Here is a 72,089-nt window from a genome sequence, read left to right on the forward strand (position 1 = left end):
ATAGAAAAAGAAAAAGAAAATGATGGTATAAAAGAAGTGAGAAATGCCACCTTGGGTTTGAAAAGGAATGAGAGATAGCACCTTTGGACTTCCCTAAACAACACAAGTCCTTCAATTCTGAAAAAAAATCAAGAAAGTCGTAGACTTACCTAGCACAGTCGAGTTAATTTCACATATACCCAATCAAGAAACACTTGTAGGTTATAGTTCAGTGGTTACTTGGCATCCAACAAAGTTTACAACTGCAAAGATAGTTAATAGCACAACAAAAAAGGGTAGAACAACCAATTAGGGGAAACATGGAGTTAGATTATGTATTGAGATGCCATAGACATGAATTGCAAGAAAATCAATGCACATCTCAGCTATCTGCCATGACCAATGATTCCCACTATCCATTTTAGCTTTTATTTAATTTGTTTGATGTTTTAAAGATCCTTTTTGCCTACATCATCTCCAATATAGCTCCCTAAGCTTGCTCTTAGCCCTTTTAGCACACTTTGGTCTCCTTGACTCTTTAGGTGCATCCAAATGATCTTGGTTATCTCCATAGTCCAACAAATCTCACTCACATTCTCGTCTCACTCCCACCATCATCAAAAACATTCAAAAATTGTTAAAAATCATCAAAAACATTCAAAAATTGTTAATCATCAAAAACATTCAAAATTTGTTGAAAATTGTCAAAAACATTCAAAAATTATCGAAAATTCTCAAAAAAATTCAAAAAATTGTAAAAAATTACCAAAACCATTCAAAAGGGGATCATAATTGCCAAAAATAGCCATGAAAGCTCAAAAATAAAATTAAGAACACCTCAAAATTTCTATCAAATGTGGCTCACTTTAGTTCAAATAGGCTATATGACAAGACATGAAATATTTAAATCTAACATGCCTCACTGATATTAAGAAGCAACATAGTTATGTCCTAAAACATCTCACAGGGCTTTGAAAAATTTGGCACAACATGATTAGCACAAGAGGTGTTCCATTTTCCTTCCTCTTGTCAAGTATAACAATTCCCAATGGATCATTAGTCTTATTTATGGTGTAGTGGCCACAATTGGTCTCACCCCTTTTGACAAATATTGATGCTATCTTGAAAGCCTAGATATCCATTGGACTCTTTCATCCTCACTCAACCAAGGGCATAGAATAAGTAAGCGTAAGTATGAGAGCTTGGCTCCCCCCAAATGCCTTTTTAGGCTCACACACCTTTTTTAGGCCCAATCACCTTTTTTAGGCCCCTCAAGCACCTTTTTTAGGCCCCTGAAGTGCCTTTTTAGGCCCAAATGCCTTTCCATAGGCCTTGAGAGTATCCATCTTGAAACACACCTAGACAAACATCCCAATGTTGGCCTTGTAATTGTCTATAAAGGCTATTAATATATGCAGAATTATGCCTTACATATCAAGACCCTCCAAATGTTATGCAAATGTATACTCATCTTTCATTACGAGCCCACGTGAACATTTAGCTCCCTGCAAATAAGTAAAGGTTTTTCTTCCTCTACAGATCATATTGTTTTCACTTTTATAGAGATTAAAACCTTTCCAACATTTTTTTTTCAAAAATGTCAAAAACATTCAAATATGTATTAAAAATTTTCCAAAAACATTCCCATATTTTTCAAGAATTCCAAAAATATTCATGTATTTTTCAAAAATTCCAAAAACATTCATATATTTTTCAAAAATTCCGAAAACATACCCATATTTTTCAAAAATTCCAAAAACATCCTAATATATATCAAAAATTACAAAACATTTAAATATTTTTCAAAAATTTCCAAAACATTTAAAACATTTTCCAAAAATCACAAAAACATCAACATATGCCATCAATACCACAATCAACTTGCACAAATACTTCCTACCACTATTTTTATCACAACTTTTATTCTTCCAAGTGGGGACCACATTCCCATTTATTGTACAAATTATTGTATATTACGCTTGCTTCACACACAACCACAACTACAAAGGATTGAAAAATGCTTATTTTCTCTTATGCCATGATTTCTAGTAACTTAATGATGTCCGAGACTAGAGATGCCAGGATGAAATCATGGATCTTTTCTTTGCTTTCTATTTGTAGTGTTTGTTAAATACTGTAGCAATTTGTAACTTATTGTCAATATTGTACATAATGTAAATAGTTTTCTTTCTTGTACATAGTTTACTTTTTGTTTACTCAGAATGATAAAGTATTCATATTGCCATGGTTGAACTAGTGGTAATTGTACTATATCATGTTTTAGTGCTCAATGATGATAATTAAAAAGGCATCTCTTTAGAAAAAGGGACAATTAGTTGCATTTCATAACTTAGGTTTTCATTGTATTAAATGTTGCCCAAGTTTGCATTTCATTCCTTCAATTCTTGTTTTGCCTCCAAAGTTTTGGTATAAAGTTTGAGGTTTACCCTCTATTCATGACCCTAAGGACACTTGATATCAAAGAAACTATCTTGCTCAACAGCAAGATCATCAATCTACCAATGTGTCCAATTAAAGTCCTGTAAGGAAACTTGGCAATAAAGAATATAACCGTTTCCACATAACCCATAATAGATCTGAAATAAACACAAAATTAAAATCCACATGCAAGAGAATAGACAACATACCCACAAAATTGTGACACAAGATATACCCTGGGAAACCCTCATTGAGGGAAAAACCCAACCTCCAAAAGCATCCATCATCATGTATTATTCAGCAAAAATACCATTGTCATACAACCATGGAAGCCTTCATGGCCATAGCCACAACCGAGCAAACTATGTGAACAAGCATGAATCCACACATCCCATGCCATGCTTTCAACCTTCACAAATGCTCCCTTGGCTAACCTGTCAAGCCTTGTCTCGCTCGACTCTTGCCTTTTGTCTTCTCCTTGTCACTCTCTCTCTCTCTATACAACAACTACCCTTGTGGTTGCTTATATAGTAGCAAGTCCCACAAAACCACCAAGTGGTACTACATAAACGATGTGCTAAAACCATGTGCTACCTAACCCACTGACCCCACATTTAATATTGGGCATTTAATTCTTTTCCCCCAATATTAAATAATTACATAAAATATTATCACAATGTTACAATACAACTCATCAAGAATATTTCATGGGAATCTTTACATGTTGCACGTCCATCTAGGTACAACATTACATAATAAAAATAAAATAATAAAATAACAATATTATGCAATGTGTGCAACACCCATTATCTCAACAATCTCCCACTTGTTGTATACATTACATAGGGTCAATCCGTAGCCACATAAATGAACAAGGGAACAATCCCTCCAAGCACATCCACCATCATGGATCAAAATACACCATGTGCTCCATCCTGGTACTCGCAACAAAATCAAAGTATCCAGCATCTCAAACATGAATGATCTCACCTCCTATTATGCCACTCCCATTGGACATACATAGAAGCCATCCAAAGAGAAAAACCACCCAACCTGTCGCATTAGAAGATCATAAAATCCTGTACCAACTAAAATTCCAAGCACAAATAACCTAATCCAAAGGTAATCACATGTATCCATAGCTGTCAAAATATCCATAGCTGAAATAGCACCCACAGTAAAGTGCCAAACCCATCCAACTATCCATACCTCAAAGGTATAACAAGTGAATCTCATATCACCAACATATCCAATCTGCAACCTGCAATCACAAGCCTCAAGAGAAATACCTGCCACATATATACCAAGAAGCTCCCACTGCAAAAGATAATGTCAAATCTATAACCAATCCACTCAACAACATCTCAAAGAAGTGAATGTTGGGTGATGCGACGTGCTCCCCTGCCCACAGGTGGTTAATTATGTGGTGTTCCATGTTCACTAATAGTCATGGCTTTTGGTGCAATGACAAATGGGCCCTACAATTGGTATCAAAGCCTAGTTTTGGCCTGGTCGTGGGTTCAAATCTCCCCGGTGCCTTCTCGACCCACGTAAGCACCTGGTATGCGCGTTGAGGGGGAGATTGTTGGGTGATACGATGCGCTCCCCTGCCCACAGGTGGTTAATTATGTGGTGTTCCATGTTCACTAATAGTCATGGCTTTTGGTGCAACGGCAAATGGGCCCAACAGTGAATCCATGTAGTATCAAGGACATCCACAATACATAAACCAATATCCTACAAGAATAACTCTCATAACAAGTCTCCAACAGTCTCCCAAATTCTCCACAACCAACAAAGGAAAGAGATAAAGAAATAACCATGTCATCTCTCACATGACAAACATGAGCACAAACCAGTGATCACAATCTCTAACCAATCTCAAATCCAATGTAAGAAAAACTGAACATCCAAGAAGATAACCAAGACCAGAGAAACCATGCAAATCATAACCTGTATCATGTCCTTCTACACACACCTCTAGATGTAAACTGTGCAAGTATGATCTCCTCCATAAAACCCCAAAAAGAAGCCTCAACAACACCCAAACCATACCATATAACTCATCATGGATGTAAGCCTCTCACAAGAAAATCAAACTCAATAAACCCATTCCTAAACCAAGGAATAACCATTCCTAATCCAAGGAATATGCCCAATATAAAACCATCTCCCAAACTCAACCAGCATAACAACATATGCACATGGAGATAACCAATGCTAAACCATCTCTCAAATGAACCCTCCAGAACTAACTCATGTACCATAGCTCAAGATCCATGTCCATGAAAGATAAGCATAAATATAATGCACCTGAGAAAAAACAATGGGCTATACCTCTCAAGTAGAAAACCGCCGAGTAGACCAAGAGTGGGGAATGAGAATGCTCATCAAGATACCCAAGTCTCCAACCAAGACTCATCTAAGAACAATCTCCTCTCAAGTCCATATCAGGTGACTGCCCCTCGGACTTCCTGCTGAAACCAACAACCGTCCCAACAAATACTTCTCTAATCCAAGAGAAATCAGCGTCACCACCGTCTCTAAGTATCCATGAGCACCTGTAACCAATCAATCCATGCCAACTCCAAATGCAACATAGCAATATCATGAAGTATCCAGCTTATGATCAGTGTACTCAATACCAAGAAACTAAACCAAGATCAATGTCAAAGTTCCAACCATGGCCTCAGGAACATAAACATGACAACATGATCTAACCATCTCAACTAAAGAGATAACATGCTCCACATGAACATATCATAACATGTCACAACTCTAAACGCGTATCAAGAGTATACCATGACATAATAATGAAACCATCCTTACACCAAGGATAACATGCCAAATAAAAGTATAAACCACACCTTAACCAAGAACGCTGTGAGTCCTCAAGATGCAACCATCTCCACACACCATGAAGAAAAACCATCTCCACATACTAGGAAGAACCATCTCCACATACCATGAAGATAACCAAGAACTTCATGAGTCCTCAAGATCTAACCATCTTCAAACACCATGAAGATAACAAGTGCACCATGCAAATGTCAAAGATGCTTCTATAGCAACAGGATCTAAGACAAACCTCCAACATCTACAAACACTCAATAAATATATCAATGCCAAAAAAACTCCCACTCAACCGTGGTACCAAGTCACCTATGGCATCATAAAATCCATCTCCTACATGAAGATCCAAACCAAACCAAGAACTAATCCTGCACTGTCACCTCATCACTGTCACAAGCTCTTACTAAACTATGTATCCAAGCTATCCATGACATCATGATGAAAAACCCATCCTCTAACCATGAGAATCAACCAAGGTATCAAACCATCAAAGAACTCAAAGTGCACATCATGAGCTCCTCAAAAAGAAACCAAATAACCATGATCCTCTACCAAGAAGATATACCACCATAACCAAATCAAAAAATTCAAGCTAATAAACATCAAGGATGTACCTGTATAACCAATCATGTCATGCCAAAATCCATGACACCATGATCACATCCATGAACTGAGCATCTGGCTCTCAATATGTCCAACCTGTCAGCATAGTCAACCACAATCCTCCACCATGATTGTACCTGGCAACAACATCTCATCCCTTCTACATGAAGAAAATAGTAAATCATGTGACTTAGGGCATAGACAACCCAAATCCAAGCCACCAATCTGAATATGCATCAATAATGAAAGATCAATGGGCAAAGACAACCCATAACCAAGCTATAAATGCAACTTGTAAGTATAGACCGCTTACAACACTGCACAACTTGTAGATCCAACAAGTCATCATGCATATCCAAACCAAACACTGATAATCATATCATCATGAGACCAATCTGAAATACGAACTGAGTATACAATGACATCAAATCTTAAATTTCCAATGCCATAAACTCACAATGTTACCATAGTCAAAATATACCTATAAACTGTTTAGATCAATATATCAACAAATAAATCATGCCAAACCTGCACCAAATTTGAACCAATGTGTAGAGCTCTCCAAGAGCTTTCTGTTGACTACTCGAAGTCCAAAATCTGACTCCGTATGCCCAAGTTATGCCCTAATCTGTGCTCAAAATAAATAACATTTGACTTTAGGGCTCTCAAAACCTGACAAAATATCAAAATCATAGAACCAAACCTATGCCATGTTGTAGTGCTCTGAATTAGCTTTCCAATGCCTATAAGAACTCTGAAATCTGATATTCTGAGAAAAAGTTATGGCTGTTTTACTAAGACAGTCTTTTTACCATTTTCAGTACGATTTTTCATTTTTTATTTTTTCAGTTACGAAAATTTCGACAGGATTAAATTTGACGGCCATCATGGGCTGAAACCAAAAAACTCTTTCATTTCCTCTTAACATGGCCAAACTAGGGCATATTATATATCAAATTTTATGGAAATGTCGACTCGGATCCAATGGTGAGGTCTATTTTTACCCAGGAGGTCATTTCTGCAAGCTACCCCTAAAACCCTCATTTTAAATGAAACATCCGAAAAAAAAATAAAAAAATTGTCCAACAATTTCACATGCCCAAATCTTTTAACATCCCATCACAACAGCAAACTCAAAACCCTCAGATCTGCAATAAATCATTCATATATCTTGCCCTTTCTTTTATCCTCTCATGCATTCCCATGGATTCAATCTAGGGTTACAATAATAAAACCATAGCTTTGATACCACTTGTAAGGAAACTTGGCAATAAAGAATATAACCGTTTCCACATAACCCATAATAGATCTAAAATAAACACGAAATTAAAATCCACATGCAAGAGAATAGACAACATACCCACAAAATTGTGACACAAGATATACCCTGGGAAACCCTCATTGAGGGAAAAATCCAGCCTCCAAAAGCATCCATCATCATGTATTATTCAGCAAAAATACCATTGTCATACAACCATGGAAGCCTTCATGGCCATAGCCACAACCGAGCAAACTATGTGAACAAGCATGAATCCACACATCCCGTGCCATGCTGTCAACCTTCACAAATGCTCCCTTGGCTAACCTGTCAAGCCTTGTCCCGCTCGACTCTTGCCTTTTGTCTTCTCCTTGTCACTCTCTCTCTCTCTACAACAACTACCCTTGTGGTTGCTTATATAGTAGCAAGTCCCACAAAACCACCAAGTGGTATTACATAAATGATGTGCTAAAACCATGTGCTACCTAACCCACTGACCCCACATTTAATATTGGGCATTTAATTCTTTCCCCCAATATTAAATAATTACATAAAATATTATCACAATGTTACAATACAACTCATCAAGAATATTTCATGAGAATCTTTACATGTTGCACGTCCATCTAGGTACAACATTACATAATAAAAATAAAATAATAAAATAACAATATTATGCAATGTGTGCAACACCCATTATCTCAACAAGTCCCTTATCTCCAATTCATCATCAAACACAATGGTGCATCCATGCTCATTTAGAACAATTTATCCATTGTCATCATTTAATCCTATCACTAGGGGCACCAAAATAATCTATGTTTAATATATAAATTCTTCTTCATTAAAGGCACCCATGCCTTCATCTTTTGATCACATATCTCATATGATTGGTGCCACCTAATTCATTGGAATTCTCTCCTATTTCTACCACACCAATCTCTAAACCATTGCATCCATCCCATCTCTTCACATTTGATAAAGCATTGCCTTCTCTCTAGTTTCATTGATGAAACCCTTGTCTAAACAAGATTCATCCAAATCTACCAACTTAGATTTAATCTCAGTTATGTGCATTATGTGCACTAAAGGACCTAAGTTGTCTTCCATGGGCTTATTTACACAATATTCCAAAAAATTACATCAATTTTTCATTGCAAGTGATTATCCTCCATCAATCTAAGTCAACCACATCTAGCTATCTAGCTATTAGTTCTATCATGAACCCGTTATTTGTCCAACTCTATATCTTGAGCCAGGACACATTAGTTTTCCCAACTCTAAATCCTGAGATGGGACTATTTCATCTATTTGACCTCTTTGATTGATCTTCCATATCACTTGGTGATTACACTACCACGTTATCTCAATTTTTTGTGTGATCTAGTTCTTTAGTGTACCCACTCTTATCATGTTCTACAGTCTTTTCATCATTATTTTTCAGAAATACAATTGGATTTTTTCAATTTCATTTTTGAGGGGGCAACATATCAATATCAATCATCATCATCTAAGTTTCTCTTCCAAGTTCTTCAACCATTTAATCCATTCTACTCCAGCCAATCAAACTAGGGCATCCAAGTTTTTTTTTAGATCATCAAACATCAGGTTTTTCAACTTGGATCAAAACCAATATGATATGCATATCAGTTCAAAGAGGAGCATTTGTAAACATCTAAAATTAGGCACATCTTTTAATCAAGCCTTTCACTAAATTAGCAAGGGTTTCAAGGTTAAAATCATATGTATTTTGAAGAATTGAGGATAAATCAGTAAAATTTAATTTAAATAAAAAATTTCAATTAATCAACTATTTGAACCCATTTGAAATTTATATATTTGTATGATATTAAATGATGTACCTGTTGGCTCCTAATTTAACAATTTTGTAAATAACCAAGAAACTAGATAAATGCATCTAAGGCTAGCAACTTCCTATGATATATACACTAGACTATAGTCTTGAGCCAACTATAAGGCATAACTCCTTCTTCTTCTTTAGGCTCTGCTAAACCTAGGTGGGTAGACCTCAAATTCAATTGATACCGTACCAGTGCAAAACATATCCCTAAATCTATTAAACAAATGAGAACCCCTATATCTCCTAATAACTCATGTAATAACATAGATCTATAGTAGCAAGTTGCAAATCTAGGAAATTCACAAGCTAAGTGAGGGCATCACATTTAAGTTCTTCAACATGAAAGGGAAAGAACATTTGATTAATAATGTTGAATTCAACAAACCATCAGATATTCAGCAGTAAGACTTTAATGATCATGTAATTGACTAGTGCCTAATCCATTGGTAAAATCCATGAATCAAATGCATACATATGGATATTTGATACTTAGGTATATATTCAGATATACGATCTATCTATTTACCTTGTAAATAAACATCGATGCTCAATCCAAACCTCATTCTTACATGATATCCTTCTCAATAAACTTGCAACCCTGTTGATTTACTGAAGCATTTACATAACTCCTTGAGTCGTAAGAAACAATAAAACAACCTTAAGGGACAACAACTATGACCTAAGCTCTTTGTTCAAAGATCATAAAACATTGACAATTCATTGAGACTAGAGATGAGAATCAGAATGAAACTAATGAAATTCTTTTGCTCTTTGTATTAATTTCCTTGAAACAATACAACCAAATGCATGAAGTGAAAACATGAAAACACCTAACAGATCTGAACTATTTGTATTATCCTTCCTACTACTATTCATACAAGAGAGAATATGCTGAAGAAAATGGTTTCATAGTAAAACACTGGAACCCTACTAGTATTACCCAGAGAAAATTGCCAACAACCTTACAAACGAGAAGAAGAAAGAAAGATATAGGAAGGAAGCCATTCTCAGATTGAATCTATAACTGACAAGTGTCCCTTCAAAATTCCTTCCCAAGAAGATGAAAAAACCTCTCTCTACCTTCTCTCTATAACTGTCTATCAAATCCCCATGATTCTGGCTTTCAAGTGCATCAAATATCTAAGAAATTTGGTAAAAAAGATAACTGATTTCTAATATCAAATTGAACTCAAAGTAAAAAGTAAAAATTAGTTAACTAGCCTTTAGAATGCAAGATAATCTTTTCTAGCTTACTTTTACCACAATTAAGCTTCAAAAAGTTTTCAAATCTGCTCTGTAACCAACTCTGATGCTCAATGATCAAATTTTCTTGTTCTACTACCAATGCCTCAGATTTCACAAAATGACCTATAGCATGAACTGGTGAATACCTATGCACAATCTAACCTCATATTCATAAATTTTGGATTCTCTCGGTTCTAGTGGTATATTGGAAAACCTATTTTGGATAAAAAAATGCCTAGGTTATGGCCCTCTGAAGTTTTAGGCTCCCATTCATAGGTTTGCACACATTTTGCAAAAATTTAAACTTCTCATAAAGTTCAAAATATATTAAAGTTCAAACATTATTTAAAATTCCTGATGATTGCACGTGATTTTGAGGGAAAATTAATAAAAAATTAAAATTTATGTTTTCTCAAATTTTCCCACCATTCTTCATCTAGGTCAAACCTAGTTTGACCATTCTTGACATGTGGCACATTCTAATTGGTTCGCACCTGTATAGCTAGCACCATGTGGCATCACCTCATTCATCTTTGTCATCACCACATCATCCCACCACCTGGATGCCAAGTCATACTCGCTATGTCACTATACTAATGAGTGAGCAACTTCTCTATATCAACATAGCGACGACCCTCTGATCTGCCATGTGGCACAATCTGGTGCATCATTAAAACTTGCTCACCACATCACTTCCTAGCTGCCACTTGTCATTCTCTGGTTCACTATTGAACTATCACATCAAACAGATGGGACCCATGACCATCTTTGCTAGATTTTGAGGTTTTTTAGTAGGTCGCTATGTCACTACAAGAAAACCTTGCCATTTTTTGATGGCGACATGGCACCTTCCCAAATTTTCAACATTTTTAGCGCATTTGAAATTGCTAACATCATCTTACTTATGCAAATATTTGTTCAAAATTTCATTCCTTTCATTCAACTAGCCAGATGAGTGGGCCCCCACCTATGCTTGCCTTTGCCTTTACAAAAGGCTTCTTTGTTGTGGACACATTAGATATTGTGTATAATGGTTTTTAAACAGCAAAAATATTCATCATATGGGTGATGTGGGATAAAAGCTCCTAGTTTACTACTTGCTCTTCTTCCATGCGTGAACTATCTTTCATTTTGGGTAGCTTCTTTATGCTCATGGTTGCTCTTTGTTAAATGCCAAACAGCTCCCTGCTACTTTCTTACCTTTCTTTTGCATTTTTGCAAGGTCACCTTCCATTTTCTTTGCTACTTATGGCTTCATATTTTCTACTCAGTGTGAGCTTCTTGATTGGATGCTGGGGTCTTTGTTCTTAGTTAACCATTGGACATAGGGTCAACTTCTTTGTTATGTCTTCCCCTATAAAAGGCATCTCCATTATAGGTTGTGGCCTCCTCTATTATAAACTATAGCTTCATTGTGATGTTGCCCCACTTTTCACCATATACAATTTTTGCAAAGTGGAGAGTGAACTAATGTTACGTTCTGTCAAGTCGGGTCACTAGGTCTTTCTTCTTTAGGTGCTGAGTTTCTCCATCGAGTTTTCATCTTTTCCCTTCTCCCGTATCACATTTAGCCCGGGTGGGTATTTCTTGGTTGTCATGAGTCTTAGGGGTAGTTTAGAGCCATCCTCGATGGAGATTCTTGATTTGTGCTACATCTTTTGATTTCCATGCAGCTCATTTGATCTGGAGTTAAAGAAAATTGAATCGGTGAAAAATCAAGTTCTAGCTTCTCTTCGGCGGATTTTTGCACCCCAGAGGTAGATTTCTGCAAAGACTAGCAAATGCTATTTGTGAGCTTCATCAAGGTAAAGTGAATCATGTTATGGAAAGATCGTTCAAGTAATGTCATGATCTCATAGCGAGAACCATTTTAAAACTTGGAAAATGATCGAGATAAGCATTGGCAGAAAACCAAAAAAGAGCTTCTCCATTGCGGACTTCGAAGTCAGTTATCAGTTTTCTGAAGAGGTGTATGTAACGGAGTTGAGAAAGCCAATGGGCCCCACCCCTCACTTTCAAAGCTAGTTTTGCATTTTTTGGAGGCTTAGAATAAAGTGAATAAGTTGGAGGAAGTAAAACAATGAGTATTGGCAGAAATACAAGTTTCTTCTTCTCCATTGTGGGTTTTTGCACCCAGAAGGTAAAACTCCGCAGAGATCCATAGTTGCTACTGGTAGGCTGAAACAAGGGTATGTAAGCCGCATAATGGTTAGATCATTCAAATATCATCAAGTTTGCATAGCGAAAATTACTCAAAAATCATTAAGATGAGCAGGGTAAGCATCGGTGGAAAATTCAGAAGTAGCTTCTCCTTTGGCGGATTTCGAACCAAGAGTTAAATTTTCCGCAAAGGCCCAAATGGAGAAGTAAAGTTGCTAAGTGGGCCCCATTTTTCACCCACGAAGCCTCTTTTATATTTCTTGAAATTTGTTAGTAAAGTGCTTAGGGTTGAAAGGAAAAAGTGAAAGCTTAAAGGGAAAATCGGAAATCTTCTTCTCCGCTACGAGTTTTCTACCCTCGAAGGCCATTTTCTACACTTCAGAGAAAGTCATTCCTACAAGCATGGTAAGTATGTGATTTGGTTGCAGATTATTTTGGGTGAGTAAATAGAAGCAAATTAGTGGATCGATTAGGTTTCTGCAAGTAAAATTGACCTAAGAAAATTTTTCCTAAGGAAGTACTCCGCTCGTGTTTTTTTGAAAGATGGATGAAACGGGAAGTAAATTGGTAATTAATGAGAGTTGTCGTTGAGCCAACGGAAATAGTGAAAAGACAAAGATAAATCTGTTAGAACCTTTACATCCACCAATCCAATGGATTTACCCTTAATTTTGCTCGTGTGGCATGATTTATGAAATTCAATAGGCAAATCTAAGGTTATTTTATAAAAAGGGAAGTAACAGATTTTCAAACTCCTGTTTCACTGTTATGCTGTTGTACTAAATAGTGCTTTCAAGTAATTTTTGAGTTACAGAGTTTGCTCCTTGTATCAATTATAGTTGTTTGAATTGTTGCTATCATACATCAAATAAAATGGCAACAAGATTCAAGGGCTTTGATGTATTGGGCAAAATTAAGTCGGTGTGGTCGAATATCACAGATACTTCACTCCACTTCTATGATATGGAAGATTTTCAAAGGAGATTGAGAGCAGAGCCAATCCATCCCATAACAGAGAAACTTCAGGGAAGTGGATTAGTGGAAGCAGCTAGGTTTCCTATGGTAGTACAAGCCTCAGAGTTGATGTTGGAATGCATCAATCATTACAACCCTGATACAAGGAAAATTCTATTGCCTGATCAAACAGTGTTGATTTCAATTGATCGCCAAGCTGTAGTGAATTTCTTGCAGATTCCAGAACAAGAGGAGTTCTTGGATTTAATGATGAGTGGAGCCATGTTCGAGTACTCTTTGAAGAAGATGGTTTGGAGGAGGGAGATCATGCAATCTTGGTTTCAAAAGCCAAGGGGAGCTAAGAGTAAAGTCCCTAAAACTCTTTTCAGCATGGACCTCAAACCAGAAATTGTTGACATTTTGGTTCTATTGCATCGACTCAAAGGTGAGGTAGAAGCTTTTAATTTTGTAGAGTAGTACTTCTTTTTGGTGCAAGTTATTTGCTTAGACACACAGTATATTGACTGGGCATATGAGGTCAGTGAGCATCTTTCTAGGGCTCTCAGTGTAGCCAAGTTTTATAATTCATTTTATATGTCCTCTTTCTTGATATACATGTTGGGTTCTCTTCAATTGTGGTCGGGACTCCCTAGAATTGAGAATTTTCCTGATAATGTAAAAAGCTATGAGTTTTACCCATGCTTGCAATTACAGAATATTTATGCAGAACACATCCAAGTAAATGATGCATTCACCATGAGGATTTGCAAGGAGCTCCATGAGGATGATGCATTCACCACAACTTCCTCTCAGAGTGCCACTCCCGGTGCTACTGCCACAACTGCTCAAGCTCCAGCTCAATCTACAGGTGGAGGTGATCAACCCCCAGAGAGGAATGTTTCAATAACCCTAACTTGTTAAGGGGGATCACTACCAGTAATCAGAACCCAAGCTGAAACTGAAAAAGAAACGGAGGAACAGAAAGATGGATCTCCTGCTCTAGCATCACCTTCACATGCTACTCTCCCCCCATCTCCTCAAGCTTCTCCAACTCCATCTCTTCATGCTGCTCCTATCTTATCCCCTTGTCGTAGCCCTACTCCATCTGTAAGCTCTCTTGTTCTTAAGCCTGCTAGTTCTCCTATTCAGATAGTAGAAATTGGAGATAATAAAAGTAGTAGTGGTGAATCCATTGAGTCTGATGAAGCTACCCAGAAAGCTCAAGAAGAAGAGAAAGCTCCAGGTTTATCTCAGCTCCTTTCTCGAGATCCAAAGACCCCCTTTTCTATAGCTATCGCAACAATGACTCCAGTAAAGAAGAAAATGTTCAGCATTGAATCACTCAGAACAACCTCCAAAGTGATTAATACAGAGTCTTGGCTTGAGGATACTTTGGAGAAGAAGAGGAAAAGAAAAGATGAAAATTTTCCTTCAAAGGATGTTGTATGTCAAGCGGTTCGCTTAGGATCTACCTTATTAAAAACTAAAAAGTAGAAGACCTTGTCAATATTGGGACGAGATCCAAAAATAGGGCACCTAACTATGGAGGTAGCAAAACCAAACAAGGAAGGGAGAATTGAAGATATGAGGCCAGAGGACTTCACTCTGCACTCAATTGATCTTGGGGAAGCTAGACATGATACAAAAGTAGGCCTATGGAAATTGAGTAATGAGGTGATAGAAGAGCAATTGGAGGATCTCAAGTCATCAAAGGTTAGAATGAAAGCATAAATAGAGGAGTCGAGAAGATTCATCTGGCAATTAGTTGTTCCATTGGAAACTATCATTGGTGTGCCTGCCACTGAAAATCCTTCAGCAGAAGATGTACAAGCCTTCATATCACAGCTCTAGAAAGATAGGCATTTTGGTCAGATTAGAAAAGAATGGATTGAGAAGCTTAGTACAGATGGAGCTATTCTGATTGATCAAATTGGGAATGTTATCCTTCGGTTAGAAATTAAGAAGGATAATATCACTTCTAATCACAACACTTTGGCCGCAGAAAAGGCAAGGTGTGATGAATGCATTTCTCTCCTAAATATGATCATCCAAATGAAGGAAAAGGAGGCAGTTGAAGCAAAGATTTTGAAGAAGGGAATCAAGCCTCTGTTCGAATGACTTCAAAACATGCAATTCAAGTAGGAGATGATTCAAGAGGCAGAGGAAGGACTCAAAGAAACAAAAGAAAAGGTGAAGAAGATCCAAGACAAAGCATTTGAGCTCATGCAAGGATTACACACTAACCCACAAAGCAGTGGGAAAGGAAAGGCTCTCATTGAGATAGAAGTAATGAAGAATAATTTCTCCACATACTTGAGTAACCTATCTGGAATGACTTCAAGTAGTCAAAATAGAGTGCTAGAGTTGCAGGCACTGAGTGGATGCGTAAATGTGGCAGCTGGAGTGTTAACACGTCAGCTGGGTGCAGTAAAGGAGTTACCTCGAGAGCATTCAAAGTGGCTCTTAAGATTCACCAATGTACATGTGCCTAGTCATGAGGAGATGATCCCAATCATAGTGGCTGCCAGAACATATAGGGCAAAAATTGAAAAGGGAAAGAAGTCTAAATGACTTATTTAACACTCCTTTTCTATTCTCTGATGTAAATGTTGCAAATTTTTGTAAATTTTGAAATCCGACAAACTGGCATCTTGTCATTCGTCATATTCAGAAGATGAACCGATTGAAATTCCCATTGTAACGGTCATCTCTCAAATCCTATATGTATGAAATTCAATGATTAATCAAAGGTCAAAAATTTTTGGTGTGAAGTACTATCTATTGCAGAGAAAATTGAGTGGCACTTCGTTTCAATCATTTTCCATTCTAGTAGGTATTGTAATTTGTTAGTATTTCCTTTCTGCATTACAGAGAACTAAGAAAGAACAGAGTTTCATTTTCCCTATTTTCTGGAATTCAAATGGATGTAATAAGTATTGTTATATTTCATTTGACAAAAGGATTCTGTTAGTTTTCTCGATTCATCAGTTGTAGTTCAGATTTAGATTTCAACTTATTTTAGTCTTGTGCAGATGGACTTATGAATTCATAAGAAGTGTGGATACATAAATCTGTTTCGATATTGAGAAATTTTTCTTGCCTAAATTAAGTTCTAGTTAGGCTTAATTTGGTTTTCCTCTCCTACTCTCAGGTTAAGAGCATACCTCGCAGTAGGAATTAGAGATAAAATATAATTCATTGAATATCATTTACATAGGGAGCTGTACCTCAATTCAGAGGGAAACTAAATATTCTTAGAAACAGTTTCCCAACTATTGTGTAAATTATTCTTCGTTATAAATTTGGGCACATAAAAAGAGGAAAAGAAGAAGGACAAATCTATTTACCAACATGTGGATACCTTGCTTTCAACGTGAGTCTGCTATTTTTACATGGGTAGGATTTTACTTGCATGGGTATCTCCTTTCTTTCCTACTACTACCTTCTATTTTGCTCGGCATTTTATTCTTTATTTTGCTCGGCATTTTATTCTTTACTGGCAGCTTGCTTCTCATGGTTTTGCTATTTTTGAACCTCCATTCCCAATTTCAGATATCCCAATTTGGCACATGCTGGAGGAACACTGGAATATGTGAACTTGTTGCATTTGACAAATTTTTCTTGCATTTTTCAAAAGAGAAGCAGAGTGTCTTGAACCAAAAAGCCATGTTTGGCATAAGCTGCAATCGTGATAGACCATGAGTAGGAGTTTTGCCTCTGCATTTCGTCAAGAACCCTACAGGTGCTTTCCAATTCATCGCACTTGACATAAATTGTGATGAGACTGTTATTGAAGACTGCCACGTGACATTTTTCTTGGCCATAAATTGATTTAGCAGTGTTAATTTTTTCAATGGTTCTTTCCCACATGCTTTATCTTGGCCACCTGATTTGTGTAAAAAAATTGATTCTTCACTTGCAACAACCACTTCCAATGTCTAGTTCCATCTGATCCTTGGTTGGCTTTTTCTTGACAAATTTTTAATTGACAAAATAATATTTTCAATTCTATGCTGATCAGCAGGAGGAGGCATGAGACTGGGCATATCAATGACCCTGACCTTAATGTTATGAATGGTTCCCAGTATATCCCTAACCTTCCCTATTGCTGGTTGAAATGCATTAGTTTTAGATTTAGATTCATCAAAATAGAATTGATTGTGGCACTCTTACCTACACCCGATTTCTGATGAACCAAAATGTTACAAGTAAAATCCAAGTTCTCTTGCTTAGCAGCTTCCAGTAATGAAGTGTCCACATGCAAATGCCCATGATACTTCATGTATAATTATGAGGTAATGCATTTCTTTCAAAACTTTCAAATACACTAGTCCATTGTAACACAAATTCTAACAGATTACCATTCACGTTTAGATCATAAGATATCCTTCATATTCTAATGTCAATGGCTTTGGATTTTACCTACAAAGGTTTGATTTAAGACTCAAGATACAACAAAAGTCTTTGGCATCCAACATATTGATATACTCTTATCAAAATCATGCTCTCTTGTTAAGACAATCACTCTTCCTTTTAAACATATTTGAAACTTATATTGCTTCATTAAGCCTATGAATTTAGTCGGATCCCAAAGAAGATCTGGCTAAAAAAAAAATTGTTCCCAAGTAACTGGATCCTCAAACTGATCCATCAACCTTCTTGAACTAAATTGAAGTAAATTCAACTACTGAAAATGAATTTGAAGCTCATTTCGCATCCTTTTGCAAACTTTCAACTTTGTGTTAGGAGGTCCTTTGACTGGCCTTAAAAACTGATCCAAACATCTGACCGGGCTCTAAAAATTGGCACACTAACTCTCTATTCTGCACTCTTGCACCCTGTTGAATCTTGTCTCATGAAAAATTTGGGGTCAAAATATATTCACTATCAAAGTTGACCTCTCAGAATCACCTGCAGATAAAAATGTCAGAAAGCAATCAACTGGGTTTGGATTCGGCTTCAAAAATTGGGCAAATGGACACCTGAGAAGACAAAACATGGGACATTGGTTCTCTATCATGAGGAGAGTATAATTCTAGTATTTGGTCTCATGAAAAATAACTGGGCACAAATGGCAAGCGGTCAAAGTGAGCTACTTGGATTTGTTGACTGCAAAGAATGGCAGAAAAGCATTTTTTTCAAATGGAAATGACCTGGAAAGGTGTGCATACAGATTCATCATGACTTGCAAACTGGCACACTTAAATTATTTTCAGAGGACAATATAGGGGTACAATCCATTCGATCTTACTAATCACGAATCTCAAGTTATGATGTCCCGAACAGGGGTACCAATCAATCTACAAATACTGACACAGTAAAACTTTAGAAATTGCATTTGGAATCACGTTTGAAAACTGATCAAACGGATTCATCATAAGCTAAAACTTGAAACATAAAAATTCTCTAATGTCTACAATACAATGCAAAATGAAATTTAGCAGTTTGGTCAACTAGTCAAAAGTTATAGCATGTCAAGCAGGGCTTCCCAGAATTATGTACAATGTGCATCAGCAATGAAAACAATAAACTACCAACTTTAATGGATTCAAAACCTAGTCAAACGGATTTGAAATGACTCGAAATTTAAAACATAGGTTCTTAGGTATGGACACTAGACACTCCCAAAGTGGGGGATCATGACCCAATTTTGGGTACGAAATATTCAATGACAAACACAGCTTCCTATCATTGTTTGACACTTCGGTGAAAAATGCAGAGTTGACATTTGCTCAAAACAAGACTTTGCCAAATGACTTAGAATCTCAATTTAACTTCATGAAACACATGGATGCACTAAATGAAAGGTGCTAGAAACATTAAACACCTCATAGGGCTCAAAGGTATAGTCGGGTACAATCTCATCAGAAAGCATTTATAGGGCTTAATTTTCTCAACAGTGCTCAAAATTTGGGCTACAATTTTGAGCGCCAACAGTACCTATGCAAATCAAAGCTTAGACAATGCAAACAATTAATTGAATTAGCACTTATATATCAACAAAAAGCATATTCATGAAACATTAGAATGAAAACTTAATTGATAGCAAATCCAAAGATAATGAAATTGAAGAATAAACTATCAAATTAAGTCTTTCAAGAGCGCCTCATGTATCCCTAACTATGATGGCTAAATTACTCTCAGATCAAGCATCTCAGTGACATCCTAGAATGGGATATTGTGGGATGAATATGAAACTAAATACAATGTGTAATTATGTTGATGAAAATACAAAATGATAAGCAACTTAATGATGAAAACTAAATATGACAACTGTGGAATAAATAACATGAAACTATGCAATGAACTTGAAATGCCTATAATAACAATGCATGAAATTGGATTTTTCTCGCAATACTCTAGAATGCTCTATAATACAATTGGCATTGGCTAAATAGCCGAAGATTTGTACCTTGACAAGTGTCTCACATTTTCCCTATGTTGTTCATTCGCTCTGACAACACAGGCATACTTCCTATGCTTTCTTCTAGATTCTATCCAATCACTCTATGTTTGTACAATAATGTATTAATATATATATATATATATATATATATATAGTATTTGTTGAAGAACCTCAATGGCAGAGCCTTTGTTTAATTAGAGTCTTTATCGAAATGCCTAGTTTTGTTTATTTTGTATGTCATTCTTCAAACAAGTGCCACTTAGATTTTAATTTTATATGTAATTCTAGTTTTAATTGTTTATATAAATTCAGTTAGCTTTCTAGTTATTAATTTTTTAAAAAAAATAGTAGTTTTTGTAAATTTATAGTTGTATTGTATTCTTAATTGAAATTTTTAAATAATTATAAATTGTAAATAGTTTCAATTGTTGTGAATGAATTACGGTTAAGATGTCATTTAACTAATTGTAATTTTAGTGATAATATTTGAAAATTATTTATTTATTTAAAATATAAATTATTGTATTTGATGTTCTTTTTAGGATGTCATCATATACAATAATTAACTAAACATTATGATTTCCACTTTCATGCATCTATTACATAAGCACATTAGCTAATCATTGTCTAGGAAAACATTTTTTCAAATTTCAAACCTTACAAAAATAGGCAAATATACTTAGAAGAATAAAGATTTTTTTATAAATCTAAATTTCCTCAGTTTATAATTGGCAGGAATATATTTATTTAATAATGATGGTCAACCATATTTGATTGCAATAGTATTGCATGATGACAAGTATAAGATTTTTTTAGATTTTATTTATATAGTATATATTTATATTAAGAAGGCATTGTGATAGCTATCCTATATTAAGTTAGAAATTGTATTAATAATTATTTGGAAACAAAGGTATGCCTATTCATAACTACATATAAGTTACTTAGTTTGAGAAAACTTAAATTTTAGTCCTATGTTATTTCATCTTACTACATTTTGATAAATGTAATTTATTCTCTAACCAATATCTTAGCCAGATTGCAGTGTCCAGTGACAAGATGCATCCCCTTTCCAAAAGAAGTGCAGAAAATGACATGCTCAAAGTATGAATCTAAAGCAAATGCGCTCTATATAAACAATTGTAATCTATGTAGATTAATTCCAAAAATCTGAAATTGTTTTCTAGGTATGGATAAGAGAAGGCTTCTTTGCTCCAAAATCCCCAAAATTGGGATATACGTACTGTAAACATATCTTTATTTTTTCAATAATATGTAAGGGAAGGAACATCTTGGGTACGTGCACCAAGCTGTGTGCCAAAAGGGGGGTATAAGTGGACACCTTTTTTCTAAAATCAGCAATTTCTAAACTTCAACAAGAATTTGAAGATAGTTAAGCTCAAAATGTTAAGATATGACAAAAACAAAAGTAGGAGTCCTTTGAATCTAGTTTCTAAACTACTAATTTTTTTCAAAATAGTTTAGTTTTAGGTCCTCAAAAAAGGGGGCCATAGAAAGTGGTAATGTTTATTCCAAAAAACATAACACAGCACAAAGTGTGCCCCCCCTAAAATTTTTAGAAATTCTTTAATCACTCTGGTAAAAAGTTACTTAACACTATGTAGTTTATCCCATATTTTTCAGGTAATTTTATAATGTGTGTGTTTTTTTTAATGAATTTTTTAACTAGACACATCCTAAAAACGTGAAATATCTATATGCTTCCCCTAGAAATTATTGAAAACTAATCTAATATCAAAACTTCTTTTTTTGAAAGTGTGTAGAATGGAGTCTAGTTTCTAAAAAGCTAAGTTGTTACAAAATTTGATGAACAAGCTAAAATTTGCAGCCCAATTAGTACATGTTGGTTTTTGACAACAAATGGACATATAATCAAAATAAATTATAGATGAAAGGCTTGAAATAGTTGAAATAAAAAATAAATTATATGGTTATATAGCTAACACAAAGACATACAATGTCATGTAACCTAATCTTATCGATTCTCAACCATGAGGAATCTTGAAGAAGAGCACACAAGAAAAATCAATCATTTTTGTATGTTTGCAACAATACAAGTCTCAAACTAGTTTATAGACTCCAAACCTTTGGGTTGGATTCCTAAGGCAAAACCATGCCTCAGGCTTGGTAGAATGCAAAGGTTTGAATAGTGTGTGTGCCCTATAGCATGTGCGCACTATAGCATGCACACACTATTTAGAGCTTTTTAAATTTGAGTCTTAATAGTATGTGCATTCTTTAGTGAGCACACACTATTGAGATCTAAATAGTGTATAAAGAGGGAGGAAGAGAGGTAGAGTTATAATAAGAGAGAGAGGGTGGGATGGGTGTGTGTGTGTGTGTGTGTGCATGAGAGAGAGAGAGTAGGGGATGGGAGAGAGAGGAAGTGAGGGAGAGTAGGGGTGGTAGAGAGAGTATATGATCAAAGAGAGAGGAAGTGTGAGAGAGAGTAGGGGTGGCAAAGAGAGAATACAGGATGGGAGAGAGAGATTGAGAGTAGGGGATGGGAGATAGAGAGAGAGAGAGAGAGAGAGAGAGAGAGAGAGAGTAGGGGTTTCAGAGAGAGTACGGGATATGAGAGAGAGATTGAGAGTACAAGATGGAAGAGAGAGAGTACGCAGTGGGAGAGGGAGCAAGAGAGGGAGAGAGAGAGAGAGGAGGATGAGAGTGAGAGAGAGAGAGAGAGTAGGGCATGGGAGAGAGTATGAGAGTGTGAGAGAGAGTAGGGGTGGCAGAGAGAGAAAGTAGGGGATGGGAGAGGGGAGAGAGAGTAGGGGATGGGAGAGAGAAGAAGTGAGAGAGAGAGAGAGATAGAGTAGAGGTGGTAGAGAGAGTATAGGATGGGAGAGAGAGATTGAGAGTATGGGATGGGGGGGGAGAGAGAGTGGGAGAGGGAGAGCAAGAGAGAGGGGGATGGGATTGCATGTGTGAGAGAGAGAGAGTAGGGTATGGGAGAGGGTAGAGAGAGGGGGGATGGAAGTGTGTGTGTGTGAGTGTGTGAAAGAGAGAAAGGGATGGGAGAGGGGAGAGAGAGTATCCTGAGAGAGAGAGTAGCCTAAGAGAGAGACAATAGGTGGTGGGAGAGGGAGTGGGAGAGGGAGAGAGAGAGGGGATGGGAGTGTGTGTAAGAGAGAGAGTAGGGCATGAGAGAGAGTGTGAGAGAGAATAGGGGTGGTCTAGAGCAAGTAGGTGATGGGAGAGAGAGTGAGAGAGAGTAGGTGGTGGGAGAGGGAGTGGGAGAGGGAGAGAGAGGGGGCAATGGGAGTGTGTGTGAGAGATCTAGAGAGAGGGGGGATGGGAGTGTGTGTCTATGAAAGAGAGAGAGTAGGGTATGGGAGAGGGGAGAGAGAGAGTAGGGGATAGGAGAGAGATAGTGAGAGAGAGAGTAGGTGGTGGGAGAGGGAGTGGGAAAGGGAGAGAGATAGAGGGGGGGATGGGAGTGTGTATAAGAGAGAGAGTAGGGGATGGGGGAGATAGAGTAGAGTGTGGCAGAGAGAGAGTATGGGATGGGAGAGAGTGGGAGAGTAGGGGATGGGTGAGAGTATGAGAGTGAGAAAGAGAGTAGGGGGTGGCAGGGAGAGAGTAGAGGATGGGAGAGAAACTGGGAGAGGGAGTGGGAGAGGGAGATCGAGAGAGAGGAGGATGAGAGTGTGCAAGTGAGAGAGAGAGTAGGGGATAGGAAAGGGGAGAGAGAGTAGGAGATGGGAGAGGAGAGAGGGAGAGGGGGGATGGGTGTGTGTGTGTGTGTGTGTGTGAAAGAGAGAGTAGCCTGAGAGAGAAAGTAGGGGATGGGAGAGAGAGAGTAGGTAGTAGGAGAGGGAGTGGGAGAGGGAGAGAGAGGGTGGGATGGAAATGCGTGTAAGAGAGAGAGAGAGTAGGGGATGGGAGAGAGTGTGAAAATGTGAGAGAGAGTAGGGGTTGGCAGAGAGAGATTAGAGAGGGAGAGAGTGAGAGAGAGAGAGAGTAGGCGGTGGGAGAGGGAGTGGGAGAGGGAGAGGGAGAGCAAGTGAGAGATAGAGTAGGGGATGGGAGAGAGAGACAGTAGGTGGTGGGAGAGGGAGAGAGAGAGGGGGGGATGGGAGTGTGTGTAAGAGAGAGAGAGTAAGGAATGAGAGAGAGTGTGAGAGAGAGAGTAGGGGTGGCAGAGAGAGTAGAGAGGGAGCGAGTGAGAGAAAGAGACAATAGGCGGTGGGAGACGGAGTGGGAGAGGGAGAGAGAGAGGAGGATGGGAGTGTGTGTGAGAGATCTAGAGAGTAGGGGATGGGAGAGGAGAGAGAGGGGGATGGGAGTATGTGGGTGTGTGAAAGAGAGAGAGTAGGTGATGGGAGAGGGGGGAGAGAGAGAGTAATCTAAGAGAGAGACTAGGCAGTGGGAGAGCGAGTGGGAGAGAGAGAGAGAGGGGGGATGGGAGTGTGTGTAAGAGAGAGTAGGGGATGGGAGAGAGTGTGAGAGTGTGAGAGAGTAGGGGTGGAAGAGAGAGAGTAGGGGATGAGAGAGAGTGAGAGTAGGGGATGGGAGAGAGAGTGTAGAGAGGGAGAGAGTGTGAGAGAGAGAGATAGTAGGCAGTGGGAGAGGGAGAGAGAGGGGGAATGGGAGTGTGTGTGAGAGATCTAGGGAGTAGGGGATAGGAGAGGAGAGAGAGGGGGAATGAGAGTGTGTGGGTGTGTGAAAGAGAGTAGGGGATGGGAGAGAGAGTAGGCAGTGGGAGAGGGAGTGTGAGAGGGAGAGAGAGGGGGAATGGGAATGTGTGTAAGAGAGAGAGAGTAGGGGATGAGAGAGAGTATGAAAGTGTGAGAGAGAGCAAGGGGTGGTAGAGAGAGAGTACAAGATGGGAGAGAGAGAGTGAGACTAGGGGATGATAGAGGAGAGAGAGAGAGGGGGAATGGGAGTGTGTGTCTATGAATGAGAGAGAGTAGGGGATGGGAGAGGGGAGAGAGAAAGTAGCCCAAGAGAGAGAGAGTAGAAAATGGGAGAGAGAGAGTAGGTGGTGGGAGAAAGAGTGGGAGAGGGAGAGAGAGAGGGGGGATGGGAGTGTGTGTAAGAGAGAGAGTAGGGGATGGGAGAGATTGTGAGAGTGTGAGAGAGTAGGGGTGGAAAAGATAGAGAATGGGATGCGAGAGAGAGAGTGAGAGTAGGGAATGGGAGAGAGTGTGAGAGAGAGTAGGGGATGGGAGAGAGAGTAAGAGTAGGCAATGGGAGAGAGAGAGAGCAGAGAGGGAGAGAGAGAGTGAGAGAGAGAGATAGTAGGTGGTGGGAGAAGGAGTGAGAGAGGGAAAGAGAGAGGGGGGGATGGGAGTGTGTGTGAGAGATCTAGAGAGTAGGGGATGGGAGAAAAGAGAGAGGGGAGAGGGAGAGAGAGAGAGAGAGAGAGAGAGAGAGAGAGAGAGAGAGAGAGAGAGAGAGAGAGAGAGTAGGTGGTGGGAGAGGGAGTGGGAGAGGGAGAGAGGGGAATGGGAGTGTGTGTAACAAAGAGAGTAGGGGATGGGAGAGGGTGTGAGAGTTTGAGAGAGAGTAGGGGGTGGCAGAGAGATAGAACAAGATGGGAGAGAGAGAGTGAGAGTAGGGGATGGGAGAGAGTGAGAGTAGGTGGTGGGAGAGGGAGTGGGAGAGGGAGAGCAAGAGAGAGAGGAGGATGAGAGTGTGTGAGTGAGAGAGAGAGAGTAGGGGATGGGAGAGGGGGGAGAGAGAGTAGCGAGAGAGAGAGAGAGAGAGAGAGTAGGGGATGGGAGAGAGAGAGTAGGTGGTGGTAAAGGGAGTAGGAGAGGGAGAGTGAGAGAGAGAGTAGGGGATGGGAGAGGAGAGAGAGAGTAGGGGATGGAAGAGGATAGAGAGAGTGAGAGAGAGTAGAAGATGTGAGACTAGAGAGAGAGTGAGAGAGAGTAGCGGATGTGAGACCTGAGAGAGAGTGAGAGAGAGTAGGGGATGTGAGAGAGAGTGAGAGAGAGAGTAGGTGGTGGGAGAGGAAGTAGGAGAGAGAGAGTGAGAGAGAGTAGGGGATAGGAGAGAGAGAGAGAGTAGGCGGTGGGAGAGGGAGAGAGAGGGGGGATGGGAGTGAGAGAGAGAGAGTAGGGGATGGGAGAGGAGAGAAGGTGAGAGAGAGTAGGTGGTGAGAGAGGGAGAGCAAAAGAGAGAGTAGGGGATAGGAGAGGGGATAGAGAGTAGGGGATGGGAGAGGGGAGAGAGATAGAGTAGGCAGTGTCAGAGAGAGAGGGAGGATGGGAGTGTGTGAGACAAAGAGAGTAGGGGATGGGAGAGGAGAGAGGGTGAGAGAGAGTAGGCGGTGGGAGAGGGAGAGTGAGAGAGAGAGAGAGAGTAGGGGATAGGAGAGGAGAGAGAGCAAGAGAGAGTGGGGGATGGGAGAGGAGAGAGAGAGAGAGCAAGAGAGAGTAGGGGATGGGAGAGGATAGAGAGTGAGAGACTAGGGGATGGGAGAGAGCGAGTGAGAGAGAGTAGGTGATGGGAGAGGGAGTAGGAGAGGAAGAGAAAGAGAGAGAGAGAGTAGGGGATGGGAGAGGAGAGAGAGTAAGGAGAGAGAGAGAGTAGGGGATGGGGGATGGTGGGATAGGGAGAGATTTATTTTCACATAGTGCATATGCACTACGTGAATTCACCAAAAAATGGTCATAAAGCAAGTTTGGGTCCCTTTTGATCCATATTCTATTTTTTTTCTATTGTGCATTCTGTTGTTCCAATGGAAAATATGGGTTTTAAGCTATTGGAAGTTAGCAAAAACTATTTGAAGACTTTTTGAAGCTAGCAAACAACAAATTCAATCATTGGATATACTATTTGAAGGCTTTTTGAATATTATTTCTATATAAAAGGTTAGTGCAATCCTTTTTAAATATTTTTTGTTGATATATAGAGACAAATTTGATTGTAATTTGACATGTTGTTTAATATATAGTGAGTTCATTGAAATTTGTATGTTTGAATATATTGTTATTTGGAAATGGTTAGAAATTTGACAAGTTATTTGATATATATTGTGTATTCATTGAAATAATTGTAATTTTTATATGTATTTGAATGATTTTTAATTTACAAATTGTAAGTAATTCAAACTTTTGAATAATTTGACATATAGAAATCATCATCATGCCAAGGAAAAAAACCAAAAACTCAAACAAAGGAAGAGAGGGAGATAGATTTGGCAATTAAAAGAGATAAAATGAAATGACTACATTGACAAAGAAAATTGCAAAGCAATAATGAAGAATTTAAATTTGAAGAGGAACAAGAACCATTGATACAAAGAAACAAAGAGGAAGAATTGGAAAGACAAAGAGAACAAATGAGACTATTACGCTCAAGAAGACAATTAAATTGTGAGGCTACACCATCTTCCAATGTTGGAGTCATATCATCCTCCCATGTTGAAGAGGCACTAATTTGTAGATCCAAAGATGTACAAACTCCATCATGTCATGTTTAAGGCACAACATCAACATATCAAGTAGGTGATATTTCATCTTTTGCATCTTATTGCCAAGGCACATCATCTTCGGTTCAAGGTACAAAAAACACTCAACCTTATGTTGATATTCAAAATGTTGAGGGAATAGAAGAGATTATAACACCTTCTAGAATTCATTTTAGAAGACCAAAATATTTGATTGATATTGATACTAACATTTTGTAATCAATGCCTAACAAGATTAGCAAGTGTACTTGTCAAAGAAAAATTAATCATATGTGGAGATTATTCTTTGAAGAATTAAATATTAGAGGTCAATGCAAATTATTTTTTGAAATGATGAGGAATTTGAAATTTAGGCCTATCATGAAGATTCTTGGGCTAAGAACGATGGATGATTCAAATGAAAAATGAATTATAAAGAATCTAATGAGTGCTTATGACAAAGTGGGTTCTAAATCATGCACCAAAAGATAGTAATATCACAAGACGAGTACTTACATTGACAATAGTAAGTACCCAAATAAAGAAAACTCAACTCATGAGAAAGATAAGAAAAACATTAAAAATTGGTAGAGGTACTCTAAGGAGAGCCATGCTAAGGCGTGAGAGATTGGAAGATCCAACAAAAAATGAGTTATGAATATTTAGCGGTAGACTACCACGAAAGGATAAAGAAATTAGTGAAGCTTTGAAATTATTGATCAAAGATTTTTTGAAAAATAACACACGTGTTTCTCCTAATCAAAGAGATGTTGTAAGAAGGAGGATTGGTAGACAAAATTGCAAACCACATGAAAAACATTCTTTGGACTCAACTCAGTCACAATTTTTTGCAAAATTTATTGGTATGTATCCTCAAATTCAAATAAGTCAAAGATTTTTTAAGATGGGTAAACCTTTTTTTGTGAAGACAAATAACACACGCACAACTTCTTGTTGTAGGATACATATTGAATTTTCTAACCATTTTGATGTTTTTAGGCATATATGTGTGTTTTTGCATTCTAAGTTTGTTTTGCATGATTGTGACATGAATGAGCCACCAAGATCTTCAAGGGAATTTATATCCAACATTTTATGTGAAATAAGGGATGGCCAACAATTTTACAAGACATCATACTTGGATGGTACATGCTTATTTTGTGGTTCTTTGCAACTTTTATCAACTTGTGAACATATGGATAGTACACATGCAATTGGAAATGAAATAGTAGATTACGAAAAATTTAAGACAATGACATATGCTCTAAAAGATGGAAAACAAGGTAAAAGATGTGATTTAGTCATTGAAAAAATTCTAGTGTATGATCTCATGAAGATTTTTTCGTGAAAAAATTATTTACGAGTATGCAAGGCATACACATAGAGCTTGATGACTGGACTTGCAATTCAAGTTGTGCAAGGATATGTTTCCACAAGAAACCATTTTTTTGGTTATAGACTTCATAGAGAACTACACACTACAACCACAAAATGAGGTGCTAGAAAAGTATTATACTTCTCAATAAGTTTTCATATTTGTTCACATAACATTCATGCATTCACCTACAAGTAGAGAGGATGATAGAAAGATTTTGAGGGAGTACCATTTTTACATCAGCAATGATCGATCATATTCTATAGAATTTGTACATGGTTGTTTTCAACTATTTTATGAAGATTTGGCTAATAGGGGCATACCATATCATCAACACATTATTTGGTTAGATAATTGTGCATCTCAATTCAAGAATGCATGGATGTTCTATTGGTTGAGCAAGATGCACAGATTGTGTAGAATTCAATATATGTGGAATTTCATAGAGGTTGGTAATGGAAAGGGAGAGCATGATGGTGCAGGTGCATGCATCAAAAGAGCTTTAGCTCATAAAAAATTAAAGTACAAAGATGGAACAATATTGACAAATGTAAAATCCATTGTCCAATGGTGTAATGCTACAATGGGTTCAGGTAAGGAAGGTGAGTCTACAGTTCGTAGATTTGTTTGGTTGATAGATAATACTAACATTGCACCATATGAGGATTGTTTCACGCTAACAATATTAAGTGAGTTGCACTCTTTTAGAAGCTCTAATTCAGGTTCATGGAGTATCCACACGCAAAGAATGGCATGTTATTGTCCATCATGTGCAGAGGAAAATTAGGATGACTATGAGTCAACTGAATGGGTGGACAAATGGGATATATGGGTTTTGGACCCAATCGACACCTATCGTCCCCCACAAGCACTAGAAATGGTAGAGATGGATTCATCTATTGACTTTGATCCATTTTTTAATCTAGTGAAACATGGTAATATATATATATATATATATATATATATATATATATATATATATCTTTGTAATTTCAATATGTAGCTCTATAAATTTTACCTAAGTATTTTCTGAATTAATGACCGCATTTTGTACATTTGTCATTGCAGGCCATGCTTTTGTTGTTATTGCACCTAAAGGCAATGAAGAAGGGAAAAATTATTATTTGTGGCATTGTGTCCAAGCCAAACAAAAATTGGATCACTCAGTTATAGGTGGTGAAGGTTTAGAGTACCATATCAGTGCGGTGGTTGTAACTGGCACATGGCTTAGACAATATTCTATGAAAAACCCTAACTTGTGGTTATTCAAGGATTGGCAAATGGAGAGAAAGATATTTCATTATTTGAACCTTTTTGTTATATCAAATGTCCACTTGATAAAATATGGTGGAAAACCACATAATAAGATTCTTTGGAAAGTTCATGAGTTAGACCATGAGGTAATACTTGAAACATTAAAATGTAGAGCAGATCCAGTTGGTTCATTAGATTGAATAAGGAGAGAGGGAGAGAGAGAAAGATGAGAATGTGGGTATTGTTATTATGTGTAAGTGATGAGATAATTTTAAATTATAGATTGCATGTTTTGATTTGTTTAGAATCTAGATACATTATTTGAATTTATATTAGATTCTTTAATAGAACTCATTTTCAGATTAGTCATTTGAATAAGTGAAAGTTTAGAATTTGTTGTTTAGATCAAAATATAATGAAAGAACATGAAACTTGTTAGAATTTGAATGTTTTGTGATGTAAGGTCATGATTGTGTGCATGTAACCAGAAACTTGAAAATGGCGAAAGCAAGGATATAATGGGAGAATTTTCCAAGACTCATCAAGCCATTTAGTAAGCCACTTGATCATTGCTAGAAGCTCAAATAAATAATTCTTTGCATTTGGAACACTATTACCAATAATGATATTATGACTAACATGCTTTTATCTTTTATTTTTTTTGTTATCTGTAATTATTTCAGATAAACTCCAAAACAAATTTATTTTCAAATCATAAACTTATAAAACCCATCTTATAATGCTAGATTGAATTTTGATGTGTTATCATCTAAGATATATATAAATGTATGAGAATTTTAAATTAGTTGAATCTATGGGGATAAGTGGTATTGTAATGGATAGTTTTAAGATTCATTTGAAGAATATAAAGGTGCATGAGTGATGCAGGTCATTAGACAAAACAATATCTTCACTAGAAATGGAATTAGGAGTAGCAAGAGTTGAGAGTGGAATGAAGATGAATGGAGTGGAGAAAGAAAATAAATATTCTGCCAAAAATGCATTTGTTGTGGTGGGAATCAACACTACTTTTAGCAGTAGAAAACAACGTGATTCTATCTGATACACTTGGATGCCACAAGGTCAATAACTATACTCAATTAAAAAACTTGTAACAATTGTAAGTTTTTTAGTTTGAATATTACTATGTCTTATTTGAAGCCTACAAATAAAATGGGAAATGGGAAATGAGAATGGCAGGGGCAAAGCTGAAGAAGTTGGAGGAGGAGAAGGGGATAGTGATAAGGTTTGTAATTGGGCATAGTGCTACACCAGGTGGCATTTTGGATCATGCAATTGACAAAGAAGATGTAGAGAATAATGACTTCCTTAGACTCAAACATGTTGAAGGCTACCATCAGCTCTCGACAAAAACCAAGATCTACTTCTCTACAACACTTGCTAAATGGGATGTTGATTTCATGGTTAAAGTTGATTATGACCTGCATGTCCATCTAGGTACATTATCATCATTCATGGTTTCATCTAAATAGTATATTTTATGTTATAATTTGTTTAGATAGTTCATGTGTTTGGTTTTTCGGTAGAACTTTTTTTTTTTTCATTTGAGATGGGTAATTCTACATAAAAAGCTAGTGCCATTTTATATGTTGTTTAAAGTTGATATCTATCTTAACAATCTAATATTTTTTACATTTGTGTAATATTTTAGTTTGAAGATAATTGAGAATTCATTGATAAGCTTAAAAAAGTTGCAATTTGAAAATTCTAAAATGTAACTGAAGAATTAGAATTTGTCATGTGGTATGACAACCCTTTCAGGTGGGGTCATCACAATTACCATTTCAAAGTGAAAAAATTCTCTACCTCATAAAATAAATACAATAGATGATAATAGAGATGAAAATTCATACCAGCCATAGAGTAAGTATATCTTACACGTAAAATTAATAAAGAATATAAAGTAAAATTTGTTGAATGGCATCTGTGACACCTACAAAAAGAGCACTAAATGATTCAAGAATATTCTTTTTCCTTGTACTTTTTGTGGCTGAGTAGGGGAATCCTATAGAAGTTCGTTGAGAAAAACTAGATGTAGATATACTTGTGTTACAATTAAGTATAAATTAAATGATTTCCTAGTAAATTATGCGAATCGGCTGTGTATGTTGGAAGTTTTTATGGACTAAAGTGGAGTTTGGGTATGCTAGCATAGAGTCAGCCCTTGATCCCTTGGAGTCTTCAAGAACTAGGTAAACTATATTTGAAAAGGTGATAATTTGGCCTTGTCCTTTGGAAAGTTTGCAAGTTTGCCAAGGAAAACTTAATTTTGACCTAGTGGGATTTCTAGGCCTAAGTTAGGGATATTAATCCTTTGAAGGTGTTGGGGCCTTGAAAGTGCATGAATCCTAGTGGTTTAGTCCTAAAAATGTTGAATCAAATCTAGGTTTGAAGTCTTGAAACCTTTTTACTTGTTTTTTCTTAATTGGCCTAGTTGAGGGCAAGTGTCCCCAAAGCCATATTTTGACCCAAGTTTGCCAAGAGCCCTAAGAAAAGGGAAGGACCTTAGGAGAGTGAAGTCCACTTGGATAAGTACAGGTCATCATTTGGAAAAGGCTAGTAACAAAGACATCATCCTGAAGTGGGTTTGAGTACCCTTAGAGGTTTAAGAACCAAGTGGAAAAAGTGGGATGTGTGCTCTGCATCGATAAGGGTCATTAGACCTAGGTGTGATAACTAGGGTGTAGGAAGTCACAATGTATTTGGAAGAGTCACTAATTGTCCTAAAAGTCAAGGCATACCTTACCATAGGGAAATGAGCAACTTAAGGGATAAGTCTCTAGCTTAGGGAAGGGTCCCTAGCATGGAATTGCTAAGGGATAGCACATTTAACAAGTTGGAAGTGTTAGAAAGTATTTTTCATGTAGTAGAAGTTTGAATTATATAGGCAGGGATAGAAAAAAGTAAAGAACATATGATGCAAGTGAATTGAGCAATGCACATATTGTTTCATCTTAAATAATGAAGTATATTGAGATCTTACTTTCTTTAAAAGGGTTCAAAGGTAGATTGAAGGTCATCATCAACATTATTTTTATTTAACATAACCTTTCAATATGTTGCTCTTGATTTTTGCTTGGTAAGAATTTATGTAATTTGAATTAATATACTTATAATTCATGGTCTATTAGCTGTGTTGGGTCAACCTAGACTCATTTGAATGGTTAAAATGCAGGTTTTAGGCACTAAAACGTAAAAAATGCATTAAAAGTGCAAAAGTTGCTATGCAACTTTGCAACTTTTTGCATAACTAAACAAAAATGCTTTTAATCTTTCCTCCAACAGTCACAACCTTTCAAATATGGTTGCATCAGTTGGGGAAGACCTTCATATGGCCCTTTTAGGTAGGTGGAAGGTACAATGTACATTTTTGGCATTAAAATCAATAAAAAGAACCTTGTTTTCTACATTTTGCATTTTTTTTTTGCATGGTTCAATTGTGTACGGATGCTTAGGGATTTGTTCTTGGTATAGTTGGATAGATATTTTAATAACCTTTCTAATGAAAATTGGTTTAAGTTTTTCAAACTCATTAAAACTCAAGTTATTCCTATTTTAGTGCCGATAGCCTGAAAATTCAAGGGTTTCAAGTGTTTTGATTGAAATCAAGATATAATGTGAGATCCACCATAGGAAAATTATGGCCTTTGGTGGGATCCTTTTATTTTAAATGAGCTTTAAGATCCTTTTGGTTTTAGGTGATAAGATGCAAGGAGAAGGAAGAAACATGATGCCCATACCTTGTATGCATCAATACACAAACCTACTATCCCAACATTTTAAGGTCTCAAAACTCCATATTATGGTCTATAACTTGGTAATTAGAATATTTGGATCATTCTCAATATCTCCAATTGGTCTCATATTTTTAGCACATGTTTGAATGGTACCTCCTTTGTAAATGTGACCTAATTAGCCCTTGTGTCTAAATGTTTCATTAAATAGTATATTTTATGTTATAATTTTTTTAGATAGTTCATGTGTTTTTTTTTTGGGTAGAACTTATTCATAGTTTTCATTTGAGATGGGTAATGCTACATAAAAAGCTAGTGCCATTTTATATGTTCTTTAAAGTTGATATCTATCTTAAAAATCTAATATTTTTTACATTTGTGTAATATTTTAGTCTGAAGATAATTGAGAATTCATTGATAAGCTTAAAGAAGTAGCAATTTGAAATTTCTAAAATGTAACTAAAGAATTAGAATCTGTCATGTGGTATGACAACCCTTTTAGGTTGGATCATCACAATTACCATTTCAAAGTGAACAAATTCTCGAACTCATAAAATGAATACAATAAATGATAATAGAGATGAAAATGCATACCAGCCATAGAGTAAGTATATCTTACAGGTAAAATTAAGAAAGAATATAAAGTAAAATTTGTTGAATGACATCTGTGACACCTGCAAAAAGAGTACCAAATGATGCAAGAATATTCTTTTTTCTTGTAGTTTTTGTGGCTGAGCAAGGGAATCCTATAGAAGTTCATTGAGAAAAACTAGATGTAGATATAGTTGTTTTACAATTAAGCATAAATTAAATGATTTCCTAGTAAATTATGCAAATTGGCTGTGGATGTTGGAAGTTTTTATGGACTAAAGTGGAGTTTGGGTATGTTGGCATGGAGTCAGCCCTTGATCCTTTGCAATCTTCAAGAACTAGGTAAAAGATATTTGAAAAGGTGATGAGTTGGCCTTGTCCTTTGGAAAGTTTGGAAGTTTTCCAAGGAAAACTTAATTTTAACCTAGTGGGATTTCTAGGTCTAAGTTAGGGATATTAATCCTTTGAAGGTGTTGGGGCCTTGAAAGTCCATGAATCCTAGTGGTTTATTCCTAAAAATACTGAATCAAATCTAGGTTTGAAGTCTTGAAACCTTTTTACTTGTTTTTCCTTAATTGGCCTAGTTGAAGGCAAGTGTCCCTAAAGCCATATTTTGATCCAAGTTTGCCAAGAGCCCTAAGAAAAGGGAAGGAACTTAGGAGAGTGGAGTCCACTTGGATAAGTACAAGTCATCATTTGGAAAAGGTTGGTAACCAAGACATCATCCTGAAGTGGGTTTGGGTACCCTTAGAGCTTTAAGAATGAAGTGGCAAAAGTAGGTCGTGTGCTCTACATCGATAAGGGTCATTAGACCTAGGTGTGATAACTAGGGTATAAGAAGTCACAATGTATTTGGAAGAGTCACTAATTGGCCTAAAAGTCAAGGCATACCTTACCATACAGAAATGAGCAACTTAAGGGATAAGTCTCTAGCTTAGAGAAGGGTCCCTAGCATGGAATTGCTAAGGGATAGCACATTTAACAAGTTGGAAGTGTTAGAAAGTATTTTTCATGTAGTAGAAGTTTGAATTATATAGGCAGGGATAGAAAAAAGTAAAGAACATATGATGCAAGTGAATTGAGCAATGCGCATATTGTTTCATCTTAAATAATGAAGTATATTGAGATCTGACTTTCTTTAAAAGGGTTCAAAGGTAGATTGAAGGTCATCATCAACATTATTTTTATTTAACATAACCTTTCAATATGTTGCTCTTGATTTTTTCTTGGTAAGAACTTATGTAATTTGAATTAATATACTTATAATATATGGTCTATTAGTTGTGTTGGGCCAACCTAGACTCATTTGAATGGTTAAAATGTAGGTTTTAGGCACTAAAATGTAAAAAATGCATTAAAAGTGCAAAAGTTGCTATGCAACTTTTTGCATAACTGAGCAAGAATGCTTCTAATCTTTTCTCCAATGGTCACAACCTTTCAAATATGGTTGGATCAGTTGGGAAAGACCTTAATATAGCCCTTTCAGGAAAGTGGAAGGTACAGTGTACATTTTTGGCATTAAAATCAATAAAAAGAACCTTGTTTTCTACATTTTGGGTTTTTTTTTGCATTGTTCAGTTGTGTACGGATGCCTAGGGATCTATTCTTGGTATGGTTGGATAGATATTTTAATAACCTTTCTAATTCAATTTTTTTGAGGTCTTCAAACACTAAAAAATTCAAGTTATTCCTATTTTAGTGTCGACAGCCCATAATTCAAGGGTTTCAAGCGTTTTGATTGAAATCAAGATATAATTTGAGATTCCACCATAGGAAAATTATGGCCTTTGGTGGAATCCTTGTATTTTAAATGAACTTTAATATGCTTTTGGTTTCAGGTGATAAGATGTAGGAAGAAGGAAGAAACATGATGCCCTAGATGCATATACCTTGTATGCATCAATACACAAACCTACTGTCCCAACATTTTAAGGTCTCAAATCTCCATATTATGGTCTGTAACTTGGTAATCAAAATATTTGGATCATTCCTCAACATGTCCAATTGATTTCATGTTTTTATCATGTGTTTAAATGGTACCTCCTTTTTAAATGTGGCCTAATTAGCCCTTGTGTCTAAATGTTGTCCCCTCAAGTTTTGACAGTTTGCTTGCTAATGGGATCTCTCCACTTTGGAATCCGATAGCACACTAGAAATAGGAAGTAATCTTGATGTTAGTCTTTTATTTTCATGCTAAGTGTACAAGTTGCAGACCTAAGTCTCATTCCTTGGGCTACTAGGAATCCAAGAGGTTAATGAAGGAACTATGTCCTTTTCTCAGTTTGGGATCTTCAATTCCAGTCGATATGCCTATTTTGATGTATGAACATCATCTCTTGAATCTGAGTTCTTGGTTCCATGTCTAGTGTAGGTTTCTTGTATTAAGAAATATTTGTTGTCAAGGTGCAAGTGTGGGGTCTTAAGCCTTGTTTGGGCTGTCAAACCTTGTTAGGTTGTTCTTGTAGGTTGTACTCTCCCAATCTACCTTATTAGTACCCTACCACTTGCATCACTTAGGCCCTTTTTGATGTCTTTGAATGCCCTTGCATTATCCTCATAGTTACTATTGTATAGGTTGATATTTGAAGCTCAACATGTGAATAGTTTGTCTTAGTTCTCATATGTAGTCAGGATCCTTGACATCAATTACAAGTCATAAGTTACATACATTAACAAAGTGAAATTGGGTATCACAAACTTGATTGCAAGTTTTCTCATGCCTAAGTGGTTGGTAGGCCTTAAGACCCAACCAATAAGTCATCCTTCTATGTTGATAGGCACATATTGCAATTAAGTTTCTAGGAATTGATTGCAAGCTCTTTAAGCATCTTCATATGTCATTGGGTTAAGCCTTGCATCCGTACAATCTATTCTTGAAGACCTAATTGCATATCACCCTCTTAACACAACCATAGTTAAGTATTTGAGACTTGACTACATATCAACATTTATTGAACTTACAACTTGTAATGTAGCTCTAGGACCCAATTACACATTGTATCTCGTCTACACTTGCAATCAAGTCTTTAGGGTATGATTACATATCTTCTTTATAGAAAATTATAGGCAAAGTGATGTAGAGCAAGATGTGCCCTTCCAAGTTCTATGAGAAAATACTCTGAACAATGTATTTTCTCAAAGGTTTCCGAATGCAACCTTAAGGCTTAAGTTTCTCAAATTAGGTAAATGACTTATCCAAATACTACTTAATAATATAATGGTTTTGAATACCCTAATACACCTCAAATAACTGGTTTACCAAATACTAAGAGTCTATCTCTAAGGTAAACCAATCATCCCAACCTACGAGGCCTACAAGCCCCAATTAGCCCTCAAATGTTGTCCTCTTTCATTTTTCTCCACATTTTTCCATAACATCAAGAAAATAAATTGAATATTAGGATAACCATTTTTCTTCTCTATAACATATCAAAGGATGAGGTATGATTTTTTTGGACCAAGTCTCTGTTGTTACACTATGGGCCACTTTTTAGGCATAAAAACCCCTCCATTTGCAAAGGAACTATATGAAATAATTATCCCCAAACCATTAAACTTGAAAAAATATCCTAATATAATCCTAAAGAGAGTATTATTCAATTACATTGAACCCATCAACTCTCTATATGTACTTTTAATGAAACCCTCACCAAACAAGGCCAAAAACTAGGGCCTCTTCAAATCTGACCAAGTAATCCCTTCCAAGACATGTTAGTTGATCCTATACCATGTTTATTATTATTAATTTGACTATTTTACATGAAACCATAGCCTCCTTTAGGCAGATCTCCTGCTGGTATACCTATGGCATCAAATTTAATGCATTTTCATGCACCCAAGCACTCGAAACTTGTCCAGTTGGATGATCATTGGTGTAGGGCACCAATTAAAATAGATAGGTGTCATCCTAGTTGTGAATTAGGATCAAAGTTTCAAAGTTATGTAATAAGACCCAAGATGTAAGGTCAATTAGACTATAGGTACCATTATAAGCTAGAGTGACAAATTGAACCAAGGGGTAAAAAATGAACAATATAGGTGATTTTTCAAAGAAAAAATGTTTTTAATGTTTATTTGAAGGTTATAAAGGTCTTTAGGGTCATTGGGTTAAGTTTTAGGTGTCTAGGAGTTAAAATGTCAAAAATTGCAAAAAATTGCATAAGTTGTTAAGCAAAATTGCAAAAATGCTGGCAACTTTGCAATTTTGTTGAAAAACCAAGTGTACATTAAAACCAACATTTGAAATGTGGTTATAACCATTTTAATGGAATAATATATGTATGATATGACCATACAAGCCTCAATAGGTGATGGTTGTAAGGATCTGATGTCTTTTGAAGCAATAAAAACCTAATTTTTTGCCATTTTTCTTGTGTTTTGTTGTTGTACGAATTCAAACATATGAAAATTTGATATGGTTGGATAGGTATTTTAAGTATCTTTCATTTTAATTTGGTTTGAGGTTTTTATCTATTCATTTCTATAAGATATTTCCATTTTACTGAAGGCTACCTGGGTAAGCCTATAAATTGACTAGATTGCACTTATGGCCCTCTAACTTGCAATCCAACAGTGAGATCTTGATTCCATTTGGTGGGAATCAATTTAGGGGTGTACTCTTACATATGGTAGATTTTTAGGGGGAGAAAATTTGGTTTACTATTTTTGCTTGCAGGCCCTAGGCTGAACATCATCATGTGTTTAGCCCAATTTTGAAGAGAAATTGGTGTAAAACTCTCATACTTGCTGTAATGACCTAGGTGAAGGGTGGAATAGATTTTTTACATGGTGAGGAAGATTCCCAAGTGGTTGTGCTAATTCTATGACCCCATCTCTTAACACTTTCCTTGGAAAGCCAGCCTAATTAGGCTTATTAGGACTGTGAACCTAGTTGGTGTTTGGGTATGCTAGAGTAGGATCAGCCCATGAGTTTTTGGAATATTCAAGAGTCTAGAAAAGGGTATCCAAAAAGGCTTTTTTTTGCCACATTGTTTGGGGAGTTTGGGAGTTAACCTTGGAAAACTAAAAATAGACCTACTAGGATTTCTAGGCCTAGATTTGGGAAATAGGTCTATTTTTGGTGGGGAACCCTAAAAGTGGATGAATTCCAATGGGATAGGACTAAGTATGAAAAAACAAGTCATTTTTTGAACCTTTGATAGCATTTTTCCTAATTTACCCTATTTGGCCTAGTTTAGGGCTAGTGTCCCTAAAGCCTTATTTTGGCCCAAGTTTTCTAAGAAACCTAGGGAGAGGGTAAGACCTTGGAGAAGTGGAGTCCATTTGAAGAGATAGAGGTTAGCATTGGGTAAAGGCCGAAAACCTTGTTTGGCATCTTACAGTGGGTTGGCTACTACTAGGCCCTTAAGAAGGTTTTGGTGGATTAAGGTTGTAGACTTTGCACCAATCATCTACATCCTCTAACTGTTCCCTACATTAGTATGCATAATCACATATGATACATGTTAATAATCCATCTCCAAGTCATAGTTAGAATAGAAAGAGGATGGTTACATCATTTTTCTTGATGGAAACTGGTGTCGAGCACCAAAGCAAATGGATAGTGATCCTAGTTTTCGATTTGGAACATTAATAAGAATGTTGTAATAAGACCAAAATGTAAGGTCAATTGGGCTCTGGGTTCCATTATAAGTCAGAGTGCCAAATTGTACCAATGGGTCAAAAATAAGCAATTTTGGTGGTTTTTAAATGTCAATAGGATTTTTGTGATCCTTAAAAGGTTTTAATAGTCTTTAGGGTTATTTGGTCAAGTTCTAGCTTTTCCAAATTCATTTGTTTTCTTGTTTATCAAATAGACCTAACAAAGGAGACATAAGCATTGTTTTGTTCACACCTCTTACTAAACTTGGTTCACACCTATCTTTAGAGTATAGAGTGGAACTTAATGTTCATGTGTAAACTAAAAAAATTATTTATATTATTTAATTCTAGTATACCATATAATTTTTCTAGGTCTCTATATTGAAAAGAGATGGTGGATGCAATTATAGTTGCATGTCTTGGTTTTAAATCTCCCTTGCATGATATTTTTTGGAAAATAATATTGAGGGATGCAATTCAAGATGCAATAGATGTACTTGCTAAACACTATAAAGAGTGGGATATGATAGGTTACCATATCATCTAAAATGACTTACATGATTAAAAAATAATCTTGGCACAAATTTTCATGAAATCTATAGATGCATTACATAGGCCCATATCAAAACATACACTTTCACTTTATTATATTATGTGGTTAGTGGAAGATAAGTTTTAGGATCTCATATGCACAACATTCTCTTCACTTTTTGCTAGAAGTCATTGATAAACTTCCATGAATTAAATTTGTAATGATGAGAGGTCAAACTATTAGCAAATTTATTTATAATCATACAAGTGTGCTCAATCCTTCCTTCACAAATAATAATGAATTTTATCCAAAATGAAAAAGTTTTCTACCCACTTCTTTGCATTCATAACTCCTTGGTTGTAGAAGAGAAAATAAATATTTTAAAAATACATGAAATTTCCACAATCCATATTGATGGTTTCTTAATATTTTTCAATTTGACCATATGGAGATTTTTATTACAAGGACAAATCCAAAAAAGCACTAAGCAACAATGAATTTTTTTTAATAGAGCAAGTTGAGATAGGTTTTCTAATCATTTAAGGTATATTTATATACTTTGTGAGATCTTTATTCATATGATACAATTGATACAACCAAGGGGATCATCAAGTCTAAAATACATAATAGTCTGAAGATATACATGCTAATATACACCATCATAATGATAAATAGGATTAATAGATGCAATGTTTCCTCTATGATTTTAGATACTATCCCAATCTAGTGGTTTTTACAAAGTTCATAGAGAAATACAAAGGTATCAAAGGGCCTCTTCAAATACATCATGAGATTTCCTATAATTTAATGGAACAATAGACAACCATGGTAGAGTTCTCATCATACTAATAGGAAAAAGCATCAACCTCCAATTTAGTTGTTATACAAAATTTGAAACCGATAAGCCGATAGGTGCTTGCAACTTGGTTTATATTTTGGTTTTCATGTTTTTTTACCTACTTAGACTAGAATAAAAAACCCTTGGATGAGAAGTCCATGGTTGTCAAATAAAGACACCATTTTGTATGCTTAAGTCACTTTATGCAATTTATGAGCAAAAGTTGCATATTCGGCAAATTTGGGATTTTTAATGTTTTTGGTCAAGAAATCCTAGGACTGAGTTTTTTTTAGTTGGTTTTAGGTATTTTGGAATCTTTTCCAAGTCCTAGAAGTGGAATCAAGTGAAAAATGTAAAAATTGCACTTTTTGTGCAAAGTTGCATTGTTGAAAGTTGTAAAAGTTGCTCAAATTTGCAACTTAGAGGGAAAGGGTCTATAACTATTAAAATATTGGTTCTAACAATTAAAATATGCATAAGAGATATATATACATCATTTGTGAGTACTAGAGGGCATTAATATATGGATTGGAAGAAGTTGCAAAGAAAGAAATTAGGTTTTCGAGTCATTTTTACTGTTGTTTTCAAGTTGCATGAAATGTATAGACTTTATGATAGATGTGATGAATTTTTGAGATGGAGATTTGAATCAGCTTTCTTTTTCTTCTAGTCACATTGTTCTACATGTTTACTAACTCAAGTTATTGCATTTTTACTAAAACTAGGTTTTTAAGACAACATTTTGGTGCACACAGCTAAAATCGGCCTCTAACTACAATTTCCTTAGTTAAAATTTCATGCCTGCTTGGGAAATGATAGTTAGTAGAGTTCCTTTTAAGATTCCAAGGTTTCAAGATAGGAGGATGTGTTTTGTGATTTTTCCAATCAAGCCCTAGGTCAAGTACCATGAAGGATTTGACCTCTTGTAGCGTGTTGATTTGTGAATGGTAGGAGTTTGGTAATTGGTGAAGGGGTGAGTATTTGGAAATAAGTTATTTTAGTCTTTTCAAACCATCCTGATTATTGAGTTCATTTTTACAACATCATTTCCTACTAGTTGCTTTGTAAACTAGTCATCTACTTGACTGAGACATGTTTGGGAACTAACAATCTCCATTTAAGCTAAAGTCTCCATTTAAAGGTTGCAATGACCTTTTTGTTATTAAATTAAGATCATTAATATATCTTGATGAGAACTTTAAGGGATCACGCCCAACTTGAGTATCTTGGCTTCCCAAGTCCTATAAATGCAAAGTTGCAATGTTGCTCAAAAAGTTGCTTGAGCGACTTTTGCAATTTTTACAAAAAAATTGCAAACGGAAGTTTTTGGAAGTTGTAACTATCCATGCTCGAGTATATGAGCATAGGAAACACTTTTTTGAAGGTTAGAAGGTTTCCAGTCAGATTTGCATTTTTAAGCAACTTTTACAACTTTTGTAATTTTGCAGAAAAAGTGCAACTAATGCAAAGTTCACTAGATTTCACTTCTAGGACTTGAAAAAGGTTCCAAACTATTAAAAAAACAACTAAAAACACCTCATCCTAGGCTATCTTGACCAAATACTCAAAAAGACTCAATTTGGCCTAATTAGCAACTTTTTCTCATATCTTGCACAAAGTGGCCTACGCATACATATCTTGCTCATATCTCTCTCACTGTTCGTTGTGAGATCAAACTATCTATTCTGTTAGCTCCAAGTAGCTAAGTAAACCCTATCCCCAATCTTGTCCCATCTTGTTGAGCATTCAAACATTCTCAAGCATGCCGAACCGGAATGTGCCCAAGGGTCACTAAATGCCATAGGGCAACAATCTTTGATAGGGCATATCTTAGTGCTCGTGCAAGGTATGGACATGATTCTAAGTACTATAGGACTATGTTGTAGAGACCTACAATAACCTCTCTCACTTTTTGGAGATCTTACTATGTTTTGATTTTGTGATGTCATCTCAGGTGATGCTAAAATTCGTAGTGTTGACCAGTACAAAGTTGCCAATTGCCAAATCTCCCTCACCATTCATTATGGGGTCAAACTATCTATTATGTTAGCTCTGGGTGGCTAGGTAAACCCTAACCCCAAGGTTTTCCTATCCTATTGAGTGCTCAAACGTTCTCAAGCACGCCAAACCAAAATGTCCCTAAGGGTCACTAAATGCCATAGGGCAGCAATCTTTGACGGGGCATATCTCAAATCTCGTGTAAGGTATGAATGCAATTCTAGGTGTTATAAGACTATGTTGTAGAGACCTATAATAACCTCTCTCAACTTTTGGAGATCTTACTCCATTTTGATTTTGTGATACCATCTTGGGTGATGCTAAAACTCATAGTGTTGGTCAGTACAAAGTTGCCAACTACCAAATCTCTCTCACCATTCATTGTGGGATCAAACTGTCTATTCCATTAGCTTCAAGTGGCTAGGTAAACCCTAGCCCCAATCTCATCCCATCCTGTTGAGTGTTCGAACATTCTTGGGCATGTCAAACTGAAAAGTCCCTAAGAGTCACCAAATCCCATAGGGCAGTGATCTTTGATAGGGCATATTTCAAAGCTCGTGCTAGGTATGGATGCAATTCTAGGTGCTCTAGGATCATGTTGTGAAGACCCATAATAACCTCTCTCACTTTTTGGAGATCTTACTCCATTTTGATTTTACAACACCATCTCAGGCGATGCTGAAACTCGTAGTGTTGGCTAGTACAAAGTTGCCAACTACTAAATCTTCCTCACCATTTATCATGGGATTGAACTGTCTATTCTGTTAGCTTCATGTGGCCAGGTAAAACCTAGCCCCAAGCTCATCTCATCTCGTTGAGTGCTCAAACATTCTTGGGCATGCTGAACCAAAACATCCCTAAGGGTCACTAAATGCCATAGGGCAACGATCTTTGATGGGGCATATCTCAGAGCTCATAAAAGGTATGGATGTGATTCTAGGTGCTATAAGACCATGTTGTGGAGACTTAAAATAAAATCTCACTTTTTGGAGATTTTACTCCATTTTGATTTTGCGATGCCATCTCGGGTGATGCTAAAACTCATAGTGTTGGTCAGTACAAAGTTTCCAACTACCAAATCTCCCTCATCGTTCGTTGTGGGATCAAACTATCTATTCCATTAGCTCCAAGTGGCTGGGTAAACCCTAGCCCCCAACTTGTCCCATCCCGTTGAGTGCTTGAACATTCTTGGTCATGCCAAATTGAAACGTCCCTAAGGGTCACTAAATGCTATAGGGCAGTGATCTTCGACAAGGCATATCTTAGAGCTCGTACAAGGTATGATGTGATTCAAGGTGTTATAAGACTGTGTTGTAGAGACCTACAATAAATTCTCTTGCTTTTTTCAAATCTTTCTTCATTTTTATTTTGCGATGCCATCTCAGGTGATGTTGAAACTCATAGTGTTGGCTAGTACAAAGTTGCCAATTGACAAATCTCCCTCACTGTTCATCATGGGATCAAACTGTCTATTCCATTAGCTTTGAATGGATGAGTAAACCATAGTCCAAAGCTCATCCCATCTCATTGAGTGCTTGAACATTCTTGGGTACACCAAACCGAAATGTCCCTAAGGGTCACTAAATGCCATAGGGTAGTGATCTTTGATAGGGAATATCTCAGAGCTCGTGCAAGGTATGGATGTAATTCTAGGTGCTATAGGACCATGTTGTGGAGATCTACAATAACCTCTCTCACTTTTTGGAGATCTTACTCTATTTTCATTTTGTGACACCATCTCAGGTGATGCTAAAACTCATAGTATCGGCCAGTACAAAGTTGCTAATTACCAAATCTCCCTCACCATTCATCGTGGGACCAAATTGTCTATTTTGTTCACTTTGGGTGGTCAAGTAAACCCTAGCCCCAAGCTTATCCCATCCTGTTGAGTAATCAAACTCTCTTGGGCACGCTGAATCAAAATGCCCCTAAGGGTCACTAAATGCCATAGGGAAGTGATCTTTGATGGGGCATATCTCAAAGCTATGCAAGGTATGGATGTGATTCTAGATGCTATAGGACCATGTTGTAGAGACCTAAAATAACCTCTCTCACATTTTGGAGATATTGCTCTGTTTTGATTTTGTGATGCCATCTCGGGTGATGCTGAAACTTGCAGTGTTGGCCAATACAAAGTTGCCAACTGCCAAATCTCCCTCACCATTCATCATGGGATCAAACTGTCTGTTTCATTAGCTTTGGGTGGCTAGGTAAACCCTAGCCCCAAGCTCATCTCATCCCATTGAGCACTCAAACATTCTTAGGTATGCCTAACCGAAACGTCCCTAAGGGTCACTAAATGCCATAGGGCAGCGATCTTTGATGGAATATATCTTGGAGCTTGTGCAAGGTATAGATGCAATTCTAGGTGCTATAGGACTGTGTTGCAAAGTCCTACAATAACTTCTCTTACTTTTTGGAGATCTTACTCCATTCTGATTTTGTTATGCCATCTTGGGTGATGCTAAAACTCGTAGTGTTGGCCAATACAAAGTTGCCAACTGCCAAATCTCCCTCACCATACATCGTGGAAAATAACTATTTATTTTGTTAGCTCTAAGTAGTTAGGTAAACCCTAGCCCCAAGCTCATCCTATCTCATTAAGTGCTTGAACATTCTTAGGCACACCAAACTGAAACATCTCTAAGGGTCACTAAATGTCATAGGGTAGTGATCTTTGATGGGGCATATCTCAAAGCTATAGGACCATGTTGCAAAGACCTACAATAACCTCTCTCTCTTTTTGGTGATATTACTCTATTTTGATTTTGCGATGCCATCTTGGGTGGTGCTGAAACTTGTAGTGTTGGCCAGTACAAAGTTGCAACTGGATATGTCATCTCATCCAATGATGGAGACTCATGATAGAAGGTAAAGGGGTGATCATACACATCATTTTAAACATGTTTTTTTATGGTAATAAAGTAATCCTTTTTTGTAAGGTCAAGGAACTTGAGGTCACCTATAAACCCAAATTGCCTTAGTCCTAACAATTTTCCTTTTTTGTTGTTTTTGTTAATAAGTTGACTCAATTAGTGTTTTGAGAGTCATTACACCTTATATAGCTACATGTTATCGCTGAATGGAGTTAGTGGAAGATGTTAATGATCTTCTTGGTTGTCTTAATATTCATTTCATGGGTTTGAAACATAACCACTTCCCTTTCTAAAGAGTTGTCCAAAAATCAACAAATTACATGTTGTTACAAAGAAAATATAGTCATAGGATTTTGGAAGAGTGTTTTCACTCATAGGATGTTGAAGAATCTCTTGGAAGGTGGTGTAGGAGTACCATTTTAAGGCTCCCACCATATCATTTTTGGTGTGAATACAATAAGGGCATTTAGCTCATGCTTTTGTGTCCAAGCTAGGATAGGTCTTAAATTTTCCTCTTTGGTCTCTATTGAGAATGGTACCTTGACTTTGGGTTGGTATTATTCTTAGCTCTTTGTTGGGAGAAGGTTGATATAGGAGTTTTTATTTCATTCTAAGCATGGGTGTGGATTAAAAGAACCTTCCAAGGTGGATCACTTGTTTAGAAGACCAAAGTGCATGAACAATGCAATGTTATGTAAATCTACCACCTTATGGAAGGGATGTTACTTTGAGTTTAGGGATTCTTAAGTGAAGCAACATAGTGAAATTTTCACTTCCAAGGATGTTTTTCGAAGGCATAGCATGGTATTGAAATGTGATTCAAAACAAGACAACCTGAGCAATAAAAATTGCCCCAAAATTGCTTGCAATTTTTAAAAGTTGTTGAGCAACTTTTTCCAATTGTTGCTAAAAGACCTACTTTGTAAAGAATCTTTGCAACAGCCCTAAAACCTATCTCTAACCTGAGGAGCAACCTATTTATGCTTGGAGGAACCCTAATCAAGGGTTGGAAACTCATTTCTTGTACGAATCCATACTATTAGAATGTATGTAGCAGACTGTGACTATTTTAGCATAGACTTTACTAGTTTTTAATCTTGTTTGGAGGCGAATCATGTGGCTATTATCATTTTTTTGCATGTTCCAGTTGTCTTATTATTATTTTTTTTCATTTTCCATGCATTAGTTATAGTTTGTGACCAAGTTTTGAAAGGTTTTGTAAAAAATTTCAAAGATACCTGTCTACTGCCAGTTTTGGAGTTGTATATCATGAAAGGGCTATAAGTCTTGTCTCTGTCATGGAAATTCCATGGTCTTTTGGATTTCAAGGCTACAAACCCTAATGTATTATATTATGGAAGAAAGGGCCATGAAAGTGAGTGCAAAGAATTCTTTGACCAAGCCCTAGGTGAGCTAGCAAATGCCTAGCTAGGGACTATTAGCAAAGAAAGAGGTCTTGAGAGCAAAGCTTAAAGAATGAAAACTTTCCCTTTTCAGGGATTGAAGACAGGTATGAGGAGGTTCTAACTTGTGGAGGAGCCTTGATGAAGCACAAAAGGTGTCTTAAAAGTGGGGACAAGAGGTAGCCAAGAAAACCCTACCAAAGCCTTAATTTTGTTATTTTTGTTGTACTACCTATATGCACCCTAAGACCCTAAAAATCATTGAGAAAAGTCCCATGTATAATTTTTTCTTAAGGAAAGAGGTGTTGAAACTCCAAGAAAAAGGAGCTATTGACCACAGAAATTTGGGTGGAGGCCTAATTAGGGGCTCTCCTTGTAGTCCTTTTGTGAAAAATCTTGAAATTGGGTACAAACCCATTGTTGTTATCCATTCAAGCATAGTACAAGTGTTTCAATAACACCTTAGGACATCATGGAAACCTTGATTAGACTAGGGAGTGATGTGGTACCCTAGTAGAATTATAAAACGTTTGGAGGGATAGTGTTCCTAGAAGAGTAAGGGAGTGATATTGCAAGTTTGGATCAGCTAACCTATTGAGGAGGTTGGGCAAGGTCAAGGGATGTTTTAAGTAGCAAGAGATCCTGTAGACCACATAGGTGTAGAGAAAACACCAAGATCCACATATAATATACAAGATTGCATGGGGACGGGGGTACTTGGGGTACAGGTACAACTATTTTTTATAAGAGGGGAGGGGGGTACTTGGGTATGTCAAACTTTATTTTTAATTATACTTTTATATTTATAGAAAACTTAAATTTCTGAGTCATTACAATGATTTTTCAAATTTAGAATAGTGATAAAGTTTGCAAATGTGATGTATTGTTTTCAGTTTTAGATTTTTTATATGTTTGTAATAATAATTTATGATAAATGTTTAGATGCATAACATAGAAGGCGGACTTTAAACATGAACAAGAAGATCAAAAATCATATGACAATGACATATTGCAAATGATAAATTTCTAGCTTTAACACTAATAAAATTATTGTTGATCAATATTGTATCAAAGTTTCAAATTGATTAGATATTGAATTAAGCTTGATAAAAAAATAACAGAGAAGGAAAACTTTAAACATGAAAAAGATCATAAATAATATGATGATGACATATTAGAAATGATAAACTTACGTTTGAAGAGTGATAACATTTATTGTTAATCAATATTCTATCAAAGTTTCCAACTGATTAGGTATTGAATTAAGATTGATAAACAATGAGCTAATACACAAACAAAAAACCAAAAAAATAATTAGAAATCTCAATCAAGGTCCTTAGCTATGATGCTCTCCATTGAGTACCCAGTACTTGGGATATGTGTACCTGGTACTTGAGTACATAGGTACAAGTACCATGGGTGTGGGTACAAGTCCCCATGCAACCTCATAATATATTATGATAACCAATAATGTCATACATGAATGAACATATAATATATTATGATAACCAATAATGTTAGACATAAATGAATAGATAATATATTATGATAACTAATAATGTTATACATGAATGAACATATAATATATTATGATAACAAATAATGTCATACATGAACAAACATATAATATAAAATGATAACCAATAATTCCATACATTAACAAACACATAATATATTATGATAACCAATTATGTCATACATGAATAAAAATATCATATATTAACCAATAATGTCATAAGTCTAATAATGCCATGCATCAAATATATGTCATACATCAAATATAAAATTTCATATATACATCAAATGTATATTGAATATGTCCACTGACATAAAATCCAAAATATATGTCCACTAATGCCTATACATGTGTTTCTATCGACTATATCTTCTCCTTCCCATGAGGGGAAGCAAACAAATCTCTAGAGGTCTTCGGTCATTATGTGGAGGGAGATGATGGGGATGATGGGGTCTTCCTCACATGCTCGTTCATCCTCTTGTTTAGGCTCTTCTCTAACTCGACCTAATACGAATAAAGTAGAGATAAATAAATAATTATTATAAATTGAAATAAAATATATGTAAACACAAAATTAATTATTTTCTTGCTGCCATCAAATAGTTGTTTTGCAAGTCCACCTCAAAGGCTTACGGACAATCGGGTGCAACAAGACCCTACAACAATTCAATCAATATAATAAATTATAAATAACATTAGAAATTTTGATCCTAACTATTATAAACAACAACTAAAACCAAGAAAATTCTTGCATACCATAGTCAATGGCTCTGAACTAGCCATAGCTATAGCCACTCCATGATCGATGGATTGTTGGAGATGAGGAGGAGTCTCAGATGTCAAGAACTACATGTCATACAATACACATTACATGTAACATGAAACATGAAACAAATATAATCAAATGAATTAAATTAACATGAAACAAATGTACCTCTACAAAGCTCGTATCACACCTAGGCTTGGAGTCCCTAATGAATGTCGATGGTCCAGTAGAGAACTGATGCACATGCATAAATTTTTTTGTCAATCCTTCATATGATTACTTAATAAATATATGTATTAATTTAAATGATTAAATCGATACATACCTCTAGACTTGTCAACGTGATGAGAATTAGGGCTAGGGGATTACTACTAGGGTCGCTAACACTCTGACCCTAAATTTTAAACAATGTCAATACATGCTAATTAATTAATCATTCACTATACATATGAAATGTGATTAAATTAGTTTATTATAATTGTAATTTACCTATGTGTCAATGCCAAATTTCTCATTCAAGAGCTAATCAATGACTAGCCCATCATCCATACTATCTCCACCATGACTGTCAAATGTGTAGAAGGATCCACATGATGTGCACATGTGATCGTGACACACAGAAGGGTCCTCCTCAAATAATGGACTTGTGCAATGAATACGAGTCTGTGTCAAAGCATTAATAGTCCATAGAGTGTTGGCCTCTACATGTTCCTTCACAACTGAAGGAATAATCACATGCTCACCATGTGGCTTGACAATAGGTACCCTAACTATGTTAGGGTCACAACATGCCCCTGGCCTCTCAAATGATGACCCCCCACCTCTACAATAAGATTCTAATATATCAAAATAATTGGGGATCTCTCCAAGGACAAATTCATAATATAATTTCCTTAAGAAATACATTGGGACCTCATGATTAATGCAGGGAGGAGAATCAAAGGCCATCCACCATCTATCCCAAAAATTATTTCTAATACCATCATGTATGCAACAATGGATGGAGAACCATTTAGTTGTCTCTCTAACAGTATTTTGTTCACCAAGCTTTCTAAACAATGCACAAATACTACCTTTTGGTATATCTTTTTTTTTTACATCTTGATGTGATAATTTGTTTGCATAATATCTTTTTTGTTCCTCCCTCTTAACGTGCCAAATATCTAACTAACCACTAATAGAAGATACATAGGTCAAAATGGAGTCAAGGGAGGATGCCAATTGTGCTCTCATTGGATTGATTTGTCCACAAGCTTTCAACCTACCAATGAGTGCTTGTAATTCATTTTTCCCTCTTTCTATTTCATTTATTATGTCATCTTGTGTGCCATGAGGAGGTCTTCCAATTGGTGTAAGTTGCAAAATTTCTCGTTCTTGTTGTGGAGGGTTTTGATTCTCATCTTGTTGAGCGTTTTCATTTGGATCTTGTTGAGGGTTTTGGTTTTGATCTTATTGGGAATTTTCCAGTTCATTATTCACATTTCCTAATAAGAATCAATTGAAATCTAAATAAATAAATAAATTTAAAGAAAAATTGAAAGAAACCTACAAAACAATACAAAAACATATAAAACAATGCAAAAAAAAGGGTAGACAGCATATGGCGTGATCACGATCTCAAACTTTGAAGATGAGGAGGCATTTTGAGGAGGTGGGTAGCAAAAATCTTCAATTTTCTCAATTCACATACACGTTGTGAGGAGAAGACTTGCAAAATGAAGTAAAAATGAATGGGCTGCAAGTTTGCAACTTATTTATAAAAAAAAATTCTTTTAAAAAGCACATACACACTTTGGTTTGGGTATCCCAAGCCATAGTACATGCACACTATAGCATGTACGTGCTTTCTAAAATTAGAAAGAAAAAAGGGTGTCATCTTTTTGGAACCACAACTTGGTGCACTTACCCTCTTCCTAAAGACCTTTTTCAAAAAAGGAGCATATGTATATTTCAATAAACAAGATGCTAGCATCCTAGGTGAGACAGAGGATTTGCTTCCCCATTCTTTTAACTCCAGTGCCTACATTTTGAATGTGACTGAAAAATAATTGTGTAAATACATTTATATTTAATACTATTATGAAAATTTCCTTCTATTGATAAAAAGGAAATTATACAAATAAAAATATCATATACATAGCCTTTTTTACTATTATTAAATACTAAAGCATTCAAATGTTTCAACTTAAGCCTTAACTCATATTTTAACTAATTAATAAATAAATAATTAGTCACTATCATGAACACACAAGCTAGCTCAAACAATTTATTAAAACTACCAGAATACCTAATTTCAATTCATTAATCAAATGTGAGATCATGACAACAAATAAATGGGAATTTTTTTTAATTGAAAAGAGGTTGAAGTCAGGATTGATTATTGTTATGTGTTATGATTAATTATTATTATTATTTATTAAGCTTGAGGAGACTTGAACCTAAGGCCTCTCACATAAGAGACGCACAATTTATAGTTGTGTTGTAGACTCTTGCCTATATTTAAATAATTTTTTATTGATGTTTGTTAAAATGTATAGTATTTTAATAAATTATCAAAATATTACAAATACTATAATTATTATTATACTTTAAAATTATCTATCACTAATATTTTTAATTAAAAAAAATTCTTTAACACATTTATTATTTTAAAAATCCTTAATAAGATAGAAACCTACAATAATACGAACTGTATGCCTCTCATTTAGAAGGTCTTGAATTGGAATTTTCTCAAGTTTAACAAATAATAATTAATCTTTATTAAAGAAATTCTCTTCAGCTTCCTCTCTATCTTCATAATGGTTACCTCTATGTCTCTTTAACTCATTATATAAGACCAACTTAGTGACACTTCATGTCTTCTGTTAGATAGTTGGATTTGTGGTGACTATTCTTTTATTTCAAAAGTAATGCAACATTACATAGTCTATTCTAAGGAATTACCTAGCCTACATTGTATATAATAGTGCAAAGTGGTTGTGTATGTGCACTAACTATATAGTCAATTAGAAGATGAACTAGCAATTTGTAAATACTATTTTCCCTTATAATTCCAAATCATCTAAAGTAATAAAAATATTGCTAATTTTCACTAATAGGCTATAGGTCAAGTGCCATGAAGAATTTGACCTCTTGTAGTGTGTTGATTTGTAAATGATAGGATTTTGGGACTTGGTGAAGGGCTGAGCATTTGGAATTTGACAGTTGCTTGCATTTAAGAGAATTGTTATACCCTCAAATAGAAACAACAACATGGATTGCATAGAATAGCTCAAAAACCTAATTGAGTTTAGCATAAAAAATGAATTTTGATTACATCTCTATCCATGGCGCCTTGAAAGCAAGGTAAGTCTTCATTTATGTATATTTTTAATCAAATATTGTAATGTGGTTTTGTAATTTATATGTTTTGTAATTTTTTAATATAGATACGTCAAGAAATCCAAGAAAGCAATGGAGAGAAGAATGACGACCTCCTACACAATCAAACCCTCCACTCAATATTCTCATTCAATAACCACCACCTCTTATAAACCCTCTATGCATATAATTACATCATTTAACTACTACACAAGATGACCTCATAAACTGCCTCTTACAGAATAGTTCTAACATTAGCCAAATGGTCAAAAGGTTGAGATCATCTTCACTTTCTCACCACTCAAACCTAGCGAATACACATGAAAGAATGGTCCAAAATGAAAATGGGTTGTCTAGGGAGGTTATGAAATGGGGTACATGGAGGGATAGGTGTCATGTATTTTATGCTAATGGGTTATCATATCAGAAAGTGGAAGATAAAGACATAAAGAAAGGTAATATATGTTCTATTTTCATCAATCCTATATCTGACAACTCCCTATTACACGCAACTAAAAATTTCCTATTCATTGGTGAACTCATGCTAGGATGAGATCCTATTTTTGGGATAGGTGGTATGTAATGCCCCACCCGAAGATCCTTGGAATACAAGGATAAAATATGCACTAAATAATTTTTTTCTTAAGATAAGTTACATAACAACAATGTAAAGTAACCAAATGCAATAATGAAACACCACGACAAGGTGATGAGAATAGGGAACATGGATTAAACTCACATGTTCAACTACACCAATGGAAGTCTAACAAACACTTCCAAAGATCTCCAAGCACAAAACCATGACACACAAACCAAAGATCACACGAATAATGAGATCAACTAAGGAGATGTCCTCTTCCAAACTCCAAGTAAAAGCTCCTAGCATGGTTGGAAATACAAGTCCATATCTAGAAAACATATCATAATCAAGGATCACAAGTAGATACCAACAATAGTCATGCTCAAGACAAGGACCCAAGTTACAACCACTCACCCACTAACACCATGCTGAAAGATAAACATTGACTTGGTATATGGTATTTGACCTAACACCATGTAATAATTATGAGGTGCCTCTATATTTTTTGAGAAAGCTATATTGCGAGTCCATCCTTGGCAAGAAGTGAAATTACTTTGACATCCGTCAGTTCTAGGGTAGAGACAGAGGCTCTATGAAAGATAGACCCGAGGCTCGTAAGGTGCTACTAAAAAATGAGAGATGTACAAAATGAAAAACCATTCCTCATGTTGTGCTTCCATCGATTGTAAAGGATTCCATTGATTTATAGACTCTTCATGCAACTGTATCATTGAAAAATGCTATCATTCAACATAGCTCACAGTTAGGTGGTTTTCCTTTAGCTATTACACCCTAACCATCATCAAATGCACCTTTAGGGTCATCACAGCATGTGGCAGCTCCATCATCATCACCAATGGCACCAGGGTCATCACAACATGTGACAACTCCATCATTATCACCTATGGCACCTTGGTCATCATAGCCTATGACAACTCCATCAACATCACTTGTACCACTAGTGTCATCTTCACTTGTGTCACTTGCACCTTTAGTGTCATCTCTGCTTGTGTCACCTACACCACCAGCTTCATACTCACTTGTGCCACCTACATCATCATCATGTGCATCATTGCAGTCTTTGGGCCCAATCAACATTTTTGTTTCAATTTTTAGAACATGTGTGATGGGATAGATATGGAGGCATCTTCAGATGGAGTGTCATCTCATTCATGTTTACATTGTGGGCATACTTGTTATTCATATGAAGGTGTGGATTTCACACTCATAGATCTTTTAAAGGTGATGGTCTTCAATGGACATGATACATAGGTCTATTTGTTTGAGTTTTGACATGATATTATTTAATCACCTAAATATTATAAAAGTAAAAAATAAAAAAATTATAGATCACTCTAGATTGATATGTGAACAATATGCAATGCAGGGTGTAGCAAGCAATTTGAGAACATTACAAATTACTTGTTCTACTGTAGGTGCAAGGCTAGGAGCAAGAACACTGTAGGTAAAGTTTTTTAAATATTCTTAAAAGTACAATTATATTCTTAAAAGTAAAATTATACATTATCTTTAAACTATTGTTTCTTAATTGGTATGACACTAATAACACTCTTATAGATCCTCTTCCATATCCTAAGAATGTTGGAGCCCTTCCATTCATCAAATGTGTCAAATTCAGATCCACGTCTCTTGGTCCTAGCATTACACAAACCTCACCTAATGAACCTCATAAGTTTTGACATGGTATTATTTAATCACCTAAACATTATAAAAGTAAATTTTTATTTTATTTTATAGAGCACTTTAGATTGATATGTTCAAAAAATATGTAATATAGGGTACAACAAGCAGTATGAGAACACCACACAGTACTCGTTCTACTAGAGGTGTGAGGCTAGGAGCAAGAACACCCGAGGTAAAGCTTTTTAAATATTAGATTAAAAGTACAAGAATACATTGGCTTTGAAATATTTTTTCTTAATTGGTATTCTTAAAACTACAATAATACCTTTCCATCTCCTACCATCATTGAAACCTTCCCAAAATCATCAAATCCATCCAATTCCTATCTACATATCTTGCTCCTAGCATATTTGAATTCCATCTAATGAACCTCATGAGTTCATCCTCCATATACCCATTCGCATCAAAGAACCTCCATATCACATAGGGTGTCTTGTAGAAGTTTGGAGATCATGAATCTCCACTTTTATTTCTTGATAAGGTGCCAAAAGTTAATTCACATCTCTCTTTTCCTTCTCAATCTCTTTGTTTTCAATTTAGGCCTTGCAGTCTTTTTGAGCCCCAATTTTTCCTATCTTTCAACTATCCTTCCAATATCATCCTTCAAGTCCTTCTTGTGTCTTATTTCCCTCCTATGATCTTCTTCTTTCTATTATGCATTCTTTCCATTTACAATATTATCTCATATTTATGACAATACTCTTTACTATTTTATAGGGCTTGTCAGGGGCTGAAATTTCTCAAATTGATGATGCCACACTTTCTTCCATTAACTTTGGTCTTGAGAGCTATGCAATATCATAGCCTGCACACCTATCAAGTTTATGATTTGAGTTGAACTCATGATGTGTCTTATTTATTCCTCTTATGTTATATTTGTTTCTTCTTTAGGGTACTCCACATAGCTCAAGGTCTAGAGGAAAGGGAAGGAAATTAGCAAGAACACCAAAATAAAAATTAAAAAGTATTAAATACAAGTAAAATCTATATTTGAAATTTATTATGAATGAATGCATATACATGTACTCAATATTGATGAATACATCTTGGCTTGTTTGTTATATATATGTAGAATCAATTTAGTTTTGTAGAATTGATGAATGCACATAAGACTGTTGATGTTGAGGCAATGGAAGAGGTAAAAATTCATATTTTCTTTCTCATAAATTTTTAAATTACATTATGCATTTCTTATATATATGTAGACACACACACACACACAAAATAGTTGTATTTACAAATGAGTACATGTTTTTTCCTTCAATTTTATAGTAATTATCAACAAATTGTCTTATTAACATGTGTTATTTAACTTTTACCTATTACAACACTCTTTGAGACTTCGTGTAAATTCTTTCCCATTTCATTTTGTTAGGAGTGTCGAGCATCAAAGATGGGGTCAAACATAATAGAGGCCAAAGGTATGTATGTAGAGTCTTAGTTGAAGCCCTCTTATGATCTCAATTTGGATTGCTTGTGTGTGTGATAGAAATCTCTAATGCTTACTTTACAATTCTAACATTTTATCACTCACCATATAGGCTATGCCTTATATGAACATTAATTCATTAGTGGTTGTGCCTCCTACTGGAATGGGATATCTTAGAACTCAGGCTACAATATGTTTTTTTTTTACTCTATTTGGAATCCCCAATGCAACTCTATAATGATAACATTTTATCGCTTACCATATAGGTTATACCTTATACCATCACTACTTCATCAGTGGTTGTACCTCTTGCTAGCATAGGAGATCTAGCTCACATTGCAATATATTTTTTTTTATTTTTTTACTCTATTTGGAATCCCTAATGCCACTCTATAATACTAACATTTTATCACTTACCATAAAGGTTGTTCCTCATACTAGCACTGCTTCATCAGTGGTTGTACCTCCTAATAGCACAAGAGATCTAGCTTAGGCTGCAATATATTTTTTATTTTTTTACTCTATTTGGAATCCCTAATGCCACTCTATAATGCTAACATTTTATTGCTTACCATATAGGTTGTGCCTAGTACCAGAACTGATTCATTGATGGTTGTGCCTCCCATGAGCATTGATTCATCGGTAGTTGTGTCTCCCATCATCACTCTACCTCATCATTTTATTAGGACTCACACCCATCAATGAAGGAGCCCATTACCACTATCATTCAGTCCAATTGTGGGACAAAGGGATGAGGTAATTAACAAATCAACTATCCACAATTTAGAACTTAATTTCTAGTTATTTTCATATTACTTATAGATAAGATATTTGATAGTGTATTTTATTTTTTCTTCTGTAGACACCTAGCGAGCCACAAACTGTATCAAAGAGGCTTAATTTTGATGATCCTATGTAGTCATATATATATTGATAGTGATATGCATATGTAGTTGTGGTCATCACATGATATTGACATATATTTGACTTTTGTATTATGTATATTTGAGATTTGTATTGTGCACATTTGAGATTTCTATTGTACATGTTCTACATTTGTCAGGTATTCAACTTTTGTATTGTGTATATTCTAGATTTGTATTGTGCATATTTGACATTTCTACTATACACATTTGGCATTTGTTTGATATTCAACTTTTGTACCATACCAATGAGACATAATATATTTTTGTAACTATATGATTGATATGACATAATATATAGTTCATTTTGATATACATTAAACTTAGATTTTCATCCAACTTGTTCAATGTGTGCATACAAACTTGTATTTCAACTTTCTTGCAATTAATAAAACACATAAACATTCATTATTTTATATAGAAAATTGTAACATGTTTATCAAATTCAATATAACATGTAATCATATGTCACTTATTTTGATGTAATAAGATATGAAAAGTAAAAATATGTCATGATTTTTGTATTTGTGTCAAAGATCGCAACTCAAGAGTGCTTAGAGACACTTAGGGACACTTCCATTCAGTATGGTCAATACTATTTGAGGAACGTTGTGGTTGAAACAAGGTTGGTCCAAGGCTAAACCCAACCAACAAGAGCTAATAGAGTAGTGTTGGTATCTGATTGTGTTAAGTTTCAGGATTTACACCCTTTACTAAATTGGAAATTTCAATAACCCTTACTTAACATGGGAGCCATTTCACTATGTGAGACTAGATAATGAACTGAAACCTCTGGATTCTAGGTCGGCTCCTATTGGATCCTTCAGTGATAATCTCTAAAACTTTAATGAAAACTTGAGGGAAAAGGTAAGAAATTACTTCAAAAAAACCTAAAACCTAAATTTTAACTAAGGAGGTGATACACCAAAAGTTATTATGAGGACGTAATACACATGTAACAGAGAGGATTATATAGCTCTATGAAATACACATAAAGCACAACTTCCTGTAAAGGCTTACACAAATAATTTATAATAAGGTTTCAGTATTGAAACTACAAAAAGGAGGATAAACTAATACCTCACTTTGATTAATTTCACCTAAAAACACATATCATAACCTGCAAGAAAACTTCCTTTTCTACACAAAGGTGCTAGAATGAGACAGAAAGAAAAGGAATAATGAAACATTCACAAATTAATCCATCAAACCATTCAAAGATGCACACAGAATTTGTAGAAAGGAAAAGGCTTAACAATTAACTTCATAAAACATGATCACACTACTATCACTAGTATTATCCCTCCAAAATGTTGAATTACAGACCCTGTAATAAAGCTTAAGACTTAGAAAGAGGTCTCAAAAACTCTATTATAAAATCAGAACTCCCCAAATGAGTTACCAAAAATTCAATAAGTACAATCCAATCCCTTGGGTCATATGCAAAAAGATAGCCTCAAAAACAGGGCTTAGAACCTTTTGAAATAATGAACTTTTTCCCAAAAAGCTCCATCCAGTCATAAAGCACCCTATGACTCAGTTAAAATATCTCTAAAAAGGCTTTAACAATTAACAAATGTCACTTAACTATTATGATAAGGCCAAATTCGACCCATAAAGCCTATTTTCACTCTAAAGGTTCCCAACTGATTTTAGACTTAAAGACCATGATGAGGGAAACAGGATGACTCATTTTCTTTTGCATGACAAATAGGAAACTATTTAATGATTTATAAAGGTTATCATTAAATAATTTTCCTTTACAAGAGTATTTATGCAAAGCATAATGATGCAAATAAAACCCCTTTATATCCTTTGCATTTTAAAATGAGAAATAATATTAAATGATAGATAAAATCATTTTAATATTGTGATGTCCTCTTCTAGCTAGAGACATCACTTTAGCTGGTGATTAGCCTATCAAAGACCCTCGTAGGCTAATAAGATTGGATAGAGGGTCACCTTGGTGTGGAGATCCTCCAAGGACCAGAGCAGAGTACTCTTCTGGGTTGCCAGATTTTGTTTATGATGAGTTTTCCTTTGAGTTTGGCTTGGTCAGGCTATTTTTAGCAGTTTTGGAGTTATAAAGATAGACCCTTGCTATTTTTAGAAAAGGGGTATGGTCATATGCAGTTCTATCATGTTAGCTCCCAGTCCAAACGACATTCAAAAATGTTGAGTAATAATGGAGATATTAATGTTTATTTAGTTAAAATAAACATTATTGGTTTTGAGCCTATATTGTTAAGTTATAATATATAACTTAAGTGAGGGTCATGATATCATAAAAGGGGCCATCGTTTAAAATTAATTGTGGGTCCAAGCTTATGGAAAAATTAAAAGGGGTTTTCTAAGTTTTAATGTAATAACATTTTTTATGTTATTATTATATCTTTTATCCCACATTGAGCGTGGAGACTCATTCTGGAGTTGAGGAGTCCTTATAAACAAACCTTGTCTTCTTTCAAGAGCAGGTTATGAGAATTGCTTAAAAACTTTTCCTTGTGAAATTTCTTGAAGTTGTGGCAACAATGGTTTCTACAAGTTTAAGAAGAATTCAGACTGTGGAGAATGTAGTATTTTCAGAGTTGATGCAATTTGAGGGTGTGAAATATCACTTGAATTTTGCCTGTGAGTTGACTTCATTCTGGAGTCAATATTGTGTTTCAGTAGGGAAAAAGTGGATGAATCTATTTACAGGTTGGAAGGGGTTATAATAGCAGCTACAGTAAATTAAAAATCAAAGATTTAATATTGCAGTTTTTGATAGGCGCTGCCCAAGGAGGAAGCAACCAGCAGCATGGTTGCGTATCGGAGACAAAAATCAGGTTTTTTCCAACTATTAATGATGATGTTTTTAATGTATGCTTCCAGCAATAAGTATTGTACAAACATTAGGAGCCATCTGAATAAATGAATTTGATTAGCATTATAATCAGATTTGAGTTATAATTTGAGGTAGATTAGTTTTCAATATTTGTATTTTCTTTTCATCAACTCAAAAACCCAAAAATAGCTTAAAACATTCAAAAACAAACCAAAAACAATTATTACACCTAGGGAAACAAACAATGATCAGCGTAGAGCCTATTTTGGGTTCTTACATTGGTATCAAAGCCTCATTCCTACCATCCTGAGGGTTTGGGGAGTCATATGCAGCCACTGGAAATTGGACCACACAGGTACCATACTCGTAGGAGAGCTCTGATTGAAAGAGAACAGTTACAGGAAACAGGAAATATGGGAGAGAGGCATGATGGTAGTCCACCTAGAAACAGGAGGAATAATGATGATCAGGATACCAGAGAATTCTACCGTGCTATGGTTATAGGGCAGCAACAGATGGCACAGGCATTACAGGCACTCACTACTATGGTAGAAAGGATGAACCCACCTGTTAGACAAAATGGGGAGCCAGGAGAACAGGGAGATAATAGGAGTGCTACAGGTAATCAGAGACCACAATGGACCCATTCCAGAATAGCTGATAGGCCTACATGCCCTACATTTGTTCCGGAGGAGCTAGAAGAAGCTCTGATAGAGGAGGCGACAGGAGACCCCATATTCGTAGATGCACTCCTGGCTGCAAATGATGAATGGGAATTATTAGCTCCGCAGGTTCGGGAGAGGATGACCTTTGAACACTTTGTAAATCAGAGGAGAGAGCATTACAGGTCACTCAGACAAGATAGGAGGCCTAGAGGTCAAAATAGTGAGCTGAAGAGGGCTACAGGCAAGCTTACTATGCCTACATTTGATGGGAGTGGTAAGATGACAGCTCAAGCTTGGATTCATAAGCTTGACACATTTTTGGCACTGAGGCCAATGACAGAGATTGAAGCTATCAAATATGCCACCTTGCATTTGGAGGGAATAGCACATGATTGGTGGTACCATGGTATGATAACACTTCAACATAACCAAGTGACAGAATACCAGGACTTCGTGGATAGGTTGGTTGAAAGATTTGACAAGAAAGATCTAGAGATTTACTTCTGGGACTTAGCACAGTTGAAACAAACAGACAACTTGGAGTATTTCATTGGTGAATTTCAGTGGTTGGCAGTCATGGTGCCAAACATATCAGAGCATAGATTGATAGTTCTTTTCATTGAGGGCCTATCTGAACCACTGAGAGGTTGGATAAAGGCATTTGATCCTATTTCTTTACAAGAAGCGATGAGAAAGGCAAGAAGTATGGAACATGCAGTCCCAACAAAAATATATCAGTCCAAAGGAGCATCTTCTAGTAAGGATAACAAACCATTTTATAAAAAACCAGAGAGGACTGATTTTAAAAATGATTCTAAAGATAAAACTCCAGCACCTTTTGACAGGGAAACATTAAATGATTTGAGGAAGAAAAAATTATGTTTCTACTGTAAGGGACCCTATGATGCAAACCATGATTGTCCTCTTAGGCCAAAGGGAAAAGCTAACAGAGTTATGTGGGCATACTATGAGGAATCAGAATTAGATAATTCAGATCAGCAGTCTAATATAGAGGAAATAGATGGTGAAAAAGAGGAAGACAAGGCTGAAAACTTGTCTAAAATGGAGTCCAAGGATGGGGAAGGAGATGGGCAACTTAGGGAAGCTCGTCTCACTAGTATTAAGCAAGAAGGGTCATTTCAGATGAGAGGAGTACTTGCTGGACATCGAGTCATAACCTTGGTTGATACAGGTGCCACTCATAATTTCATTGATGCTAGGATGGTGGAGAAGCATGGCATACAAATAGAGGAGTTTGGGGGAATTAAAGTGAGGGTAGCGGATGGCTATGTCCTCAAATGTGATCGTAGGATCACTGGACTCCCATTGAAAGTTAATAATTATGACTTTAAGGTAGATTTTTATGTTGTACCTATGGGAGATATAGATATAGTTCTTGGGATGAGTTGGTTGCATGATATTGGTGAGTTCACTCTTAACCTCAAGGAGATGGAGATGAGGTTTAAAGTGAATGGGAAGACACATATTCTTAAGGCAATCAGGGATAGTGATCTCAGGATGGTCTCTTTTCATAGAATGGCTAGATTGATTCGACATGATTAGGTAGAGTGGGCAGCAGAGTGCATGTTGATGCCATCACAGGAGGGACAGCATAAGATTGAATATCCTCCTCATATTCAAGAGCTTAGAGTTAAACACTCTAAGGTGTTCAGTGACATTCCACCAGGTAGACCACTAGACAGAGGTATTGAGCACATCATTGAGTTAGAGGAGGACGCTAAGCCCATCATGATTACACCTTACAGGAATCCAAAGAGGTTGAAGGATGAAATTGAGAAAACCATAAAGGAGTTACTTGCTATGGTCCACATTAGACCAAGTAAGTCTCCTTTTGCTTCTTCAGTGGTGTTAGTAAAGAAGAAGGATGGGACATTGAGGATGTGCATTGATTACAGAGTGCTTAATAGGAAGACGATTAAAAATAGATACCCCATTCCCAGGATCAATGAGTTGATAGATGAGCTTCATGGAGCTTGCTTCTTCTCAAAGATAGATTTGAGATCAGGTTATCACCAGATCAGAGTTAGAGAGTAGGATATTGAGAAGACAGCCTTTAGATGTCATTGTGGCCATTTTGAGTTTGTAGTTATGCCATTTGGGCTAACTAACGCACCTTCTACTTTTCAGGCAACAATGAATAGCGTTTTCCATCCTTAGTTGAGGAGATTTGTACTTGTCTTCTTCGATGATATCTTGGTATATAGTAGATCTTGGGAGGAGCACTTGGTTCACCTAGACACGGTACTGGGTATATTGGACAGAGAATCCTTGTATGCAAAGGAGTCGAAGTGTGATTTGGGCATGACAGAGTTGTTGTACTTGGGTCACATCATCAGTGCAGAGGGCGTATGCATGGATCCTGAAAAGATTCGTGCCATTGTGGAGTGGCCTTCACCGGTGAACCTTACACAGTTGAGGGGCTTTCTAGGACTATGTGGTTTCTACAGAAGGTTTGTGGATGGATATTCCAGGCATGCGGCACCCTTGACAAATTTGATGAGAAAGGGAGCTTTCTTGTGGACTCTTGAAGCACATGAGTGTTTTGAGAAATTTAAGGGGTTGATGACTTCTTGTCTAGTGTTAGCATTACCAGATTTCAGCAAACCTTTTGAGCTACATTGTGATGCTTCCGGAGAGGGCATTGGAGCGGTGCTTATGCAGGAGAAGCACCCTATTGCTTATGAGAGCAAGAAATTGAGAGGGCCAGAGCGGAGCTTCAACATATATGATAAGGAGATGTTGGCCATTATGCATGCTTTGGCCAAATTCAGGCAATATTTGGTAGGTAGAAAATTTTGTATCAAAAACGACCATAATAGCCTAAGACACTTTTTGGGGCAGCAAGATCTCAATGATAGGCAGCAAAAGTGGGTGAGCAAGTTACAGTCCTATGACTTTGACATTACATATTTTAAGGGGACACAGAATGTAGTTGTTGATGCCTTATCATGTAGGCCCCATTTGAGCTTACTGACAGACATATCGGAGGATTGGAGACACTTGATCCTTGCAGAGTATGCAAAGGACACTTGGGCAGCTGGATTCATAGATGGGACTATTCAAGACAGCAGATACACCCTTGTGAATGAGCTCATCATTTACAAAGGATGAATATTTTTGGTCCCAGGATCAGTAGTGAGGAGGGTGGTTTTGAAATCTTTTCATGATTAACCTATGGCAGGACATCTTGGTTTCTACAAGACATACCGACAGATTAGAGAGCGATTCACATGGAAAGGGCTCAAAGCAGAGGTACTTCAATATGTTAGGGAGTGTCCCACTTGCTAGTAGAATAAGCAAGAACACTCCTATCCAGCCGGTTTACTTTAGCCACTTCCGATTCTTGATAGGAAGTGGGAGTGTTTTTCTATGGACTTCATCATAGGACTGCCTAGAGCCCAAGGCAGAGACTGCATATATGTGGTTGTGGATCGCCTTACGAAGTTTGCACACTTCTTTCCGATCACTGCTGCATACATTACTACACAGGTGGCAAAGTTGTTCTTCAAAGAGATATTCAGATTACATGGCTTACCTCAGAGCATTGTAAGTGACAGAGACAGTAGGTTTATGAGTTACTTTTGGCAGGAGCTATTCAGGTTGTGTGCGACAGAGCTCACTCTGAGTACTAGCTACCACCCTCAGACAGATGGTCAAACAGAGATAGTAAACAAATGGGTGGAGGGATATCTCAAAAATTATATAGCAGGGCAACAGAGGGCATGGGTAAAGTGGATTTATCTATGTGAGTATTGCTACAATACCACTTATCACATGTCTATTCAGATGTCACCCTTTATGGCCCTATATGGGTATGAGGCACCTAATTTTATGGATCTGCTTTTGAGTGACAGTAGAGTGCCCAGTGCAGGTGATTTGTTACAGGAGAGTCAAGACCTTGTTAAGACTCTCAAGGATAATCTAACTAAGGCACAAAATCAGCAAAAGCAGTATGCATATCAGAAGAGGACTGAGCGGACTTTTGAGGTTGGAGACATGGTGTATCTTATGTTGCAGCCTTACTGTCAATCCACTCTCAAGAAGAGTGGTGCCGAGAAACTCAAGCCACGATACTATGGTCCATTTAGGATTATCAGGAAAGTGGGAGAGGTGGCTTATGCGTTAGACTTGCCGACGGAGAGCAAGGTGCACAATGTTTTTCATGTGTCACGCCTCAAAAAGGCGCTAGGGCATCATATTGTGCCTTCTACAATACTACCACCCCTGGATGATGAGGGAAAACTTGTTTTGATACCGGAGGCCATCATTGATTTTAGAGAGAGGAACTTGAGGAAACGTACCATCCGAGAATATTTGGTGAAGTGGAAGGATTTGCCGGTAGAGGATGCTACTTGGGAGAGCGAGGAGATTTTATAGCATCCAGAGTTGAGATTGCTTGAGGACAAGCAATTTCAAGGAGGGCAGACTGTGATGTCCTCTTCTAGCTAGAGACATCACTTTAGCTGGTGATTAGCCTATCAGAGACCCTCATAGGCTAATAAGATTGGATAGAGGGTCACCTTGGTGTGGAGATCCTCCAAGGACCAAAGCAGAGTACTCTTCTGGGTTGCCAGAGTTTGTTTATGATGAGTTTTCCTTTGAGTTTGGTTTGGTCAGGCTATTTTTAGTAGTTTTGGAGTTATAAAGATAGACCCCTGCTATTTTTAGAAAAGGGGTATGGTCATATGCAGTTCTATCATGTTAGCTCCTAGTCCAAACGACATTCAAAAATGTTGAGTAATAATGGAGATATTAATGTTTATTTAGTTAAAATAAACATTATTGGTTTTGAGCCTATATTGTTAAGTTATAATATATAACTTAAGTGAGGGTCATGATATCATAAAAGGGGCCATCGTTTCAATTAATTGTGGGTCCAAGCTTATGGAAAAATTAAAAGGGGTTTTCTAAGTTTTAATGTAATAACATTTTTTATGTTATTATTATATCTTTTATCCCACATTGAGCATGGAGACTCATTTTCGAGTTGAGGAGTCCTTATAAACAAACCTTGTCTTCCTTCAAGAGCAGGTTATGAGAATTGCTTAAAAACTTTGCCTTGTGAAATTTCTTGAAGTTGTGGCAACAAGAGTTTCTACAAGTTTAAGAAGAATTCAGACTATGGAGAACGTAGTATTTTTAGAGTTGATGCAATTTGAGGGTGTGAAATATCGCTTGAATTTTGCCTGTGAGTTGACTTCATTCTGGAGTCAATATTGTGTTTCAGTAGGGAAAAAGTGGATGAATCTGTTTACAGGTTGGAAGGGGTTATAACAGCAGCTACAATGAATTAAAAATCAGAGATTTAATATTGTGATTTTTGATAGGCGCTGCCCAAGGAGGAAGCAACCAGCAGCGTGGTTGCGTATCGGAGACAAAAATCAAGTTTTTTCAACTATTAATGATGATGTTTTTAATGTATGCTTCCAGCAATAAGTATTGTACAAACATTAGGAGCCATCTGAATAAATGAATTTGATTAGCATTATAATCAGATTTGAGTTATAATTTGAGGTAGATTAGTTTTCAATATTTGTATTTTCTTTTCATCAACTCAAAAACCCAAAAACAGCTTAAAACATTAAAAAACAAACCAAAAACAATTATTACACCCAGGGAAACAAACAATGATCAGCGTAGAGCCTATTTGGGGTTCTTACAAATATTACTCTATTACAATGAGCTATGCAAACATAACAATATCCTTTTTATTTTGCAAATAATCATAAATATTAAAATGATCAATCATTTTAATATTATTCTTTAAATATCTCAAATGCAAAATAAAATTAAAAACTTGATACAAACCATGCAACGAATCTCATTGTAAAGAAATAATAAAAAAGATGAAAAACCCTACCACAAAGGCCACGAACTTCAAATGTTATGGAGAATAACAAAGGGCATAAAAGAAAAGGTTCAAACGTAACCTAACTTCCCTCACTTTGATATTGTTTGGAAGTATCTTTTGTGACTATGGCTAAGAGGGTTTCATTGTAGTCTTTGAGAAAAATGATGAAGCTACTACTAAGGCATTTGATAGGTTTTTCATCTTGTTGGAGTTTAATGGCATTTTCTGGAACAACTTTGCTGGAACAATATGAATTTCCCTCTTCTTTCTCCTAGCAAAACTATGAGCAACGAGCTTGTCCCTTTAAGCTAGGTACGCACTCATTTTACTTCTGTTACTGTGCTATAGATATGGTGCTGTTGTAAGCCATTTTGTTGCTTTTTTTTCTTTCTTTCATTGCTCTTAAAAAAAAATGGCATCATTTGCTAGTATTGACAGATTAAGGGTTTTATTTTTATAACTTCATATGTGTTGTTTTTGTCTTTTCTAGGCTTTGAGCTGTACGAATTCATTTCAGTTGTATATTTCAAATGCATAACCCATTACTCTAGACTTGATGTCATGTTTTTAAGAACAAGACATATGGATTTGCTGAAGCTTAATTTGTTTTTCTTGAAGAAAGTACCATGAAAAGTATTAAAGTTGTTATTTTGGCAAATACCCAGATGGGTTTCTGTAGATTACAACAAAATTTTACTTTTTCCTTTTGATGGTTCTTCAAACCCTTATACTGATGTATGGAGTCATTCCAGTTGCATATTTCAAATGAACTTGCAGGTTAAAAAAAACGCAAATGGGGTTGCATGATTATTTACAGTTACCTTCATAACATGATTTAGACCTTGTTCCTTATTTTTTTATTGTGACTGACCACTATCATTGCAACTCTCTACTGTTATCTTTTCTGAAGGTTCACACTTATAAAATATGGGTCAGTGAAAGCTTGTTTAGCATGATAATGTTGCCTTTTGGGTATGGGTTAATGGCAACTTAACAAGCTTTTCTACACAGCTATGTGACTCAATCCCAAAATAATGACTCTGTCCTAGTCACAGAGAATCTTCATATGTAATTGTAAAACTCCTGTAGTATGCATTCCAATTTTTATTTGAGATATCATGTGCCCTTTTTTACCTTCTTCATATTTCCATTTGTGTAGTATGTTTTTCGAAGTCGCCATTGGAAATATTACCTCTCATAAAACTCTAATTTTTATCTTCAATGATAGCTTGCTGGGAACCCTTACCAAATTATTGCCTCTTTCCAAAACATAGAGATCTTTTAATAGGAGAATATCTGTGTGAATTGTTTCATTTCAACTAGAGCAAGCTTTCCTTAGAACTATTTATCTCATTGTTGAAGATGCCTATTTTCTTTGATACTACTTAGCTGCATTTGAAATTTGTTGGTCCAAATTTAAACGTTCATCAGCAATTAAAAAAAACTCTAAGAATTCTCTATTTTTTATTTATTACCAATTCATTTTCCAACAGATAACTAATTCTCTTTGTGGCACCAATATCAGAGAGTTTCTTTTACTATCTTCTTTGTTTGCACACTATTGCAAAAAAAAAACACTTTAGATGCTGAAAGTCATCTGAATACTCATTGTCTTTGCATGCTGAAATGATGTTCTCCTGACTGTTAGGATACTCTGAATTTGATGTGATGTTTAAGCTATCTTTCATGAAGTTCGAGCACGGGCTCATGAAACTCATAAATGATTTTATTTCTCTCAACACTAGATTTCAATATCACTACTTACTTTTCTTTCATGATGAAATGCATCAACAGATAAAGTATGTATAGAAATAGAGATATACAGTCATTGCTTAGATCCTTCGAGATCTAACATCAGTTGCTTTTATGTTTCTTGTAGCTGTTGGTGTGCGTGAAGTTTAGAGTTGGATGAGTGCGCCAGGGAAAGAATTCATAACCAGTCAAAGCAACAGGCAATGACTGGTTATCTCTACTCTTTATTTCTTATCTATTTGTTTATTTCTTATGAAAGAAACTTAGTAGCTACACTCATGGTTTGTGTGAGATCATTTCTTTCCAGCATATTAATTCATTTCATTGTTTGAAAACATCAATGTATATTTGTAAGTAAATGAATACAAGGACATTTCTATTGTTTGAATGAAATGAATAGCACTTTTGTACTTTCATTGCATGTATACTTAAAATTTTATGCATGTGCAAAATTTTAGTATTAGATTGAAAAGATCATTTGAAAAGAGATTGTTATGTGTTTTAATCATTGTTTTGTCACTGACGTGTTCTAAAACATCCACAAAAACAAAGAAATAATGGGTTCCTAAACCCATTGTTCAAAAAATTCAAAGAACAAAAATCAAGCATATACGGATTCCTAACTCATTGTTGAAGAAATTCATTCTAAAGTATTCAAAGGCAAGGAAGAATCAAAATCTATATGGATTCCCAAGTCTCTTTCAAAAGACTTGAATATTGAAAACAAAGAAAAGTTGACATTCAGGCTTCCAAAGACTTCCACTCCATTTTCTTCCAAACAACTTCTAATGCTTTCCACTCCATCATCTTCCACAAGCATTCTACCATCTCCAAAATCCATATCTCAAGCTATTTCACCCATATCTATTATATCATCCCACTACCCTTCAGTGTGTGTGTGTCCTTGTTGATCTTACCCACTTTTACACCCACCCTTCTACAATCTTTTGAAGCCTACACTTCCTTATTATCCATACTTCTTCTATCCATCCAAAGCATACAACCTTATCCTTTGTCTACCCCTATCTTCTCTACCATCTTCCTTTCCTCACCTTATCATCATCTTTCAGCATACCTTTTAGTGACCTTGACCTATCTTAACATATCCTTTAACAAGGAGCATTATTCAAAGCAAAAATGGCTCAAAGTCCTTCAAAAAGAAAAGAAAAGAAAAGAAAAGAAAAGAAAGAAAAAGTACCTTGGTAAAAACATGGTAAACAAGTACCTTGGTAGCAAAAGTAAAGAAAAATAAACCTATCTTATGGCAAAAACCACTTCTTGTGGCACTTTGGACAAGTACCATGATGAAAACATGGCAAACAGGCATCATGTGTAATTCTTCCATCATCCATCTATCCATTTTTTCACCTTTAATCTTGACAAAGTTAAGCTATATGTGAGCATTGACTATCTTATCCCTATCACAATCTTGTGTATCCCACATTTCACGACCTCCATACCTAGCTCCATCCTAATAATCCCTTCCTATTGCTATCCTATCCTATTGAACCCTTGGTCTTGATCAATAAAAGAAAAAAGAAAAGAAAAAATTGGTTCTTACAAACCACTTGACATGTTTGCTCTTTTGGAACTACATACCTTTATGGCATCAGGTCATTACATATATGCTATCTAACTTGTTGACTTAAATTGCTTATCCAAAACAATCTTCATATGTCAGTACCTTTTCCTAGCTTGGGCAATCTTGAAGAGATAGTCCCTAAGGATAACATTCACCTACTTCGACATTTTCACTTATCCATCTTATCCCTCAACTTGTTTATTGATAGTATCCTACATCATGCTAGACATTGGGGGAAAAAAAATGTGATCTTGCTTGAGAATTGGTAATCTCTAAAAAAAAAATCAAACAATCAAAAATAAAAAAAAATCCAAAACACCAAAAAAAAAGAAAAAGAAAAAAATGGTACAAAAGAAGTGAGAAATGCCACCTTTGGTTTGAAAAGGAATGAGAGATAGCACCTTTGGACATCCCTAAACAACACAAGTCCTTTAATGTAGAAAAACAATAAGATAGCCACAGGCTTACCTAGCACAGTTGAGTTAATTTCACACATACCCAATTAAGAAATACTTGTGGGTTATAGTTCAATGGTTCCTTGGTAGCTAGCGAAGTTCATAGCTGTGAAGACAGTCAATAGCACAACAACAAAGGGGAGAATAACCAATCAGGAGGAACATGGAGTCAGATTATGTATTGAGATATCATAGACATGAATTGCAAGAAAATCAATGCACATCTCAGCTATCCGCCATAACCAATGATTCCCACTATCCGTTTTAGCTCTTATTTAATCTATTTGATGTTCTGAAGATCTTTTTGCCTTCATCATTTCCAATATAGCTCCCTAAGTTTTCTCTTAGTCCTTTTAGCCCACTTTGGTCTCCTTGACTCTTTAGGTGCCTCCACACAATCCTGGTTATTTCCATAGTCCAACAAATCTCACTCACATCCTTGTCTCACTCCCACTAGTTGAAAAATTCTTAAAAATCATCAAAAACATTTGAAAACTATTAAAAATCATAAAAGAAATTCAAAAATTGTTAAAAATCATCAAAAACCTTCAAAAATTGTCAAAAACATTAAAAAATTATCAAAATTTGTCAAAATTTTCCAAAACCATTCAAAATAGGGGTCATAATTGCCAAACATAGCCATGAAAGCTCAAATTTTTTTTTAACAACACCTCAATATTCTTATCAAATGTGGCTCACTTTAGCTCAAATAGGCTATACGACAAGACATGAAATATTTGAATCCAACATGCCTCACTAATAGTAAGAAGCAACTTAGTTATGTCTTGAAACATCTTGCTCAGCTTTGGAAAATATGGCAGAATGCAATTAGAACAAGAGGTATCCCCTTTTCCTTCCTCTTGTCAAGAACATAAATTCCCAATGGATCATTAGTCTTATTTATGTTGCAATGGCCACAATTGGTCTCACCCATTTCAACAAATATATCAATGCTATCTTGAAAGCCCAGATATCCATTGGACTCTTTCATCCTCACACAATCAGGGGCATAGAATAAGTAAGCCTAAGTATGAGAGCTTGGCTCCCCCTTAAATCTCTTTTTAGGCTCATGCACCTTTTTTAGGCCCAAGCACCTTTTTCAAGCCCCTTAAGCGCCTTTTTAGGCCCAAACACCTTTTTTAGGCCCCTCAAGCACCTTTTTGGGCCCAAACACTTTTTTTTCTAAACACATTTCCATAGGCCTTGAGAGTATTCGTCTCAGAACACACCTAGAGAAACATCCCAATGTTGGCC

The 72,089-nt window shown here is 36.1% G+C and overlaps 1 pseudogene; it reads left to right on the plus strand.

Moving 5' to 3' along the window:
- The first annotated feature begins 14,108 nt into the window (after positions 1 to 14,108).
- Positions 14,109 to 31,303, plus strand: LOC149540682 (putative beta-1,3-galactosyltransferase 8; annotated as a pseudogene).
- The last annotated feature ends 40,786 nt before the right edge of the window (positions 31,304 to 72,089 follow it).

This window comes from Cupressus sempervirens, chromosome 9 (assembly GCF_028749045.1).
Source record: "Cupressus sempervirens isolate cs-2001-9-10 chromosome 9, ASM2874904v1, whole genome shotgun sequence".
Taxonomy (NCBI): Eukaryota; Viridiplantae; Streptophyta; class Pinopsida; order Cupressales; family Cupressaceae; genus Cupressus; species Cupressus sempervirens.